Genomic DNA, 62863 nt, shown 5'->3' with positions numbered 1-62863 from the left:
AGTGACCTCTCTTCCAACTGCCCACTACCTCTCCCAGATTTCCAGATTGGGGGCTTCAAGCAAACTATGAAGCCTGCTCCTATCCCACAGAATTGGTGCTCGGGAAATTTATTGACTGATGGGCAAACTGAACTAGTGAATGATTATCATTTTAACCCAAAATAACAACAGATCACAGCCCCTAAACAGAAGCTTGTCCAAAGCCTTTGAAATGTTGGAGAAACCTGGGAGACTCAGATCCCCTCTAATGTTTTGGGGAGTATCTAGATTACAAGTGTGAAACTCTTGGTTTTAAGGTTGGAAGGGAGATTCTTTCACTTTGCCAGAGGAGTTAGGAAAAGCTACCTTCAAGCACTGGACATGTCCAGCTCTGTGAAAATAGAAAAAAATATTTATAACAGTTCTCCTGTACTTGTTCCTGGTGGCACAGAAAGGAGTGACGCTCTCTAGACTGTGAGAAAGGACCTCCTTGGAATTGGAGACAAATGTCTGCTCTTGATTTATTTCCCATTGTTTCCTCTTGCAGTGTTTCTAGCCCCTATTGTATTAATAAATAGGGAAGCGGGCAGCTTCTCTGGTGCCCTCAGAGCAATCCCCATCCATAACTAGCCTGCCTCTTGCTGATTCCGTTGGTTGCCCAGTTACAAGGGTCACTATTTCCATCAACCCAACCTCAGCTAGACATTTTGGGCAGAGGCTGGCTGGCCACAAATCAGAAAGGACTGTACTAAGTGTGTCTAAGTTGAATTCTGCTCAAATAGGCTCATTCATGATACTTAAAAAGATTGGGTTTCCTTGTCTATAACTGGGACAAGAAGGAGCTTTGAAAAAATTTAGTCATTATTCAACATATCAAACCTATGATTTCACAGAAATTGCTGTTATAATGATACCAAATTTTTTTTTCAAGTGAGTTGATTTAAAGATATATTAAGAAAATAGTAGAATAAGTACATAAACATGGCAACAGCCCTTAAGTTTGTATGTGCATACATGAGTTTAGCAAACAGTATACAGAATTATTTCATTTATTTAAATTTTGAACACAATTTTATAATATAGAATAATTATAGCCTAAAAAATTTCATTATTGTTGAACATTTATAGGACATTACATAATGTAAGAGAAAGTATTCTCCATATACCTCCACTAGTTCCAGAAATTATACATTTAAAAATTATTTTTGCTGCTTTTAGTTATTACTGTTGGTGGTGCTCATGATTTTATTAGTATCTTTTATTAATCATTGCTTCCATTCCTTTTACATTTATAATGTAGTTCTTTTTCTAACTTCTCAAGTTGATTGCTAGCGATTTTATTTTTATTTATTGTTGTTTATGAACAAATGCTAAAACAAGTACACTGAGTAGTGTACTTGCCATGTCTCACAAGTTTTAATAGATTGTGTTCTAGTCTAGACAGTCTTTGTTCCACTGATGTATTTGACATTTATTGCCACATAGTTTGTAATTTTAATTGTAGCTTTGATTTCCTCTTTAATTATACATCAGTTTGTAGAAATTTGGAACATTTAATACTAAGGCTCTTTAGTTAAAACTCATGTCCTTAAATATCCTACAGTAATTTCATATTTGGTTGTATTAATTTTTATTTCACTTTTTAATAAAATCTCTAGGTTGATATATGCAATACTAGCAAATTGATTAACGTGTTTTTTTGGAAATATAGTTACTATGCATTGTTTCTGTATAAAACCTTTATTATATATAAAAATCTTTATACAACCTTAAAATGCAGTTTTTGCCAAGTTTAGTTACCAGATCATAACCATAAAAGAAAAGTAGTTGATAACATTTGATTAATAATTGATTCTAGTGGGGAACAGCTTCTATTACATAATAGTTTGGATGAGCATTTAGGATCTTAGGAGAACTTACCTTCACCATGTTAGTAATTCCCTTATCCTACTCTCTTTCCGCTTCAAATAGACATTTTATTGCTGCGATAAGGAAGAGTAGATTCATTGAATGAGTAACACTGATTTCCAACAGCCATAAAAGAACTATATTTGTGCTTTCTCATGTTGAATTTATCAATCTGAGAAGTTCCTTGTGTCCCTCAGAGGGGAATGAATAGAAAAGTCAAGAAAATGAGATATTAAATTTTTTTTCTTTTTAACATCCCCTCTCAATTTTTCTCTTCTCTGGGAATTTGGCTAAACAACACTGAATTCTCCAGCGAGAATCAGACTTCTGATTACCATGGCAACACAGAAGTCTCCTGTCATGGGACTTTTAAATCATAGGACAGTAACATGCTAAGAGAGTAGTAACAGCCAGTTTCTTTCCTTATGAGTAGAGGATTTGGATTATTATTATTGAGGCAGGAATATGATCTATGATTTCATTTTTATTCCCTGGGAAGAATGATATCTGTAATATTTTCATTTTAAAAAACTGAAAAGAGCTTCTTTTTAAATTGCAAAGCTGAGTTACTCATCCTTATACAATTTTCTGAAGGCAGCACTGAATTTCTACTATTATGAGTTATTCACTATTAACACAGAACCTGGGGTATACATAGATTGAGATTTAATTTCTTCCTCCTCTTTTGGATCTCCCTGTCTTCTGTGTGTTTATTCTGTTCTAGATTCCTTGTGCCAAGCACACATGGGTAAGTGTCCTTCTGTCTTGCCTTCTAGAGGAAGATCTGGAAACAAGTTTCTCTTTCCCTGCTGCTAGTGTCCAAGTTATGTGAGGTTGCGGTTCCCTCTGTACCTACTCAGAATGTGTGTTGGGGAATGGTGGAAGGAATATCTTTCTGAGTTCTAGACATGGAAAGAAGCATTAGGAATCCCAGTTGTGCTTCAGGTCAAGTCATATTTGTTAATCCAAATTCATTATTGATAGAGACAATATTTTGATGATCTGTCTGACTCCTGTTTCCAAATCTGTTCCAAACTCTGAAAGGGAAATGGTTGTTTTGTTTTTGCTTATTGTCACTTTAAAAAACTCAATACATTAAATAGAGTACACTGTGAAATCCATATTTTTATATGTTCTTGGGACATCCCACCATTAAGGGGTTCTTATTGGCACTTCTTCCTACTTAGTGTCCATCCAGCTTTCCCCTTCCTTCCCTCAGTCTCTGCTTCTTACCTTTTCCTCCCAATTGTTAAATTCCTAGAACTCTAAACACTTTCTATTCTACAAAGTAGTACTTCAGCTCTCTCCTGCTCCTACCGTGTTTCCCCAAAAATAAGACATAACCAGAAAATAAACACTAGCATGATTTTTGAGGATGCTTATAACATAAAATAAGCCCTAATGCGTCTTTTGGAGCAAAAATTAATATAAGATCTGGTCTTATTTTCAGGGGAATACGGTAGGGCTTATTTTATATTACAAGCATCCTGAAAAATCATGCTAGGGCTTATTTTCCAGTTAGGTCTTATTTTCGGGGAAACACAATCCCAAACTTACACATTAAAACCCATTAAGGAGATAAATTTATGGTTTTGAAGAGCTGGATAGTCTTATATAAACAAAAGGAAGTCTACCTTTGTACCGATTCTCCACATGGGGATGGGCAATTTGAGATGATTCTATTTCCTTTCGCTGTTAGAGAAACTGCACTCTATTCAACTAATCTCTTTGCAGTATTTACCAATGGTATACAACCCTCAATTGTCAAGGATTTTTCATCCCATAACTAGAAAATTTGGCAGCCTTCTTACAGACTTCTTAGCCAATAGTGTCTTCTGGCTGTACATCACCTCATTATCTTATGTGCAATACTACCTTTTCCTTCTCTAATTCTTTAAGAGCTCATGGTTACCATTAGATTGGCACAATCCTTTGCTTGCTATTCAGAATACATCCCAATCTCATCAACTTTTGTTTCCGGTTTTATCTCCCAGTACTACCTATAATAAATCTTCCTTTCTTATCAACAAGGTCTACCCATATTTTGTGAAAAATTATTTTTTCCACTGTTATGCCCTTGACCATATTCATTTTTCAATTTCCTGCTTATTCTTTAATATCCAGCTTAATTTTTTCCTTTTGAAGTTTTCCCTGACCAATCCAGCCTGTCATTTCCCTTCTCTGAAATTTTGTGCTCTTTGTACCACAACAGGATTTTCTATACAGGAAATCTCCAGATTTCAGAATTTAGGAGTTGAGGTTTCAAGTATCCACATAATAGAATTTTAGTGCTGGCAGATACCCGAGAGACCATGTAGTTCAACCACTGATGTTTTAGATGAGAACACATGTCCTAGGAAGGTAAATGACTTAGTGGCAAAACTTGAACCAGAGACATCTGACTCTTAGTCCAGTTTGACCTCTTCTTGTGGCTTCCTGCTCATTGACACTGGGGCAGTCCCTCCTCACTCCCCTTGGCTGGTACTTCTGTTGCTATTTGTTACACTGGCTGTACTCTGAGCCCAAGGTACCCATATTTTTTAGAAGTTGTAAAGTTAGCAGATGCTACAGAAATACTGAACATATGACTCCTAAATTAAAGCATTTCTCTTCATGTAATGAGGTCTCAAAGAGTCATAAGGAGAAAAATCCTTTGAACAAAATTGCTTGAAACAGAAAGCTTGTCTAAAGAATTTTATGCCAGGAGCAAATACTTAGACTAATTTATTCACAGTGATCTCTATAATGTGTTCTTTGTATATATAGGAAATCCTATAATGATTAGGGAAAATATACATATATATGTCAGGTATATTACAATTCAACGTATGTGTACACTACAAATCGAGCACCTGCGAAAGTCTGGTTACTATCCATCACCATACAACTGACCATTCCTCGCTTTAGCCTCTCCCAACCCTTTTCCCTCTGGTAATCCCTGATCTAGTCTCTGTATCTATGAGTTTGTTTTTGTTTCTGTTTTGTTTTGTTTTGTTAGATTCCACATATGAGTGAAATCATATGGTATTTGTCTTTCTCTTTCTGACTTATTTCACTTAGCATTATTTTCTCAACATCCATCCATGTTTTCACTAGTAGCTTGCAAGACTTCATTCTGTTTTATGGCTGAGTAGTATTCCATTATATGCATTTATGTATGTATGTATGTGTGTATATATATATATATATATGTGTGTGTGTGTGTGTGTGTGTGTATTCTTTATCCATTCACCCATTGATGCACACTTAGGTTATTGTTTCCATATCTTGGCTAGTGTAAATAATGCTGCAGTAAACATAGGAGTGCCTATATCTTTTTAAATTAGTGGTTTTTTTCTTCAAATAAATACCCAGAAGTGGAATAGCTGATTCATGTGGTAGTTCTATTCTTAATTTTTTGAGGAATCTCCAGTGTTTTCCATAGTGGCTGAAGCAATTTATAGTCCCACCAGCAGGGTACGAGGGTTCCCTTTTCTCCACATCCTCTCCATTACTACTTTTTATTTCTTGTCTTTTTGATAATAGCCACTCTAACAGGTGTGGGGTGATATCCAATTGTGGTTTTGATTTGCATTTCCCTAATAACTTGTGATATTGAACATCTTTTCATGTGCCTGTTGACCATCTGTATGTCTTCTGTGGAAAAAAATGTCTATGCAGATCCTCTGCCCATTTTTTAACTGGATTATTTGTTTTGTTGTTGTGGAGTTTTATGAATTTTTAAATACAATTTGGATATTAACCCCCCATAGAATATATGATTTATGAATATCTCCTTCCATTCAGTAAGTTTTGATGATGGTTTTCTTCACTGTGCAGAAGCTTCTTAGTTTGATGTAGTCCCATTTGTTTTTTGCTTTTGTTTTCCTTGTGTTTGGAATCAGATCCACAAAAACTGTTAGACCAAAAAACTGTTAGAACTAATAAATATATTAGTAAAGTCGCAGGATATACAATCAATGAACAGAAACCTGTGGTGCTTCTATTCCCTAATAATAAACTATCAAAAAGAGAAATTAAGAAAACAATACCATTTACAATTGCATAGAAGAATAAAATATTCCAGAATAAATTTAACCAAGGAAGTGAAAAGACCTGTACACTGAAAACTATAGGACATCTATGAAAGAAATTGAAGAAGACAAAAAAAAAAAAAAAAAAAGGAAATATATACCATACTCATGGACTGGAAGAATTAATATTGTTAAAATGTCAGTACTACCCAAAACAGTCTACACATTCAGTACAATCCCTATCAAAATCAAAATTCCAATGGCATATTTCACAGAATTAGAACAAATGATTCTAAAATATGTGTGGGACTGCAAAAGATCTCAAATAGCCAAAGCAATCTTGAGGAAGAAGAACAAAGCTGGAGGTTTCACACTCCCTGATTGCAAGCTATACTAGAAAGCTATGGTAATCAAAATGGTACGGTATTGGCACAAAAACAGACATATAGACAAATGGAACAGAATTGAGAGCCCAGAAATAAACCCACACATATATGGGCAATTAATTTATGACAAAGGAGCCAAGAATATACAATGGGGAAAAGACAATCTCTTCAATTAATTGTGTTGGAAAAACTGGAGAGCCACAGGCAAAAGAATGAAACTGGACTGTATGTTCTTTATCCTTCGCATTCCTCCAGCACCTCAATGATGCATCATTTGCCCCCTGTTTTCTGTATCTCCCTCTCTGCTGTCTTCCTACTCCTCTCTACTCCTTCTCAACAGCATTTAAAAGTGATCCAAAACTTTTTCATCTTAAAAAAGAAAATACAGTAACTTGGATATAGTGTTTAATGCAGTAAATAACTTGGGAGTACTTAATCTTACTTGACCTCTCTGTAATGTTTGATGTTGTTGATCATTCATTCCCTCTTTTTTTGAAACCGACTCCTTTATTGTTTTAACTGACACACTCCTGTTTATCTTTGGAAATCTCTGGCTGTTCCTTCTCAATGTAGTTTACAAGGCCTCTTTCTTTATCCCCAACTTAAATGTTGACTTTTCTCAAGAGTTCATTTTTGGGGTCCTTCTCTTCTCCTTCCCTATGTTCCAGTTGGTGATCTCACTCCCATGCATGGCTTCAGTTCTCCTCTTTACACTGATGATGACCAACTACACATTCAGCCCAGACTTCTGAACAGAAACCCTAAGCCCAAGAATTAATGGAATATTATTTTCAAAGTGTTGAAAGAAAAAAAATTAAGCTTAATATTTCAAATTACAGTGGTACCTTGGTTTTCAAACATCTCCGTTGACGAACATTTTGGTTTATGAACGCAGTAAACCCAGAAGTAAATGCTTCAGTTTTTGAACACGACTCAGAAGTCAAACACGACTCACTTGGCTTCCACTGAGTGCAAGATCCTGAGGCCAACCTGTCGGCTGTTTTCGAACGTTTCAGAACTCGTGGATTACGTTCAAAAACCGAGGTACCACTGTATCACTTAAATGCTAGAGTGAATTAAAAATAATGTCGGAGATTCTAGGCCTCGGGCCACCAAATACACACTCTAACAACACTTTTAGAGGAGATTCTCCAGCAAGAAGCGAAATAAATAAAAAAAGAATCGATAAGATAGGCTAAATAAATGTTAATGAATAATTTAATATAATTTATTGCCTAAATAAGTAATAATAATAAAAATTTATCAATTCACAATTTAAACTCTAGAAAATACCAACATGAGAGACGATGGTGTTAGAGTCCAGAGAGAGACAAGAGCCTGCTAAGGCATTTCTGTTAGAAGTGAAGAGCATAAGGGGAATATAGGTATTGATGTGTTTGAATTCTATTACTATAGGAAATAAATAAATGAATAATAAATATAAGGATGGGTCTTAATGAGTTGAGATAACTACCAGAAGATGAAAATCATAAGGTGTGATTTTCAAATCAGCAGAGTGAAACTCAAGTCTATCCAATGGAAATTAGAAATGGAGAGAAATAGAAGAAACAAAAGGAAATATTTGAAATAGAAAGTATGGGAAAAGATGGCAGAAATAATTTCTAACAAATCACTAAACCTATGTGAATTATTTAAACTCACTTTTGGTGAGACAGACTCTCAACTTAGATTTTGAAAAGATACGATCATATGCTGTCAAAAAAGACGCATTTAAAATGATAATACTATAACACTTCCTAAATTATCTATATGTAAAAGAAAATATAAGAGAGGTGGGATACCTGTAACAGGTAATGAAAAAGAAAAAAAAATCAGTTGACCGTGAAAGACTTTATTTTACCTCATTATAACTTTCCACAATGGCTCACTAGCTCAAAGATTGTAATCCCGGTCCTTACAGAACTCATGGTCTTTATCCTGATTTCTTCCAATACATTTTGCAGCACAGTCTTTGTACATTTTAACAGGATCTTGTCTTGCTGCAGCTTTTTAACTATCGTTACTCCCTCGTCTACAGCATTAAGTCCAAAGTCTTTGGCATTTTATTCAAGGCCTTCCTCAATTTGTAGCTTAGCTATTTCCCCTTTGCCTCCTGCTCAGCTTCTTGTCCTCTCCACTTCCTGCTTTCGGCATACAGAAACATTCACACTTTTCCAAGTGGAACAGTTTATCTCTCATTTTTATGCCTTTGTATATTTGGTCTTTCTGACTGGAATTACCTTCTTCCTTTTCTATTTGTGATTCAAGACTTAGATGAGGTGTCACCTCTTCCATGATGCTTTCTTCCCGTTCTCCTGTAGTTATATGATATCATATCACATAACATTAAATAACTTTGTCTATCTCTCTGACTAAACTACAAGTCACTGGAAGACGGGGGACCATGTGGTCCCGGCCTCCAGCATGGTACCTGTCATACAGGACAAATTATGCTAAATGACGAAGTGAATCCAAGTCAACAAATATTATGTTCCAGGTACTAGATGATATTAGATGATACAGACCAATTGGTGAGAAACAAAAATTTAGAAAAACAGATTTTGTGTATAAAGTTTGCAGTGAATGGTTTTTCAGATCAAAAAAGAGAATTAAACAAGTTGTTTTCTGAAATATTAATTACATTGTATGAGTGTTTTAAGCAGCATTCTGGTTGCTTATGACAGAAAATCAACTCAAATAAGTTAAATATTTATTTGTTTGTTGGTTTGTTTATTTTTGGAAGTATATTGGGCATATATAGGCAAATATTGCCAAAGTGAGGTTGCCCCTAGAGCTCAGGTTCATTGGGAACTGAGAAAACTGGAGATATAAATATAGTCAGGTTTTTACCCATTTCTTGGCCTGTTGCCCTCCTCATTTCATACCAGCTTCCCCCTTTTCAGCAGAAAAAAATTGACAGAGATTAGTCCTGAACCTCACAACAACATAGATTTGTTGTCAGAGAGACATTAATCATCTTCCCCATTTCTGGTTCCAAAGTTTGGAGAAGAGTTCTGATAAGCTTGTTCTGAGCCAGGTGACCAACCTGAAGGAGTCATCTGTAGCCAGGAGAAAACTGATCACCTGAGTCAGGTACCTACCCTGAGTGAGTCAATGATAGCAAGGAGGGCAGGGTCAAAAAGCAAAGACACGAGAAGTTCTTGCCACTCTAAGTGAGGTCCTCCAGTATCATCTGGAGGGGTTGTTAGAAATTAAGAATCTTGGGCCCCTGAACCTACAGAAGCAGAATCTGTGTTTGAACTAGACCCACAAGTAATCTGTGCACACTCAAGTTTGAGAAGCGCATTAACCAACTGTTCTCTCCTTCTTCTGAGGGTGGGAACATTAGTACTGGTTTTAAGTTTAGCAGAAAGTATTTCAAGGAAATGTTTGCAAGATCATCGTAAGTGTTTAAAACATAAAATGAAATGATTTGAAAAGTTTTGAAATTTTGTTTTTGAGCAAATTTTACAGAGAAATGCCACTGACTATTTTCCTCTGGGATAGTTTCTCACATATACCAAGGGGGACAGAGCCCCAAAAAGCAGTTTCCAGGCTCTCGGCCTCACATAGAAAGGTGCTGGCTCAGGTCGTAAATGGCCATCGACTGGGATCAAATGGCCATCAGCTGTGGCTAGTTGGCCGTCAGCTGTAACCAGTGAGCCATTGGGCACTAATATAACTGCCGTGGCTAGGCTAATAGAAAACGGGAGCTAGCAAGAAGATGGTGGCTGAGCCTGCAAGCGGCACAGTGAGGGTTGAGAATTGTGTTGCTCCTGGTTCCTGTGTCTCCAACCCAGCTGCCAGTGAGAGTATAGTGGTATGACTCCCTGTCGTGCGGGAGACCCTGCTCGCTACGCCATGTGTCATGCAGGGCGGCCTGCGGGTGGCATGAGGGGTCTCTGGTCCCATTCCCCACACGAGAACGCAGGCCAAAAAGGAACACCCACGGAGCCATAGGTAGGGAAGTCATACCACTATGGTCTCATTGAAGGCTGGGTTTACACGACGTGCGACCTACTGTCCGCTTTGCTGCCAACCGACCGACTCTCCTCCACTCTCCTCTACTTCCCTCTGTAGCCGCGGCAGTTATATTAGTGGCCAATGGCTCACTGGTTACAGCTGACGGCCAACCAGCCACAGCTGACGGCCATCTACTACCCGAGCCAGCACCTTTCCACATGAGGCCGAGAGCCTGGAAACTGCTCTCTGGGACTCTGTCCCCACACTCCACCCCTACAGGTTCTCGTCTCATAATCTACGCGACAAGCGTCTTTCGCGAAGGTCCCTGTGCCATATTAGCCTATTGACACCTACGGACGAAAAGAAACGGTAGTCTTAGAACCAACAATGGCAAATCCCTTCCATCTGGGAGGATACACGCTAGTTTTTGTCCTGGGAAAGGAGGGTCGCTGCCACTGGCACCTTTCCCGGTTTGTGGTACCAGACCTTTATGGCAGTGCTTGGGGTCCCTTGCATAGTTTCAACATGTAATAGAACAGGGGACCCCATAATAGGCCATAGTGAGAGCACATAGTCTCCCCGCAAAATCATCCCGGTATCGGGACCTCTGTATACTACACTTGCGGTGGCCACTCAGCCACCACCCCTGGTGTCACTTGCAAATCATGAGTCAGACCGGCCCCCCCTGGGGCTATCAGGCCCAACCATTGACGGTGGGGGCTTTTGACGTGCCAGGGCCAAGTCCATTGCTGCCGTTCCCCTGCTTTCAAGCATGTGGGGGCTGGCAGCAAAATGTTTCCATTTCTGCCGTAGCCTGGCTTTAACAGAGTCTCACTTGTGGTAACTTGTAATTGAATGGGCGCGGCCGTCCGATGTAGCAGAGCTTCCACTGGTGCAGGCCCTCCCGTGGTCTCTCATTCAGGACTCTCAGGACGTCCCATAGACGCGAGGCCCAGTCACGCATCGTGGGAGGGTGTTTTGACACCCGGAGACCTTGCTTCAAAAGGCCATTATAGTGTTCAATCATGCTAGCTGCTTGTGGGTTATATGGAGCATGAAACAACCATTGCACATCCATCCTGGCAGCCCAGCGCTGCACTGTTTGACCCGTAAAATGGGTACCCCTGTCACTTTCAATGACTTGGGGGCACCCGTAGAGGGCACACAGCCGTGTAAGAGCGACCACTGTATGCCCCTGATCCGCAGCTGGACACGGCCAAGCAAACATCAATCCCGTAGCAGTGTCCACTGCTGTAAATGCGTATATCGCATTGCGGGCCTTAGGCAGGGGTCCAATGTAATCCACTTGCCAGCGAGTGAGGGGCACCCTCCCTTGCGTAATCTGCTGTGTCTCCCAGGGGAGCCTCCGCCTTTGGGGGCTGTCCTGGGCACAGACGGCCCAGTCATAACAGGCATCTGCTATCTCTTGCCATTTCAAAGGCAGACCCCAGCGTCTGCTCACCTGCCACATGGTTCGGCTTCCAGCATGCTGCAATTTCCTATGCAGCCAATGGGCCACATCAGTGGCAGGAGCCCGTTCTAACCATTGGATCCGTGCTAGGGCATCTGCTTCATCATTACCTGGGGACACTAAGGGGGAGTGACCTGTGACATGCATTAGGGTCACCTCCTTTCTCTGCCCTAGGTCCCAAAGGTCCTGCCACATGGCTTGACCCCACAGTGGACGGTGTCCTACCAACCAGATTTGGTGTTTCCATGTAGGGAGCCACAGCGTTAGGCCCTGGAACACCGCCCAGCTGTCAGTACAAATAAGTAGGGGCCCAGGCTCGTGGCTGATTACCATCCACACAGCCCGTAATTCAGCCCACTGGCTATTCTGGCCCGTCCCAGTATCAAATCAAATGGTGTCTGTTTTGGGCTGCACACCAATAGCCGTCCAAACAGCTGCAGCCCCTCGGCTAGAACCATCAGTAAACCAAGCATCCTCAGGTACTGGGGACTGTCCTTCTTTGTAGGGCGAGGGCTCCAAGTCCTCCCCTCTAGGCAGAGCGCTTGGCTCAGCCTGGGCTACAAGCTCCACAGGTCCCAGGACCTGTTGTAGCTCTGTGCTCAAAGGGCTTGAACTAAGGGTGCTACGTTGCTCCAAGTAGGCACCCCACTTGGCGAGGGTGGTGGTCAGTGCCACCCCTGTTTTGGGTCCCTAGGTCCACAAATGGACCCACCCCTGGAGAGGATATGTTGTTCAAACCAACACCCGTGCCGTTCCTGTGATGGCTTCTGTGGCCACTAGGGCTGCATACACAGCGGCCAGCTGTTTCTCTATTAGTGAGTAGCGGACATCTGCTCCTTTCCATAATTGGGACCAAAATCCCACTGGCAACCGGAGACGCTCCTGCTGTTGCCAGAGGCCCCATCCGTACCCCTCTTGGGTTACGTGAACATCAAGTTCAAATGGGCGGCTGGGGTCCACTACTTGCAGAGCCTGTGCCTGCTGCACTGCCCGTTTTGTGGCAACGAAGTCTTGCTCTATAGCCTCTGTCCAATCCCATGAGGCCCCCTTTTTTATCATATTGTACAAGGGCCTTGCCATTTGTGCTAAATGGGGTACAAACGCCCACCAATATCCTAGCAGACCCAAATATGTCTGCAGTTGGGAGACCTTGGTCGGCCGGGGAAAGGCTTGTATCTTATCAATAATTGCCTCAGGTATAACCTTTGTCTTACCCGACCACACAACACCCAAAAACCTGACGGATAAGCCAGGGCCTTAGACCTTTTCCTCATTTACTGCCCAGCCACGTGACTTCAGGTGGAGGAGAAGAGAGGGAGCTGCTTGCTCTAAATCAGAAAGAGAATCTGATGTTAACAGAATATCATCGACATAATGAAACAAGGCCACAGAGTATGGGCGATCCCACTGTGCCAAATCCTGGGCCACGAGCCCGTGGCAGATAGTGGGGCTGCGCAAGTATCCTTGCGGAAGGACTTGAAAAGTCCACTGCCGCCCATCCCAAGTAAAAGCAAACTGCTCTTGACACTCGGGTGCAATGTCAATGGAGAAAAAAGCATTGGCCAAGTCCACTACATAGTGATATGTCCCCAGGGGGACAGTCAGACGATCCATTAAATCATGTATTGAAGGCACTGCAGTGTGCAAGGGTGGTGTCACCTTATTTAACTCCCTATAGTCCACAGTCATTCGCCAGGTCCCATCTGGCTTCTTGACAGGCCATATTGGGGAGTTAAAGGGACTGTGCGTTGGCCTCACAATATGTGCCTTCTCCAATTCCAATATTGTACGACCAATCTCCTCCTGCCCTCCTGGCAGGCGGTACCGTCGCACTGCAACCACGCGCCGGGACTGTGGCAACACTTGAGGAGGGTGGTGAGCATGCCCGCGTGTCACCGCTTTCACCACCCGGATCCGGAGACGGAACTCTCCTACCGACGTCTGTAAGCTGAGGCCATGTAGCACGTCCACCCCTAGAATATACTCCGGAACGGGGGAGACATAAACCTTGTAGGTACAAGGGGGAAGCCTTCCTATACCCAGTGGTAAGGAAACAGGTTTCACAGTCACAGTCTTTCCCCCGTAGCCATCAATGCAGATTGCTGGTCCAGGGAACACTTCTGGGTTCCCATAAACAAGACTGCAGTCTGCGCCAGTGTCAACTAGGGCCAAAACCCTCTGCACATTAGAAGGGGACTAATGTATGGATAGTTCCACGTGGGGCCTCCGGTCCCGGCTCGTCCCCTCTGACCGGGTACCTTGGCCCCACCTCTAATCAAGCTGAAAGGAGTCGGCCTCAAGCGGCTGCATGAAGTCCTGGAGGGACACGGGTCGCGCTTGCCCAGACGTCTCCTTTATGCTTCTCCAGAATTGTTGTTCTGGACACAACTGTTTCCAAAGTTCCAGCATGAGTGCATTGGGTTTTCGGTCTATTTTCTCCCGATCGACCCCTGCTGCCACAAGATCACGCCACATCTGTGCGCGTGTTACTCTCTGAGGCCCATGACTTCGCCCCTTTAATTTTGGTTTTGGCTTCCAGGACTCAACTGTGCTGACCTCCTGTCTTAACTTCCTTCGCCTCCGGCTTTCAACATCCCCTAGGGTGGCCATGGCAGTTGTAACTTCATGGATCCATCGCGCTACATAAGGTGTAAGAATAGCAACCAAGGATCCAAAAGCACTTGCAGGTGCAGTATCCAAAACCAGATCTCTCAGGCTGGCTGTAAAAAGCTCGTCATCTGGCCCCTGCATGATAAGGTTAAAAATAGCATGTCTCATACCCATTTCACGGATGATTTGTGTAAGTTCCGTATATGACTGCCATTGACTCACAGTGTCTGGCAGCTCGCCAGCCTGTCCCCATACTGTGCATACCGCAGCAGTGAGCCACTCCATTAGAGAATGGTTGCCCTGGTCGTGGGCCAACCTATGGCAGTTCTGTAACCTTTGTCGCAGGGACGGATGCACTGTCAGGAAGGCTAGCTTTTCCATCTCGCATGGGGAGCAGAGAATGTTGTCTGCTCCCTCATCCCATAAATGTAATAGCCACGCCGAGACTGGCTCTCAAGGGCGCTGTCGGTACCGCCTCCCCAACTCCTGCAACTCAGTGGGAGTGTAAGGGGTGTAGGTTGTGAACTCAGTCACAGCTGGCTTGCCGGCAGCAATGCCCCCGGGGCCCAAAGGTTGCTCACGGTTTACTCTTTGCTTCAAGATTGGCCGGGCTTGGGGGTTGGGAGCTACATTGTCTCCACTGGCTTCCTCCACCTCTGCCTCAGAGTCTCCACTGTGGGGCCCCTCTTCTAACAGGCGGACCTGAGCTTCCAGTGCTTCCAACTGAAACACCTGGTCCGGCACCTGGGCCATTTCATTAAGCGCATTTTCCGTGTTGAGACTCAAGGCTGTGAGGAACATCCAGCCCACACGGCCGGCTGTGGCCTTCTCCTCCTCTGGCAACCGCTTAGCCAGAGCCTGCAGGGCCCTCTCCACGCTGGCTGGAGAGCCATCCATGTCCTCCCACTCCTCCTTGGGGGTCCAACTCCTGAGAACAGTGGCCACCGGACACCACAAACTGTGTGGGGGCCACACGTCCACCTGCCCAGAGTCAGACTCCATTCCTACCTGGCCAGAATCTTGCTCACCGTGACAGGTGTCTGAGTGTGTGGAGGCCTCCGTGTAAGATGTCCACAACCCTCGGAGCCTAAGGCCGCAGCAGATCACCAAAATGAAGGCAACGCCGTCCATGGCCAAGAAGGTGGTGTGCCAGCTGGAGGCTTGAGTCTCCCAGGCAGACAGCACCTCCCATTCCCGGTGTCGCTCCTCACGGGCCTGCCGAAGCTGGGCTCTCACACGCACAAACCACTCCACCATGCTTCGGTAGGTTTTGGCCGGCACCACACGCTGCTTACGAAACTGAGCTTTTATACATGTAAACTGCTCCAGTATATTCCGGAGAGTTTTGGCCGACACCATACCCTGCTCGCTGCGCCATTTGTCGTGCAGGGTGGCCTGCAGGGACTCTGGTCCCACTCCCCACACAAGAACGCAGGATATGGCGAGGCCAAAAAGGAACACCCATGGAGCCATAGGTAGGGGAGTCATACCACTATGGTCTCACTGGAGGCTGGAGTCACACGACGTGCGACCTGCTGTCCGCTTTGCTGCCAACCGACCGACTCTCCTCCACTCTCCACTCTCCTCGACTTCCCTCCGTAGCTGCGGCAGTTATATTAGTGGCCAATGGCTCAATGGTTACAGCTGATGGCCAACCAGTCACAGCTGATGGCCATCTACTACCTGAGCCAGCACCTTTCCACATGAGGCCGAGAGCCTGGAAACTGCTTTCTGGGGCTCTGTCCCCACACTCCCCTACCTATGGCTCCGTGGGTGTTTCTTTTTGGTCTCACCATATCCTGCGTTCTGATGTGGGGAGCGGGACCAGAGACCTCGCAGGCCGTCCCGCATGACACCAAGAAACAGACATTTCAACTTTCTTTACTGCCCCATCATTTTTATAACAAATTCATCTACTCTTATTTCACAACCTAAAGACTAATTACTGGCTCCTAGAAGTCCCCATTTCTGAATCACAGACCTGTTTCCTCCTTCGGCACCACTCTCATATGTGTTCCCCATATGGTCTCGATTAAACAATTAGACATTGACGCTGATAACTCCTAAGATATGTTCCTATGGTGCTATCAATACACTTTCTGGGATCGTTATTATATGACCTGCAATTTCATTGACCTGTATTATTCTGATGGTACAGTGATTGTAAGGAATATGGCTGTCATGACTATGTTGAAGCATTTCCTTTTCATTTTCAGAACACAAGGCTGTACTATTTCTAAAGCAGCAACTATTCATTTGAACTGTAGCCAAAGGTGCTTTCCATTTGGTCCACAGATTTACTGGAGGCAGCTGAATTGCTTCTCCTTCAGGAAGTAGGTCCCTGGGAAAACTAAGAAGCAATCTGTTCGGACTAAGTCCGAGTTGTTCCAAGATCTTACAAGCCCAAAGAACACAGCGGGTGGGGAGTGCGGGACATAGGTTCATTGAGACCTACTGACCCGGGAGAATCTCCCATGGCAGCTGGCGGGAGGGGTAGGGATCCGCACACAGGCAGACAAAAAACAAGGTTCTATTGGTACAGCAAACAAAGAGCATTTTGTGGGAGATATCATCTGGCAGGCCCTGCTCGTATGTGCACAGCGTCCCAAGAAGCAGGGAATTTGACTGCCAGCCAGCAAACTGATAATGCTGCTGTCTGATAAGCAACATTCCCAGGGAGTCAGGGGACCTTGACTGCCAGCCACATCATCTGACTGTGGGCCAGGTCCCTACCCAGTCCTACTACGGATTATGCAGGACCAATACAGAGCAATTTTGTTGGCAACTTTTTCCACCTAGATCAGATTCTGAAACTATGTGGAGGATGATTCCTGAAGACTGAGATGGTCCCAGGTGAAAACACCTTGGTTGGCAGATGCATCAGGCTGCTATTGCTCTGGGAGAACCAGTCTCAGCCAGTCTGGTCCTTGTTGTTATTTGTATTGGGTGTGTGGTAGCCTTGATGGTCCGGCATCAATCAGGAATAAATAATGTCATTAAACTTTCCAGATAACTTAAGCCCAACTCATTGAGTTTGAAAACTTAATTTTAACTATTTTCATGTCTGTCTTTCTGAAAGAGAATATTGAGTAGGACATATTGAAGATAACTTGGACATATTGAAGATAATGGAACCTGAGTGAGTGAAGGTGGCAAGAGTCTTCACGAGTAGCATCCAGGAGGCACTGGGGTCATATATTTCAAATCTTTATCCAAAGGGACGAATTTTTATTGATGCACACAAATATTTTCACAAAAGCGAAGTGCCATATTTAAAATTTTTTTAGTAATCAATTCCAACTAAATTCATATGTGATCAGTTATGGGGAGAGGGAGTGGAGAAAGCTCAGTTACTTTGCATCTTCTCTGAGTGTTTCTTAAGCTTGCCGCTCCAGGGCATCTTCTATTTAATGTTACAATTAGTTTAGCTGCAAACTCAGGATTATCGTTCTGTAAGTCAACTTGTGGGGTCTTTTCTGGCTCTGTAGAGGTGTGTGGCATCCCATGTGTCTTTAGTGTAGCACACTGGCCACTGAACGCACTGCTGAGATGTTGTCCTTATGCTGCAGAGGATATGTTCCCCATTTTCCTCATTTTTTGCTCTTTTCTGTCTCCCAGTGCTCATTTTTTTTTTGTTGCTATTTTGAATTTCTGGCAAAACGTTTCTGTTTTTGTTTCTCAACATGTTTTGACTTTTGTACTATGTAGATTGTTTCCTTCTTATATAATATGTAAAAAAAATTTTCTGATTATAAATAATACATGTTTACTATAAAAATGTTGGAAGACATTACAAGGCTTACAGAAAGAAATTTTAATTACGTGTTTTATATATATATATTTATATATATATATATTTATATTTATATACATATTCTTGAATCATTAGACCATACTGTGTATTTATTTTTGTAAACATTTAAAAACTGGATATATTATAAGCATTCTATCAAAAGGGACTGTAGAGGAACGAGGATAAAGATGACGAAGGTGGTCAGATGACTAATATTGACTTAGTGATTCCTCTGTTTCAAGTACTGAGCTAAACACCCTGCTTATACTTATTTAATTAAACTTCATTTCAATCCTATTATGCTTTTATCCTCTACTACAGATATGGAAGCTGTAGTACAGCAAGATAAGTAACTTGTCCAATGTTCCATAACTAGTGAGTAGATATATATTTTTAAAGCATTTCCTTATGAAATAAATATTTCATAAATCCCATTTTAAATGACTGCATAGAATTTTATCACATGAATACATTATTATTTGTTTTATTGTTGGGCATTGAGATTGTTTCCAATTTGGGTATCTTTCAGGTAATGCTGCTATGAACACCTTTGTTGGCAACTTTAGTTATTTCCTCATGATGGATATCTGGACACAAGCTGATATACCAAGGGGTGAAGATGGTTATGGCCCCTGACATTGCCAATTGCTTTCTAGAAAGACAGTGCCCATTTATAATCCATGGGATACTATATACTTTACAAATATTAACATTTAATCATATCTTTGTTAATTTGAAAAGTTAAAATACTGTTCTATATGTACATATTTTTTAATTTAGTAACAAGGATTTTATTGTTCTCATTGTTGTTACCAGTCAGTGGGATTGCTCACAGCACACAGAGAGTTAGGGGTGGAATATACCCCATTCTCAGATGTGGAAATTGAATGAGTCAGTCAATCCTAGTGCTTAGGATCTTCTGTTTGTATTCTTGGTACCCCCGTCACTGCTTAGTATTCAGGACCACTAATTCACTACCAGGCATGCATATTTGATCCATGCATTTCCACTAGACAACTAGGTTGTATTATATTAGCAAATTTGATTCACTCGTTGTCCAGCACAAAAACTAAAAAACAAAACAAGCAAGCTAGGTAATGAATGAACTCTGTCCATTGTTAGCAAATTTGATTGACATGCAATTCTAAAGTTAATAGCTTTGCTTAGAACCATTTCTTACTGTAACAGTTCGGTGGATTAGCTGGGTTTTCCCTTTATTTCCTGGTTCCTGGTGTACTGAAGGGCGGTACACAGGAAATTGAATTAAATATAAAATGTTTCCTGCATGTGGAACCTTGGCTGCATAATAAAAGAAAAAATTTGATCTCTGATGGGAGTATTTGAAAATTCTTTTCTGAAAAGTAAAATGCAAGAAAACTGGTTAATGTGAGATTTTAGTTAGTTATGTCAGATAAACTAAAATGCTATTGAAGTTCCCTGTACTATTATTTTAGAAATGTTTGCTGATCATCCTGTCTGGGTCAGTTGGTTTAGTTCCACCTGCCTTCAAGTGGGTGTCATTAATATAGAGAGGGATCTATGCTTAGAGAGAGATGGTTCAAAGTAGCCGAACTGCCTGGGTTAAAAATGCTGACTTTGTCACTAATTAGCTGTGTGACCTTACTCAATTTGCTGGACTGCTCTTTGCCTCAGTTTCCTCATTTGTGAAATGTGGATAATAATATTACCAAACTCATGAGTTTCTGTGAGGAAAAAATGAGATAATATAGCAGAAACCCAGAGCTGTACCTGGCACATAGTAAGTGCTAAGGAAAATTACCTATTCTTACTATTACTACTAAATAATAATAACTATTCTTGATATTATTATTCTATATATTCAAATTATCACTAGTAAGGAAAGCTGCTTGCCTCCTCTCTCTTTATCAAGCTAATGTTTTAAGAATAGTATTAGTGTACCTGCAACTATGTATCTGGAATCAGCCTGCCAACAAATCAGCCTGGAAGTGCTTCTTGGTTGTGGTAAAAAGAATATCTGGAAATCTGAGGCTTGTACAGTGTTGGTTGGCCCAGTCCACGCAACTGGGCTTTTGTTTCAAGAGGGAGTAAAGAAGTTGGTCTCCGGATCGCGAATATCTCTGGTTTAAATACTACTTAAATCACCTACCAGTTGAGATTGTAGGCACATTATTTCACTCTGAGCCTTAGTTGCCCATCTTTACAAACTTTTGACAGGGCAGCTCTTCCCTTTAGAAGGCTCTGATTTGGCCCCAGCTGGCTGTTCCTCTCCTGGACCTGGCTTCATGGGCGTGAGACACAAATGGCCCTTCACTCAGAAAGGTCCTGTACTTGATTTAATGCTCTGCTGTAGTTGTCTTGAAATTCTTCTTCTTCTTCTTTTTAAAGATTTTCATTTTGTTTATTTTGTTTGTAAGCTGTTATTAAAAGTAACATATACTGTTTGTGTAATTAAAATTGAGAAAAACGGAGATGAGCAAGAAAACAATGGAAATAAAGCTCCGTCTGAGGTTCATTCACTCAGCTGTGTGATCCCTACATGGGGACATCTGGCCTCTTAGCAGTTTAAATGAAGAATCCTTGAGGGCTCTAGATAGGACCACAAGTGCGCTGTACGTTGCCATCAAAAGGCTGCTGCCTTCCTAGGCTGTGTTCATGGGAATGTAGTATCTGCATCAAAGGAGATGGTTTGTGCTTCCCCCAGGCCCCATGTCCGACCAGATCAGGGCATTGGATGCTGGTGTCCACAAGCCGCTGAAGGGTCTGAAGTTGCCTCTTTCTTCTTTTTGGGCCCCTTGCCTCACTGCTCCTTCCTGAGGTGTGCACCGCAGCAAGACTGGGCCTCGTCAGCACCCCAGATACTCCACACACTCTGGCACTGTCTGGATACTCTTCCAGTTCCCAAAACACGCCATCCCACCATGCTGCATTTCCCAGTGAGCAAAATAAGCTCAGTGCACCAGCAAATCTCTCCCAGTTTTTCTTTCAAAACGTTGATATTTGAACATCATTGAAGTTTCTCACCCTTTGCCTGACCACAGGGAGATCTCCCCAGGAAGTCTTCCCAGACCTCACTCTGGGAGAGGGCCTTGCCGCCTGCTCTGTGTCAGCCTGAATCTCTCCTATCTGGCCTTGTGCATGATTTATTGTTACTGCTAGTTTGGTTATGTTTATTTTTTGTTTTTAATTTTTTAAATAATTTTTAATTAACATTTAGCTAACATACAATATTGTATTAGCTTCAGGTGTGTACCGTAGTTATTCAACACTGATATGCCTAAAGAAGTGATCACTGGAAGTCCAGCACCCATCTGACACCGCACCACACGATCACAATATTATTGACTATATTCCCTATGCTGTACATTGCATCCCCATGACTTATTTATTTGATGCCTAGATATTGGAACCTCTTACTCCCCTTCACCTTTTTCTCCCTTTAAAAAATTTTCAATTACAGTTGACAGTCAATATTATTTGATATTAATTTCAGGTGTACAGCATAGTGGTTAGACATTTATATGATTTAAGAAGTGATCCCCTTGACTAGTCTAGTACCCACCTGGCACTATACATGGTTATTACCATATTATTGACTATATTCCCTGTGCTTTATATTCTCTCGACTATCTCATAACTATGAATTTGTATTTCTTAATCCCTTCACTTTTTTCACCCTCTTCCCCAACCCCTCTTCCCATCTATCACCCTGATAAATCTAATACCCATCTGACACCACATGTAGTTATTACAATATTTTTGACTATAACCCTTATGCTGTACTCTGCATTCCCATAATTACTGTGTAACAACCAAATTGTACTTCTTAATCCCCTCCGCTTTTTCACTCACCCCCAAACCCCTCACATCTGGCAACCATCAATATGTTCTCTGTATCTATGAGTTTGTTTCTGTTTTATTTGTTTATTTTATTCTTTAGATTCCACTTACAAATGAAATCATGTGACATTTGTCTTTCTGTCTTACTACACTCATCAAAATTCACTCTAGGGTCCATCCATGTTGTTGCAGAGAGCAAGATTTCATTTTTTTTATGGCTGAGTAATATTGTATATATGTACCACCTCTTCTTTATCCATTCATCCACTCAGGGACACCCAAGTTACCTTCATATCTTGGCTACTGTAAATAATGCTGCAATGAACATGTGGATGCACATGTCCCCTCGAAGTACCGTTTTGGGTTTCTTTGGATAAATACCCAGAAGGGGGATTACTGGGTTCTTCTTTGTCTCTTTTTACAGCCTTTGTTTTAAAGTCTGTTTTGTCTGATATAAGTATTACTACCCCAGATTTTTGTTTTGTTTACATTTTCATGAAATATCTTTTTCCATCGCTTTACTTTTAGTCTCTGTGTGTCTTTCGATCTGAAGTGAGTCTCTTGTAGGCAGCATATGTAAGGGCTTTGTTTTCTTTTCATTCAACTACACTATGTCTTTTAATTGGAGCATTTAATCCATTTACATTAAAGTAGTTGTTGATAGATATGTAGTTGTTGCCATTTTATTATTCATATTTTTTTATCTTTTTTTCCATCTTTTAAAGAAGTCCCTCTAACATTCCTTGTAATACTGGTTTGGTGGTGTTGAACTCCTTTAGCTTTTTCTTGTCTTGGAAGCTCTTTATCTAGCCTTTGATTTTAAATGGTACATTTGCTGGGTGGAGTAATCTTGGTTGTAGGTTCTTGCTTTTCATGTCTTTCAATATTTTGTGCCAATCCCTTCTGGCCTGCAAAGTTTCTGTTAAGAAATCTGCTGACATACTTATGGGATCTCACTTCAGTGACATAAGTAACTAACTGCTTTTCTCTTGTTCCTTTAAAATTCTCTCTTTCTCTTTAATCTTTGACATTTTAATTATGATGTGTCTGGGTGGGGGCCTCTTTGGGTTCATCTTGTTTGGGACTCTCTGTGCCTGGGCTTGAACTTCCATTTCCTTCGCAAAGTTAGGGAAGTTTTATGTCATTATTTCTTCAAATAGGTTTTCAATTCCTTGCTCTCTTCTTTTGCTACACCTATGGTGCAAATGTTGGTACACTTGATGTTGTTCCAGAGGGCCCTTAAACTGTCCTTATTTTTTAAAAGTCTTTTTTCTGTTCTGATTGGGTGTTTTCTGGTACTTTATCTTCTAAATTGCTGACTTGATCCTCTGCTCCATCTAATCTGTTGATTCCCTCTAATGTATTATTCATTTCAATTATTGTATTCTTTATTTCTGAGTAGTTCTTTATGTTTTTTATCTCCATTTTTATTTTTTCTCTCTTTTTGAAGTTCTCCCTGAGATCATTCAACAACCTTGGAAACAGTGTTTTGAACTCTGCATCTGGTCCATTGCTTGTGTCCATTTTGCTTAGTTCTTTTTCTGGAGCTTTGTTCTGTTCTTTTTTGGGGGGACTTCTTTCTTTGTCTCTCCATTTGGCTGCCTCCCTGCATTTCTTTTTATGTATTATTTAGGGCTGCTATGCCTCCTGGTCTTAGTAGAGTGGCCTTATTTAGTAGGTGTCCTCTCGGGCCCAGTGGCGCAGTCTCCCAGGTCACCTGAGCTGAGTGCTCCAGGTGTGTCCCTTGTGTGGGTTGTGTGTGCCCCCCTGTTGTAGTTGAGCCTTAGTTTCCACATCAGTGGAAGGGATTGACCCTCAGGCTGACTGTTTGTGAGGATTGGCTGTGACTACAGTGGAGGAGCTGTTGTGCAGAGGCTGAGCCTACAAAGCAGGATTTGCATTAGAAGGATTCTGGTGCTTTGCCAGTCTTCCCTTTGTGTCATCTCGGAGGCTGGATGATGCTCTGGCTTGGTCCAAAGCTGGCCATCAGGCATGCCAGCCCTGGGGCTCTTGGGAGCCACAAAGCAATATGCAAATGGCCACCTTCCATGCTTGCCTGGGAGGTGCCTCCAGAGTCCAAGGACAGCTGTGACTAGTGCTGGGTTTAGGGCTGCTCAGCCAGTGGTACAGGACATGCTGAAGCCAGATGCTGCTTGTTTGGGTTTCATGTACCTTTGAGAGATTTTAGGAAAGTCTGCACAATAAGCCAAGACAGGCCATTTATACAGAAAAGCCACTGGAAGTGGCTTGGGTATGCCCAAAAGTTGGTTGGGGCAGGGTCTCAGAATCACTAGAGTGGGATGAACAAATGGTATTAGCCAAGTTGATGGAGACTCAGATTGGTGGCCACCTGTGTCAGCACGCTGGGAGCAGGGAGGTCTCAACAGAGAAACAATGGCTTCCACCAGCTCCTCTCTCTTGGAGAAAGCTGCCTTTCCAGCCCTCACTATGAAGCCAAACAACTCAGTTACTCCGTGTGCATCCCTGGCACCTTTCAAGCTGCTGCCCCAGTACTAGATCTCAGAGCAAGTGAGTCTGTGAGTGAGTAAGTCCCTGTTGGGGACCTTTAAGAGGAGCACGTGGAACTACAGCTGCCCTCCGTCTCACTCAGCCACAATCTCTGCTTATTTTCACAACGAGAAGTTATGGGGACTTCTCTCCCCAACACTGAAACCCTAGACTCGGGAGCCTGGTGTGGGGCTGGGACCCCTCGCTCCTCCTGCGAGGACCTGCAGCCAAGATACCCCTCCCGGTTTTTAATGATTACACGTGGGTGTGGGACCAGCCTGTTCCACACCTCTGCCACTTTTAACAGTCTCCAGGTGACTTCTTTTGTATGTCTAGTTATACAGCTTTGGTTCAGCTAGACTTTAGCTAGATGGTTGTTCTGTAGTTTAGTTGTAATTTTGACGTGATTGTGAGAGGATTTAAGCACAGCCTTTACCTACTCTGCCATCTTGACCAGTCTTCGTTGTCTTGAAATTCTTAACAATTTTGTCTTTGGACATATGGTTTGTAAGTGAAGTCTGATGGGATAATGCATCGTGCATTTAAGTAGAAGGATTACATGCAATATGTGTGTCTACCATTGTTTGGTACCCCATTTGCATATAATATTTACAATATCCCATCACTCCAGAATTCAGGTGGATTCACAATGTATTCGAGTTCAGCAAGACTCGAAGTGAGTACAAGGTAAACATGTTCTGTCTGTGACTGAATAGGTGGTGCCTTGGCAGCTGGAGAGGCTGTGATTTCAGTTTTATCCAGAACTGTGGATACAGAAAGAAAGCGATGACATTCTAAGAAACACAAATGACCTAGAAATTATTCATGTCATTTCCCTTTGTATCCAACTACTTGTGTTGAAAATGATAACCTAGAAGGAAAGAGAAAAGTAGGGCAACCCAGTTTCTTTTCCTTTCAGTCCATCCTTACCTATAGATGAGACTAAGGTAGATAGCATATAGCAAGATATGAAATAAAAAAAACACACGAGTCAGTTTTATGCAGTGTTTTCATTGTTTTGGCAAGAATGAAATACATATACATACACAAACTACAAAAATACAAATTGTGTTTTCCACATACAAATTCAACGCTCTTATATTGGCATTTATGTATAAAGATGAATGGTAAAAGTCATATGAATACTTTAAAATTGTAATTTTTCTTTATTTAGAACAACTTTAAATAACAAATAAAAAACATCATGACAAGCCAGGAAAGATGAAAGAAAGGAAAAAGCTTTATATTTTAATAGCTTCAGTAACATTATTTTTTACTGCTGCTTGAACAAGGGGTCCTGCATTTTTATTTTGTACTGGGTCCCCGAGTTAATGAGCTGGTCTTATCCTCTTTCTATGTGGTGAGGAATCCACAGTGCCAGGGGTTGTGCTCATCCAGTGAGTAACCTCTCACCTCTTCTAGAACACACTACACATGCCTGAAATCTGAAAAGCCCTGATAAGTAACTGCTCCTCCTTTTGTGGCCTGCATGGGCCAGAACTGACGTGGGTGCCAGGACGGTTCTGCCTAGGGCAGATTGCATCAATAGTGTATGAACTTTCAGGCTAGAGACATGGACAAAGGGCAACTGCTGATATGTTGCGTAGGCTGAACAGGCCACATCTGTATACATGCGTTTCCTGAGGGTGAGGACTGGAATTGGGGAGGATAGAAAGAAAAGAGGGTGTTCCATGGTCCATCTGTTTCTCAGCTGCCATGTTCCAGCATGTGAGGGGTTCAAGAATTTTAAGTTTGAACCTGGCCTTCTAAGTTATTATGCAGGTATATTGGTCAAGATAGGAAATAACACATTTTAACAGCTTATTAGTCTATTTTATAATATTTGCAAATTATATACATGGTGTGTGAATCTCCATTTGTACTTTTGCCTCAGGGCCTCTCAAATATTAGGGGAGGATATGAATGTGAGTATATAGAGCTCTTAGTGCCCAGCAGAACTTAGTAAAAACCCAGTAAATATTGACACTTATCAATATCAGATAATAGAACAAATAATGATGATAATAATGTAACACCATTCTCTTCCTGGCCAAAGCCCTGAAACCCTGCTCACCTCTCCTTCCCCGTTCACTTCTTCCTCACTCCCAGCTGGTGGGGTGATGGTGGTAGTGGTGGTATTCTGCTTTCCAACCCTCAGAAACCTGCTTTAGGCTGGTTGCCTGGATCCTTAAGGTGCTGCCCTGGGTCCTACAGCCACCCCCTATGAGTAGGATTAGCTGCTGTCTGTCCTGTGCCTGTCTGAATCACACATGAGCCTGGTATGCCCTCTGCTGTTTGAATCATGCCGGCTGTTCTGCAGCCCATCACATGCTTTCTGTTTTTTTTCCTAATGGATTTGGAATTACTTTTGAAATTTAGGAAAAGATTTCTCTCTATGACAGTTAAAATAGGCTCAGAAGAACAATTTATCATGTTTCACTTTCCACATTGGGTGCCAGATTTTTCTCAATTGCAATAACAATGCATTGCTTAGGCTTTCTAGTGAATTTCCTGTCCTCATTATGTAGTTCTTACCTCGATTGTCATATTTGACTCTTTCTGTGAAATTTTACTAGCAGCCTCCTTGAACACTTTTGTTGATTTAGCCTCTCTTTTTTTATTTTAATGAATCCCTCTAACAAACATGATTGAAAAGCATGCTCTTTGGAAACATTTCAGCATTTCTTCAAAAGTCTGAAACCAAGTAGAATTATTTGGGGGTAGGTAGAATCCATTGAGGCTATATGTCAGGTAGTTTTTTTAAAGTATAATTAAAAAAAAGAAAACATAGTGCTTAAACTCTCTCTCTCTCTCTCTCTCTCTCTCTCTCTCTCTCTCTCTCTCTCTCTCTCTCTCTTTCTCTGTCTCTCTCTCTCTCTCTCTGTCTCATTCTTTTGCTGGTGTTGACATCACCAGATTATTGTTGAGTGAATGAAATGAAATAATTAGATCCCTAGGATTACTCCATTATGAATCTGGCAGTAGATTTTGCCCAACATGTAAGATACAGTAATATTTGGAGAAGTGAAGTTTTGATTAGGGTCATTTTGTTTCTTTTCTTTCACTTGGTTTTTCCCTCCTTATTTTATACTTAGAGCCAGACATCATGAAAGTGGAAGTATCACTTCCTCTGGCAGACAGCAGGTGTGAATTAGCTACAAAACCATGGATTCTTAAAATAGATACTTCCCCTAAAATAGTGCCTACCTACTGTGTGTTAATTGCTGGCTTGCTTGTTTATCGGTGGACTGGTTATAAAGTTTTTGAGAGCAGAAACCATACCTGGCTTGTTTACCTATTGTATCCTTGCATCTAACACACTATTTGGGATACAATGTGTACTTAAAAATATTTGCTAAGTGGATAAATGAATGCCTCAAGTACACAGACGATATGCTTAATGCAAAGCTAGGGATTTTGGGGGCAGGTGTAATAAGAAGAAAAGTTAATGAGGGAGTTGAAGGAATTTGAAGGGACACACCAAGATGTGTAAGGGCTGTATAGGGAAGGAGATAATGGATAAGGTTACAAAGAGACAACCAAATGATAATAGGTCATTGTGACATAAGAAAGCCAGTTTAGTGGGGTAGTAACCGAACCACTCAGAGGAAGCTGTGGCCAGAGGAAGAGACTGTATTTTAAGATTTTATTGGTAGAACTGTTCTAGGTCATTACAATGTCTAGATCATGGCCTTGAAAGTATTAGGTCAAATCATGTGGAATTGCCAATATCATCCTATTTTTTACTTATAAAAAGGCACCTTTTCATGACCCAGTCCAGTAGTTTGCTAAAGCTGAGTGTAGATTGGTGAAGATCAGGAATTTTGAGGCTAAAATATTGATAGACTTTTTCATGTAGTTTCTGACACTAGGCAGAGTGACTTTAGAAGGTAAGTGGGGACAGTGTTGTGACTCAGGTGCCTGTCTTGGGTGAGATTATAGATGACAGTAAAGAGGGGATGAAGGACAGCATAACTCAAGGGCATAGGATGGAAGCTTAAAAAGAACGATAACAACAAAAAACGTGAGACCATAGGAGTAATGGCCTAATTTGGAAAGGGGAGCTTAGAAAATACTTCTCCCCATCCCCAGTGCTTGGGTATTGGGAGAAGGAGCAGACTCTTCTAGAAGAGGGCATTGTGGGGACAGAGCCCCAAAAAGCAGTTTCCAGGCTCTCGGCCTCACATAGAAAGGTGCTGGCTCAGGTAGTAAATGGCCATCAACTGTGATCAAATGGCCATCAGCTGTGGCTAGTTGGCCGTCAGCTGTAACCAGTGAGCCATTGGCCACTAATATAACTGCTGTGGCTGAGCTAGCAGAAAAAGGGGGAGCTAGCAAGAAGATGGTGGCTGAGTCTGCAAGCGGCACAGTGAGGGTTGAGAATTGTGTTGCTCCTGGTTCCTGTGTCTCCAACCCAGCCGCCAGTGAGAGTATAGTGGTGTGACTCCCCTACCTATGGCTCCGTGGGTGTTCCTTTTTGGCCTAGCCATATCCTGCGTTCTTATGTGGGGAGCGGGACCAGAGACCCCGCCTGACACCCCGCATGACACTTGGCGTAGTCGGCAGGATCCCCTGCACTACAGGCATTTTCCAATAAAATTTCAGACTCAGTTAAGTAAAGGAGGCAGAGAAGACATTTGCAGGAGTGGGATGAAGCTGTGGATTCAGAAGAGAAAGCTTAGGTAGGACAGAGGCTTTTACTTGAGAATCCTGTTACCAATGCCGAGGATATATTCACTAGATTTACAAACTTACTTAATCGACCTATCAGGAACTTAAAAAACTAAGGTCATTGGGGGTAATGATGGCAGAAAGCGAAATTTTGGTTTATCACATGCAACACTCAGGATCCATTTTGCAACAAACTGCCCTATAACCCAGAGTACATAAGACTGTTTCCTTTACTGTTCTCTTCTTTCTGTCTTATCTGTATGTTGACATTTACCTCATTTCTCTGAAGTAACATCATACATTCCTATGTAGTTCCTCACTGTATCCCAAGACACATTCCGTTGAGTTCACCCAAATAGGAAATTAAAAATCTCAATTAGTGACTTAGAAATTGTCCAGGCTAAACCCATGGCAGTCCTGTTCTATGGGACTAAGTTGGGGGCCTCACACTCCTTTGTACACCTGGGGCAGGTGAGCAGCCCTCTAGTTAGGTATGTGCTCTCGTTTGGTTTCATAACTTTCAGAAGAAGGCTTCAATCTCACTCTCTGTCCATTGGGTTGGCAAAGTACCTGATAAAAAAGTGCCCTCAATAAACAAGACTGGATTTTAGGATGTCAGTGTCTTCTTAGCCTCAGAACTCTCTGCTTCTCGGTTATTGTAACAAACCTGTGCATGAGAAAAAGCTAGTCATAAAAAATGGCCCAAAGGACATGCAGTCCATTCACACCAGATCTTGTTTTTGGTGCAAACTCAAGAGCTGCTTGCTAGACTTGCATTGTTTGGGCCCCTGTATAATTGCCTTTCCTGAACCACACTGGGGTGTCACTCCATTGTGACACCATAGTAAAGTGTGATTACAGTAAAGAATGTTGTGATCACCACTGCATTAAACTGTTGTGGTTATTATATGGATGTTGCTTAGGCTTAATATCCCAATACCCTCATGTATTGAAGATGTGCAGAGGAAACCTCACAGGGGTCTCAGGTAGGAAAAGCCATTCTCCTCCTGAACCTCTGGTTTGTTTTTCACGGTAGACTCTGCTAATCTTGTTACTCTTCTGTATCTCCTTTGTTCTGCTTGCTTGGAAGCTCAAAATAAAATGTGAGACCTGGCTGTTGCAGTTGTATATATAGAACATTATATGAGGCATTGGATATACCGAACCTTCCTCTAGTTTTTATTATCTATTTACTTCATTTCTTTATTTTCTTAATTTTTTATTATGTTTATTGCATGTAACTCTAAGGTGCCTCAAATCCTGTTTTGAAATAAGGAAGACCTATAAAGAAAGAAGTACATTTGGGGTCTATGTAGAAACAATCTCCCAGATATTTTGTTTTCAAGCACAGAGCCACCCCCATCTTGAAGTCATTATGCTAATAAAACTGAGAGGTTGAAACACCGTTCACAAGAATCCTTTCCCTTGGAGGCACTGGCATCTGTGACTAGTTCTTGATGGGGACTGTCAGATTGCTAAGTCTGTTCGGCTCCTTTTTTTCCTTCTTCCCCTTTCATCTGTCACGCCCTTAGCCTCCCCCACCTTTATCCATGTGGTCCTCAAAGTCCCCTTTCTCTCTCTAGCGTAGCTTTGATGATATCTGCTTCCTAATTAAAAAAAAAAACAATCCTTAAATGTTTTTTTATTGCCTACAGGAAAAAGGCCAAATTTCACTTATCTTTTTCTACTCAGGACTTGGCATAGGCTTGGAATATAGTAGGCGGCTCATACATGTTGTTGAATGAACTGAATTGCATTACATAACGTAATGAAAGGCATCTAAGGCACTGGTAGAGAACACTGGTACAAAAGTGTGTATTTCTCAATCACTTTCCCTTCACACTGGGCGCTAACCTACCTTTCCCACCTGATCTCCCACCATGGTGACTTTAATCATCACCAACGCATACTTTATGCACAGAACATACATTTCTATGCCTGTGGAGCCTTCATCATGCTCTTATTTCTACAATGCAATCCCTTCGTTGAATGCATCATCTTTGCCTAAATCTAGAGAAAATAATGTACGTCGCTGGTGATGTTGGTTCAAATCTTCTCTGTAACAAGCCATGCTTTTTATCTAAATAGTTTGACCTGGTTGGGCATTTCTGGCATCTTTCATTTGCAATTACATGTTCTTTTTAACCAGCAAAGCCCCTTAAATCGAATTAAAACATAACTTCCATTTACTGCTGCAAGCACCCCTTCTTTCTAGTATTCAAAATCGTAATAAATGCCTGAATGAGGATTAAACTTTTGGATTTGAATGGATAGTTTTTTATACATATGTATCCAGTTGTTTAGCATTTTATTTGATTAATTTGCCCCTTACAGGAAATCTAAAATACATTTTAGAAAGCTTTATATTCAAAAGAAGGATGGATGGTTTATTTATCTCATGAAAACTCAGCCCAAGGCTACGGACAGCTGCAATTCTCCGAGCCACTTCCACATAATTTTTAAAATGTGAATGCCAGGAATGGTGCTATTGACATTAATATCGGGGCAGGGAAGAGAAGGACTAGGCGTCTCTGGTGGAGTCTGTGCAGGAATAAACAAAGATACTCGTGCAATGTTGGAGATTTCTGACATGAGGTTGACCTTATCAACAGCCTGAACAGCAATGTAGAGGTCCGTGCCGTTTTCAAAAGCGATGCTTTCTGGTTTAAACACAAAGACTTCCTTAGCGCTGGCCTCCTGGGGAATGAGATCGGTAGTGTTCACTTGAACCGATTCATTGAACTTGTCTCTGAGATCAAGAATATTGGTGCTTATTCCAATGATGTACTTGTAGGCTGAAAAAAAAAAAAGGAAGTGACTTATAATTCTCAAGTCTTAGAGAAGTTTTAAAAGGCTGTTAGAAACACCCTCCCATAAAGGGCTAATGAATAAATAACTGACGGTCCATGTTTACCACCGTTAGTATCGTTTCACATTCTTGTTTGTGTATCTTGACAGAGTGATAAATGGAAAACGGTATCAGGCTCGGTCAGTATTTCTGGGCCTACCTAAGAGAGGAGGTGGTTTAATTACTGCTTATTATTCAATGATTTATAGAGGAGTTTTCAGATTCTGACACCAGGCAGAGTGATTTTAGGAAGTAAGAGGGGAGAGTGTTGTGACTCAGGTGCCTGTCTTGGGTGAGACTGTAGATGACAGTGAACAGAGGGGATGAAGGACAGCATAGCTCAAGGGCATAGGATGGAATCTTAAAAAGAACAATGACAACAAGAAAAACATGAGACCATAGGAGTAATGGCCTAGTTTGGAAAGGGGAGCTTAGATAATACTTCTCCTCATCTCTGGTACTTGGGTATTGGGAGAGGGAGCAGACTCTTCGAGAACAAAGGGCATTTTCCAATAAAAGTTCAGGCTCAGTTAAGTAAAGGAGGCAGAGAAGACATTCGCAGGAGCGGGATGAAGCTGTGGATTCAGAAGAGAAAGCCTAGGTAGGACAGAGGCTTTTACTTGAGAATCCCATTACCAATGCCGAGGATATATTCACTAGATTTACCTGCTTACTTAATCAACCTATCAGAAACTGTTAGTATGGGTGCTTCTCAAACTTTAATGTTCATATGAATCACCCAGAGATCTTAAAATGCCGATTCTGCCTCAGTAGGTCTGGGATGGGGCCTGAAGTTCCACGGTCGCTATGCAGCATTCCTGTGATGTCATTGCTGCAGTTCACAGACCATAGCTGGAGAGCTTTCTTCCAAAGGACAGCTCTTCTCCACAGATATCTATGCTCTATTTCCAATCCGCTCCAGGACTCATTACTAAAAATAAGCTTTGTTGAGGGACACGTTGGCAAGGGTAAAAAACTGAGGATTGCCTTTTCCTGGTTGGAACCTTATACCTAAAGTAGGCCAGTTTTGCAGATTCTATACTTCTCATTTTAAAATCTTTTTGTTTTTTTAACTAATTTTTTATTGAGGTAGCATTGGTTAATAACACTATGTAAGTTCCAGGTGTACAACATTACAATTCAATATTTGTATGCTCTACAGCGTACTTCCCACCAAAAGTCTAGTTTCCATCCATTACCATATATCCGACCCCTTTACCCATTTCACCCTCCTTCAACCCCTTTTATTTCAGGGGACATTCAAGGTCCCTCCTGCCTCTGGCCTCCGCATGCAGCACAAAATGCCTGCCTGCCTCACACCCTCCTGCATCTCGGCTTAGCGGTCCAACTCCTCTGTAGGTTCCACACCACACGGAACTTACCTCTCCCGTGGTCATAATCATCCCCAGGAGCCGTCCATGTCAGATTAATAAGACTTTCCCCTTGTATTTTTGCCTTCAGGTCGGTGATTTGACAAGGTGGGAAGCGATCAGGTATGGGAGCCTTAGGGACATTGGAGGCCACAAACGAACCTCCCGAGGCTGTTCTGCTGAAACACACTTTCTTGCCTTGAAGACCATCCTCATTAACTTCACGTCTTGCTGGGTTCCATTTTACTTCACCTACATGAAAACTTTCTTCAGTGCAGGGGAAGCAGCACCACAAAATGGGTACACTTCTCTCTGTTTTATTATTGGATTGCCATCTTCCTATTCCTCCCTTCTCCTTTTTCCCTCCCACTCCCAAAATTCATTTTACTGTTGGGTGTAAAGGTCTCATATCTGTTTGCACCAGAGGGAAAAAGGCAAAGAGAGAACCACAATTCTTTATTTCACAGACATTTCCTGGATATTTAGTGGAATAACTTTCATAATTTATTTTCATGACATTTGTCCTGGAATTGCTTCTTTCCCCATCTTTTAGTCTATCCTGATCTTACACGTCCACAAGGTCAGTTCAAATACTATCTCTGTTTTAAACGTCAGACTGCCTCAAGAAGTCTCTTACCCCTAAATAACATTGGGGATCTCATTATCTTTTCTATTTACTTGGTAATTAATCATCTGGACATTTAAGGATTGCCTTACTTATTTATCCTGTACATTTTTTCTCTTTCTCTATGTTTGCATTATATGTTTCTTATTAGATTATAGTTTCTTATAAAATGTTTTGTGTTAGGGATTCTCAGATTTTATGCTTTCCAAGAGTTCTGATTTTTCTCAGTGAATGCATGGAAACCTAGTTCTTGTAGCAAATTTATTTTCTCATAAACTCTACTTCTTTAGCCCTTAAAAGTTTTGCCTCTAGAGACAGATTGATCTTCATACCCATTAATCTGGTCTTGGGCAAAGATGAAGTGGGTATGTTAGCAGGTTCAGGAGGGGTAGTATTAGACCCACCAATAGAGACCGTCTCAGAGTGAAGGATCATCAAGGTATGGAGGGAAGAACATAGCTTCCCAATGCCAAGCCAGGGGCTACCACTATTAGTTATAGACCAATATCTTATCTAGCCTCTGTTTTCCCATCTTTAAAATGGGATAATTAGGAAAATGGCATGTACTAATGTAAGTAAAAGACTAGGCATAGGCTCGATAGAGCCATTAAACCAGACCCTTACTGCCTTCTTCCCCTAACTCAAAAAGAAGGACAAATGGGAATAAAATAAACTGAAGTATTTGAAAGAGCTTTGTAAGCAATGGTGTCTTTTAAAGCATTTTTTCCTATGATACTTTTACATGAAGAGATACCACATGTCTTAGAATCCTCACTTTATGGAGCATACACCCAAGTAAAGAGCTCAGTGGGAAGCTTATGGGAGGAACTGTTCTTACTATACAGCAGTGCTGGGAAAAAACCTTGCCCAGTACAGAGTGGAGATGGATGGGAAACAGGTCCCAGAATCCAACAGAACTCAGTTTTGATCCCAATTCCAGCTTTAGTCTGGAGAAAGTGTTTATAACTAAGAATCTGTTTCTTAGGACTGTTTCTTAGAGAGTAATTTTCCCACATGCTTGCATGTGCGCTCAATGTGCCAGCTGGTATTAGATTCATCTACTGTTGTCCCTGGTCTAAGCAAGAAGAGAAAGGAAGAAATGGAGACAGGAGCCTTATGGTTCTATTGATGTAGATAAGCCTTAAATTGTTATTTTTTTGATTCTATGGAAATGCCTATATCAGTGGAAAGAGTTTCATTAGAAAATATTCATTAAAGATAATAACAAACGTTTATTCAATGCTTGCTGTTTATCAGCAACAAGCTTACTACCGGAAGGTGTATTTCCTTGTTTATTCCTCATAACCATCCTACAAGGTAGTAGCCATTATTATCCCTATTTAACAACTGAGAAAGTGAAGCACAAAGAGATTACCTAAAATAATTTATTTGGCAAAGGACTAGAATTTGACCTGAGTTCAGTCAAAAGCTACGTTCAATCTAGTGGTCATCATCTGGGGGCTTTTTTGCCCCCTAGAGGACAGTGGATGATTTTAGAGGACAGTGGAGAGATTTGTGATTGTCATGACTACGAGGGCTGCTTTTGATATGTAGTGAGTAGGGCCAGGAATGCCGTGACACATCCTAAAGCACAGACAGCCCCCATAACAAATAATTATGTGGCCCAAAGCGTCAATAGTGCCACAGTTGAGAAACCCTGATTTAATGCTGCAGATTCTCTCCATAGGCTTAATGGTTTCCTCTCAATCACAAACCTTTTACTTAAGTCAGGTATGTCATTACAGATTACTTACCATTCTCAATCCAGCCAGGTATGTACCTGGCTCCGTTCTGCTGGGGCATTGGCCTCCGTCGGGCTGTCTGCACTCCTCCGAGAGCCCGCACTTTTACACTGTATCTTCCATTTGTATCATAAGCTGTAAAATACCTTGAATATATACCGTCATCCTTAGTAGCATCAGCACCTTGACAAGGAAATGAAGGCATTAATGAATATTCTAAAAGTAACTGGGCATTTGTATATTTCCAACTCATGTGTGGGTTAAAAATTTTCAAAGCAAAAAGAATCCAGCATTATTTGCAAAAGAGTTTAGGATTTGACTGTATTTGGATGAGGTCTGTTTCTTTTACGTGTGTGTGTGTGTGTGTGTGTGGTGTGTTTATAGTATTACATGTGTACATCCCATCTTCCTGAATTATTGTCTTTCTTTTTGAAATCAGAGATCTTGTCATGTGTCTCTGTTACATCCAACATAGCAGAAGGAAACGACTCAATATGTATCTGTTGAACTGAATAGAACTGCTGAATGTTACGGGAAAGAAAAAAAAATGTTGTGTGATTATTTTTCAAAAATTCATGACTTCTCCCCAGGGTAGATTTAGGTAGGAAATTCATTTACAGAATTTGTTCTAATATTATTTGCATTACCATAAGTAGTCAAATTCTTCCTAAAAAGCAATGTAGAATTATTTCTCTTTCTCCCTGTTAGATTTCTTAATTACAAAAATAATGGGCAGGATTTTCACTTTGGGGACAAGGTAATAGAGAATCTGCATATGTATGGGAGTTACATATAACTGTACTTGAATCCGTTTGCTGCTTTCTAAATGTGAAAGCCTCAGTTTCTTCATTTGTTGTGTAGGGATAATAATAATATCTCAAAAGTATGTGGTGAAGATAAAAATGAAGATACACACACACACACACACACTCTCACACACACACATATACACAGGGTGCCCAAAAATGTATATACCTTTTAAGAAAGGAAAAAACTGTATTAAAATTGTAATACTCAATATATACCAAAAACAAAAGATGAATACAAGTCATGTTTGACTTCTGCAATTACAAGAGATGCTCAAAGTGGTTACCACCAGCATCCAGATACTTCTGATTACAGTGAACTACTGCTTGAGCGACATTAGCCAAAGTGTCCACTTGTATAGTTGCGCATGCCATTTCAATTTCTTTACATAGTACCATGTGTGTCAAACTTATCACAAATGCGTGCAATTGTTAGGCATGTTGGAAGTTTTATTGCATACTCACGCCTCCATTGTCACTGTACCTCCAAAACGTTCTTGAATTTCAAATACCACTTCAAAATGGTCTTGTGGTCCTCGAATGACAATGGTGCTTCCGCCATTTTCTTTGACTGACCTGCCTATCACTTGGTGACACTAGCGTTCATTTGATTAATGCCATCTTTTGAGTGAACGTCATACTACACATTGCTACCGTAATTCAATTCAACTTCGAAAAGTAATATACATAAATAACATCTCTTAAAATGTGTATACATTTTTTTGGCACCCCGGCATATATATTATATGACTCTAATATTTTTTTAAGTTAAAGATACACTGTTTTTTTTATCACACCATATATATATACATATGTATATATATTCTTCATATAAAACACCTAACACAAGATAGTTATTAATTTTCCTCTTTCCCTTTTTGGGGAGTGTGGAATACCCTGTGACAGCTCCCTAGAGTCAATGAGCCTATTGAGCTTGAGCCCCTCATTTGTTTGGGCTTTGCAGAAACTAAATGTGAGCACCTATTCATGTTTTTCAACATTTTGAAATACAGGAATTATGGGGAAGCGGAGAACTGTCTCGACCAGACCCTAGTGCTGGACTTCCTGCTTCTAAGTGTCTTCACTAGACCATGTCCTCCTGTTGTTCCCTGGTTGCTTTTTGGAAAAGAAAGATGTCCAATTTCTTGGGTGGTTACCTGCTCCATTGTCCAATAATTCCAAGGTAACTGTATTTCCATTCTCTGATTCTATCAGGGCTGTGACACTGGCCCCAAGAATCGGCAAGGATCCTTGGTGAATCTTTGCATAAACGACCATAGGACTAGGGAATTTTCCTGTGTCTTTGTTCATTTTTGAGGTCACTGTAACTGGAGGCAAGGTAGCACTTGATGCGCGGGAGGTGACAGTCAAAGTCAGGGTTTGCGAGCTTGCTTGTAGGCTGTAATTCCAAACGCCAACCTGACCAAAACAAACAGAGACATGTCCAGTTAGTAACTAGACAGAGACCTGACTTCAGTGCCACCTATAGGAAGATCCTATATGACACAAGCATGTTATATGCGTATCTAAGATGATCTTTGACACTCTCAGCCAGCGGAAACTTTGATATGTTTGAACTAACTACACGGTTCCTATTGTCAAGAAAATCCTACTTGTGGAAAATGAAGTCTGAAAGCCATGTCTTTATCTTTGCCTTGGTTTATCAAGGGCAGGTTCAAACTGATGGTTTCCTGAGGTAGAGGACATAGTTTTCATCATCCTGAAGCTTCAAGGATCAGGTTGCAGCGTGACTGCTGTGTAATTTGAAAGTTCGCCTTTTAGTTAAACCCGGAGAAAATATCCCCAATTTCCTTTATCTTGATTTGTTGTCATCCTGAACGATTTCCACTGGATGGAGATTTTCCCCTTGTCTTCTCTCTTGTGCCATACTGACTGTCCTTTTAGCAATCAACCCACATTCTAAAAGCTATGGTTATTCTCTAAAAGCCTTGTTTCACCTTGTCAAATTGCGAGAAGGAAAATAGGTAACTTCATACCTTAGCAGTGCCTGGGATTTGGAGGTAGGCCATTCTGGAGTGTGTGTCCACTAAAAAGCCATTTTGTAGCTTCCCGCTGGGGTCCCAGAGACGGATTTGGGGAGGCTGTACTGTCCAGGTGATGAGGAACAGAGTGTCATTTCCCACAGTGCTATCCACTATCACTGTGCCATTTATCCATTGCGTGTTCTGGAGGGTCCAGCCCCGACTCTCAAGCTGTTAAGGAAAACAACACTTTACTTCCTGGAGGATACAGCACCTATCACGGTCTCTACTGTTATTCGCGCAACTCTCCGTCTCTTCATTAGAAACCCTCAAGTGATGCCTGAGTCCTTGGTTTGGTAGTTAGGACCTATTATGGTCTAATTCTAAATTACCTTTCGAACTTTAGTTCCCACAAAGTTGATTCCTAGGCTCAGACCACTTCCCCAAATGATCCTCATGCTTCCTTGACTCTGTGACTTTAGCTCACTCTCTGCTTTTCCTAGAAGTCTGTATGGCCATCTCCATCTGTCTAAGCCTCACCTATCCTATCCTTCAAACGTTAGTTCAAATGTCACTTTCTCCGTGAAGCTTTCTCTGTGATATCCATCTCACTTAACAGCTGAGAATACTCTTTCCCTCCTGTGAGCTCCGCTGGAATCTTGGTTCTCTCAGTCCTTGGACATTCTCACGTTGTACTTTGCTTAATACCTACTGGTATGCAGAGCTCAACTCATTTACTAGACCACAATCCTTTAAGGGGACTGACTGGGACTTATTTTCACCCACATATGGATTGTTTGAATTGCAAATACTAGTTGTTAGGTTGACTATTATTGTAGTTTCTGTGAAGAGAAATGAAATAAGTCAATAGCCAAGGCTGACTTGTTGTTTGGAGTAGAATGAAGGCATTGAGGAACAGAGCTGGAAGTGGGGAAGTGCTAATAAGACTTTTGTAGAAAGTGTGATTTTGAGAATTATTGCCTGGATAATTATTTACTGTCCTTAAGTTGATACCTATCAGAATATAGGTGGCCTGGTCATAGAGCCGGACTGTCTAGTTCCACAGATAGATTACGATCTTGGATATGGAGAAAGCAAAGGGCTCTTAGATCTGATTCTTCTGGCAGGTGAGTGTATGAGTCACACTCATTCTCTATCTCTCTCCCTGTTGGGTTTCTTAAATACAAAAATAATGGGCAGAAAGTGCCTGATTGAGCTTGTCCTTTCATAGTTTAATTACTTTTCTAAGATACATTCCTCCCATTTCCAAACTGGGCTCTTGAGTTTAGTTTTTTAAATCTGAACGAGGATAACCCAAGTAAGTATAATTGCTTTCTTCTTTGACTGAATAAATACTATTTCAGTAGACCAGAAAGCCTGTTGCTTTGAAATATATCATTATTTGGCTTTGACATCACATATTCCTTTAATTTTATCCAAACTCCCACAATAGAAATTATAATTCACACAGATATGAGTGCTGATTGTTTACTCTCTCTAGTTTAAAAATTCATGTGAGTAATTTTTGCAACTATTAGAAAAAGAGCATTTAAAAAAAAATACTACCAAAACTTTTGAAAGAAAATTTGGTTTTCTTGAAATTTTAGAACCAGAAGGGCCTGTGGAAGGTTTCTGGTTTGTATCTTACTCAGAAACTGAGGCCCCAAGGGATAAAGTTATTGTCCACAGTGACAGAGTGAGTGACAGACCCAGGCCCAGGATCCAGGACCGACACCATCGGCTTTTCACAGTACAAAGCACTTTCCATTCATTATATGAAAATCTTGGCCAATATCAGGAATTTGAGGTAATGGAAAAATAGAGCAAGTAATCCCTGAACACTTGTCCCAGAAAATTTGTGTTGAGATAATGTACTCTGAAGAAAATTCTGAGCCAATTATATTGCTATGGGTGTTTAACAGATGTTAAAAAAGAATTCTTGGACCTATTATATTTTATGTTGTTAGTTTTTATGAGGAAATCACTCAGTATTGTTTCCAAACAAGTAAAGACTAACTGCCTTGTTTAAAGGAGTAGTGTTGCATTTTAGGAATAATGTCTACTATCAGGCTGAAACTTCTATTTTAATTTTATTTCACTACTGGAAGAACTGAAAACTTTTAACCATTAAATTCTCTTTCTTGGCTACAATTATTTACAAACATGAAAAGCCAAAGAGGAAGAACTCTTACCTGGATGGAGCGCTGGGAGACAGCTCCATTTCCTGAGGAAAGGGCTCCAAAAGCATCAATAAGGCCGTTGTTCTGAGCCTGATCTGAAGCATATGTCTGTAAACCTCCTAAAATGCAATTATATCATCAGAAATTATTTTCCTAGAAAGCAAGTATTTGCAACATTTTAGCTATTGTTAAGTTAGCAGAATACAAACAAAAAATATTCTATTGTGTTATTATAGTATTAAAAGATCAACATCAAATAGGTGACCAGATTAACTCAGAAGTTCACACTAATTTTTTAATCCTACTAAATATTAGCTTCAGCAACATCTCGGTTGTATGACTACTTCAACCATCTGCAAAGCAGCCATGAATCTCTGACAGGCCAAAACTAATATCACAAAATTCATGTTTTAGAGGTCATGGACTTTTATATGAGAGAATCCATTAAGCCTCACTCTAAACCTATTGATTTATTCTTATTTTAGGCATAATCTTAATAAGCTTGACTTTTCTCCTAAATCAAAAAAGATGTGTATGTGCAAACATCAAGAAATAACAGCTGACAAGGGATAGTTATAGAAAAGTACAATATGTAGTAAAAATTAGATGATATACCAAGTCTAGCAGCCCTGGCCTATTTAGAACAGGTGTAACTAATGGTTGATGTGAAAGCACTTTAAACTACCGTGTTTTCCTGAAAATAAGACCTAACCGAAAAATAAGCCCTAACATGGTTTTTCAGGATGACAACCCCCGAACATAAGCCTTAATGCGTCTTTTGGAGCAAAACTTAATGTAAGACCTGGTCTTATTTTTGGGGAAACATGGTATTAACGCCATCCGGAGTCTAAGGAAAATATTTTATTAATACTGATGGTCCTCTACCTAGATCCCCTTCTCCAGGTGAGTGCATCTCTCCCCAGCTACTCTGTTAGCTGCTAATGGCATTTAGCTGGCTTCTTTTCCAAAAAACTTGCCTTACCAAAAGGGGTCACCCAAGCTAGAGAAATAGCATGCCCCCTCACTTCTGCTCTGTCCTGACAATCCACAGCCACTGACTAACGAACACAGGGATACAAAAGGCCAGCCCTCTTGCCTCAAGATTGGACCAAGTCTGTGATGCAGTTTTGGATCCAGAGACCCCCTGTGGGATCAGGCTTCAGCTAGACTCCAAGTCCAGTGGGCATCTGTGCCTAGCCTTCTTCCCCAGCCCTATCCTACTTCCCTCCCTCCCTTTCTCCTGAGAGCTCTCCCTCACTCACATGCACCCATATCCCTGTCTCAAGCTCTGCTTCTAGGAAATCCAGCCTAAGACAGCTAGTATTAGGAGTAAAGAGTCCTATCATGCTAGGCCCCAGAAGGCAAGTCAACATGATAATTGATATCCATAATGCTGACCCTAACTGAAAATTATACATAAAAATAAATTGTGTCCACCTGTCCTGCTAAAGAAGCCAGGGACATATGGGATCTGGTTTATCCGTATGTCCTATGATCTATTTTAACAACAGTATGGGAGTTAGAAGCAGAATATGTTCATGTTCTACAGAGAAAGAGCTTTGTATTCTACATTTTCAGTGACCTCACAAGCGCTTCAGCAGGCCCTTTGCCCTCTCAGTGCTTCTTTTGGTTGAAAGTCCCAACTCAGATGTCCTTTTTCTGGACCTTCTTCCCAGATAGAGTTAAAGGCTCCCTTCTTTGTGCCTCATTGTACTTTCTACTGCTACTACAGCACCAGTATCAAGGTATTATTATGTAGTTGGAGGGCTGTCATCTGTCTCTCTTGGGTCTCTTGACCAGCTGCCAACTGGAAGTGAGCGGATCCTTGCTAACCTGTTAGATTTCTTCTAGTCCTTAAAAAGTTCCTGGGAAGAGAGTCCCAAGTCCTCATTAGGGTGCCGTGCTAGTCCCATTTTCTCCAGCTGCTCTAATCCTAGAATCAAAACTTTAAAATAAAGTGGGGTGGGGGGAGTAGGTTATAATAGTTATTTGGGAGTAAGGGCAGCCAGGTGGCCAATCAGATTACCCCTGTCTCTCCCTAGCCTACCCTTCCCCTACTCCCTGGTTTATTGCAGCTCACAGTCCAGGGGAAGAGACAACACAGTGGGACTTAGCAGATTGGCCCTCACCTGTCATTTTAGACAGCTCCTCTAGTTCTTTCGCTGCAGAGGGCCCCAGGGCAACTGTGTGGATGATGGCTCCGCTCTGTTTCACTTCATTAAAGCACACACTTATAGTGTTGTCCTCCCCATCGGTCAGTAGCACGATTTCAGCTCCATCTGTTGGGTATTTCTTCCTAATCACCTAAGGACATAATTCCGAGTATGAGTTATCAGACTCAGGGTAGCCACGATATTTGTGAAAACTGCATTGATAGAGAACAAGAAGAGTAATTCCAGAGGGAATAAACAAAAGTGTCTGGGAACGGTCAAATAGCTCTGTGTTTTGAAAGGACAGAATTTGAATCCGGAATACTCACGGGACTTGACATGGTTTTTTTCTCTCAGCTAACCTGCTGCAGAGAAGGCTCTCTAGAGGGGGACGTAGGGCGGTTCCGGCAATGCGGAACACGGGGGAAGCAGCAAAGAATGTTTTTCGAGATTCCTTCACGTGATCTCTCCTTGACAGACTTTCAGAGGTTCCCAGAGGCCATTAGAATCCACACTCATTGAAGGGGATAATATTTGGGGAATATTAGACCCCAGGCAGATTTTTAGCTTATATGATATTGATTACTCTGACTATATCCACTGTTTATGGCTGGCATTGGTTCCGATTGGTCAGTACCCAGCTCACATAAGTTGTTAAAATTGTTAATATTCCCTCTGATTAAAGCAAAACATTTTGTTCCTATTAATCCCAGTTCCTAGTTGTCCTGTGAGACCTATGTCTCAACTATTCCTGCTAGACGCACTATAGTTTTTTATGTGATATATAGAGGACACTCCTGCTAGTGTTGGATAAGATTATGATTGAAGGAAAATTAGATAAAATAAAATCCACTTAAGAAGATGAAGGCAAGAATCTGCTCTTTTCCTAAAGAGGGCGGAAGACCCAGAAGTAGGAGACATGAGCAATCAAGCCCAAATAACCTCCCCTCTCTGGACCGGACTCTGAGAAAAGGAAGGTGTCTTAAGTAGGTGTAAAGGAAAGCTGAGAGCAGCAGAGACTTCCACCTGCTCTGTTTGAATTCTGAGAGGGGGCTGTGACACAAGGGAAGAGAGTGGAACTGTGGCTGCTGCTGTGGGAAGGAGCCCAGAGCCCAAGAGCCTGTCAGCTGTGGCCATGGCCTTGCTCTGACCTAGCTGTAGGGCCTTAAGAAGTTAGAGAAGAGGCTTAATTTGGATTTCTTTTTCCCACTCGCCATCACTGCTACACGTCATGGAAAACATGCAGACGTTCCCATACATCCCACTGGGGAGACAGAGGCAGCTGACCTGAGAGTCGGTAAGCAAGAGGACGGGTCATCTTGCCATAAAGACTGAGGGGTATAGAGCCTTCCTTGGGAGCTGGATGGAGGATGTAGGTGTACTCAGGGCTCTGCTCCAACAGTGAGAGCCGGGGTGAGGCTGGGAGGACAACCGGGCCGTGATCAAGCCAAGAGAGCAAGTGAAGTACGGTGGCCACACCTCAGCGGACGCCACTGCCAGGAGCCCAGACAGACCTGATGGGGGACCTATAGAAGGGACCAGTGGGCATCTCGAGGACAGTATAGGATCGAAGGCCCTTTACCTCATCACCACAAGCTCCTCCCACACCACACCCAACTCCACTGGGCAGGAGGAGCATCTAAATTTTATTTGTGTCCCTCACACTCTCTCACCCATCTGAGTAGAAAATGCAGAAGCAGAAGGTCTCTTCACCACCACATCATCTGGCATTAGTCATCTCCCCTAGGGTTTGGCATGGCAGGAATTCAGTTTACAAGTCAGTGATTTCACTGTCAGTTTCTTTACCTCATTTGCTTTCTTAATCAAAGCTTGCAGGAGTGGCAGAGGCAAGAGAACCCAGATGCACAGAAGCATCTGGCAAAGGGTTTTGCAGCTGACTGTGTGCGCGATAGAAGCCACATATGGGGAAATGGCCTTCAAGGTGGAATGAAAGGGTCAGAGGACAGACTGCATTTGAGGGAGTGGTTGAGTCTGTTGCCCACGTGCAACAGTGTGGGCTGGAAACTAAAGGTTCCTGCTGTTGCTTGGGGATATGGAACAGCCCCATGGATATGTTGTACCCATAGCAGGCAGAGGGCAGACCTGCCCAGACATTGCAGGGCAGACATTCTGAGACCTTAGGCCTGCCAGCCTCTTTCAGCCTCCTATTCTTTGTTTCATGGAGCTAAATAGCCTCTAAGTAAATATAGAATATTGTATTCTGTACCTAGAGCAATTCAGCATCAGGTGCATTCACATAACTCAATTCAGTTTTATTTGTTGAGAACCTCCTGTAAAAAAGATATTGAGCCAGCAGCCTGGGAGGCAAAAAGATAAGCCATATTCCTAGAGAAGTTTTGCTGGAGTGAAACGCATGATTAGAAAATACGAGAGAAGAGCCTAGAAGTCATAAGAGATAGTTCTTAAAAAAAAAAAAAAAAAAGTCCTGGATTCAGAAAGAGAGATTCTATGCAGTTGAAAGGATCAAGAAAAGCGTCAAGAAGTAGGTGGTGTCTGTGATGGATCTTTGAAGAATGAGTGTGATTTGAGGTACACGGGAGGAGAAAGTTCTCTAATTGGAGAGCTAGACTGGCGAAGGTGTGGAAGCTCTGCAGGACAGGTGATCTAGTTTGCTTAGACAGAGCATACCTGGACGAGAGTCCCAGGTACTTAAGCCTGGAAAGGTAGGTATGGGTTATGCAATAAAAGAATTAAATGTTAGAGAAATTTTTACTTAATCTTGTTGAAAATGGCAAGACAGTGATATCTACCATGTTTCCCCCAAAATAAGACCTACCCCGAAAATAAGCCCGTTAAGATTGTCAGCCAGACGGGTGCATTTAGTACATTATAACGATGTTCCAGAAGAAGATGACATGACTGTATTTGAATAAGTGTAGATTGTTGTACATGAAAAAATAAGACATCCCCTGAAAATACGCCCTAATGTGTCTTTTGGAGTAAAAATTAATATAAGACCTAGTCTTATTTTTTGGGGAAACACGATAAGTAGAGGGATGATGTGATTGGATGGTCAGAGGGGATCTTTGGATATACACCCAATACAATTATAGTTACAGTTGCTAAAGCCTCCTGCTTCAATAAACAAACCATTTGCTTGCCCAAAAGGGGACCCTCTATATCCAGATGTTTGGAGTGTTAAGCTACCTCAAAGTCTAACCATAATTCAGAGCTCATTTTTTTCTCTCATAGGAGATACACTCTTATATCCCTATGTACCGTCCTTCATTGCACTCATTACAGTTTATGAACAAAGTACACTTATTTCTATGACTATGTGGTTAATGTATCTCTCCAATAAAATTATAAGCTCTGTGGCAGACGGTGTGGTGTCTGTTTGGCCCTCATGGTTTTCTTAATGCTTAGCACACACAGTGCCTGGCATGTAGAAGGCACATGGGGAATATTTTGAATGCAGGCGTGCCTGCAGAAAAGCATGAATGCACAGATGCAGAAAAGCACAAAAGCATGAGTGAACTAGTCAACAATAGCTTTGGGGTCCTGTGTCTGTGTCCTTTGAACCATTGCTGTGCCCTTGGTAGCCTGATTCAACTAGACCCTGAGCATATATGGAAACACTGGAATGGTAGAATTTCTTAGGAAACATAAATTATAAGCATTGGCAAACTACAACAGGGGCACTTGTCTCACAGTAAATGCTGATCGAAGCCCAGTGCAGATGGACGTTCCTCCTGCAGCCGCCGTGGGTAACCTTTTGGTGAGCGCGTTCCTGTCAGTGCCACTGTTGATCTGTATGAGTGCACTTTGTACTTGGGCAGCATTGTCAAATGTCACCATCCCGACCCAGGACCCTTGCTCAACTGTTTGCAGCAGGAAAAGTTTGCCGGCTTGATTCAGTCGTTTAAGGCGGTCACCAAGCTGAGAAGAGGAAGAAAAACAGGAAGGTTCAGTTTAGATGTGCAGACTAATAATAGACCAGGCCTGAGGGAATTTGGAAGTGGCTGCCTCAATCTAGAGTCAATGGCAACACGCTTACTCATGGCACGTCCTTCTGTGGCGGAAATTTTCTCCTTTATATTTAGTAGCATTTTGGGTTAGAATTTTAGGGCCATTGTAAAAATAGCCCTAAAAGGTAAAGCCAGATTAGGCTTTAGTTCAATCATTAGTTCAATGCTTTAGTAATAATTTGATAGGCCTTTATATTGTCAGTGAAAACATAAATGTTAAGGCTAATGTAATTTATCAGATCTTTGCTCAGAAATTGAAAGCTAATTTAATTTGGCAAATGAGACTCAATGCTGAATATTTGTTGAATAAAGTGGCGGTGAATATTTCTGAAAGCCACGTTAGTATTGTAACATCTGTCTGGGTTGTGTTTAATCCCAGGAGTTCCAAATTGTGGTCCAGATCATATTGTACACAAACGTGAGACCAGCATTCAGAAAACTGTAAGACTCATTGCACATACCGTCATGCTTCCAGACTTATCAAGGACTAAACACACAATTCTTTGTGTGATCTGCAGCAATGAGAAGGTGGGTTTGGGTGGCTGTGTCGTCATAGGTGTGGTTGTCTTAAAGTCCTCAGAATCTCGAATCACTTCCCATATGCTTCGGAGATTGCATTTTTGGTTTTGCTGGTTTGGGGCCTCTTTGTTGTGGTTTTTTTCTGAACAGAATGCGACCACCTGAAATTGTCAATAAAATGACATAGATAATGGTAAACTACTTGTTAAAAATCTTTAATAATTTGATTAATTTAAAATATTTTAATCCCTTGCCCTCCTCCCCAGTCTGCTTTGCTAATCTATAATCTTGGCTCAATCCCATAATCACTGCAGAGCCCTGCTGGAGAAAATCACAGCCATGATTCAGAACTCCTATTTCAAACCAGGTTTTCAACTTTGTTGGACCCTCAGGGCTCCTCAGCAATCATTTACCTGCTTCTGGTTTCCTTCCTGCTTCTCAGATTTGCCCTTTTGAGCCATCACCACTGTCTATAAGACACCCACATCTAAACATCTATCTCCTGGTACCATCTTGTCTCTCTGTCCTTTCACTTCCCACTCACGTCTTTCCTTCCCACTCACTCACTAACACCTTGCATCCCAACTGTCAACACTCAATATCCCAGCTATATCCAAAATCCAGGGGGGTATTCCACAGGCTCCTCCAACTTCACATATTTATAACTGAACTTATCACCTTGCTCTAACTTTGCTCCTCCTCCTCATGTATTTCCTAAATGGATGTCAGCACCATGCACCCAGTCACTTAATTCAGGAAACAGAGTTTTCCTACCTTCTTCCCTTTACAAAATAACCAAGATCAATGCATTTCACTGTCTCTCCTTCTCCAATGGAATTTCCATCTTTCAAGCCCCACAATCCCTCCCTCTGACTATTGCAGTCTCCTATCTGATTTTGCCGTCTTGCTTCCCCTCCAGTTGGTCCATTCCACAGCTACCAGAGGCGTCTTGCTTCTTACACCTGTATTTAAGAACTTTTGGTGGCTCTTCATTGCTCATATGCTACAATCCATACTATTTCACGTAACAAACAACAATTGCCATGATTTGGATTTTTGCTTCACTCTCCATCGTCACTCTGACTGTGTAGTCCAAGTCTTTGATTTCCCCACTGTAGTCTTGCCAGCCTGTTTTATATCTCCATGACTTTGCTCATGAATCCCATTTTGTCAAGGAGTTCCTCTTCCTCTGTCTTCTGCATTGTGAAATTTACCTTCATGTTTCAGCCAAAAGGTCATTTCCAGAATATTTTCTCATTTCCTACCCTTCCCCCAAAGAGTTTCCATTCAACCCTGTGGCCTCATAGTACCCTATAGAAATTCAGGTCCCTTTAACATTGTAGTGCATTTATTGGGCTGTCAGTCCATCTGTGCCAGAAACCTGTCTCATTAAATTTTGCTTCCTTAAAACTTAGTTCACAGGTAATAAAAGCTCAATGTATATGTGGTGTTTTTTAAGTAACCCTAATCAATCTGCACATCATTTCTTTTTTTATTGACAAAATGGCAATAGTTACTCTATAAGAATTACATATGAACATACACAATATGGTCAATACTCACACAGCCAATAAATGACAGTTTTTTGCCCTTTCTTAAGATTTATATCTTTAGAATTTGGGGGATTCAAAAGGGAGGCACAGTATATAATGGAGGTATAACCTAGTTCCTTTTGTGACTTTACAGTATTATCATTCAATTAAAATCTTAAATATCTGAGATTCTAGTAGTTTAGAAAATAATTATTAGCTGTGAAAAATGTTTCTCTTTGAATTTTTCAGATTGGTTTGATAGTGTCTCCATATTATCATTATGGCTACTTTTCAGCAAGGGAATCTGAAAAACTTTTGTGTAAACCCCAGGCAGAGGTTCCCAGACTTTACTGTGCATCAAATTTAACTCTGCTACTAATTTAAAACATATAATCTGGGCACCCTCTTGGAAGTTTCTGAAAATGTTTGGAAATGGACTGCAAAGCCAGACTGAAGCATCACATTTTTAAAACTTACACCACACTGTCATTGACAGACTCTTGAAAGTTACTTCACCTCTACTCCAAAAGGAAAACACAGTTTTATGTAGAATGGAAGATAAGATGGACTCCCCACTAAAGTCAGCTGACTGATGCATTTACTCTTACTTTGTTCAAATTTGCTGATGTATCTATTTAGCATTAATAACGATAATTTGTTAAGTTTATCTTATGGACAGTTGGTCATTAAAATATTTTAAATATTTCAAAGCTATGTAAAGTTATTAAAACAACACACAAACTTCCTCAGGGAACCAACACTCTTAAAAAATTAGAAAATTTCACTTAACAACCAAAAACAAATATACAGGCTGAAAAGAGGTATCTAAAAGTGAAATTAAAGGCTACTGATCATGTCCTTATTAACTAATTAAAAGAATTGCCTGACCTCCCTGGGTATATTTCTTATTTAACTAAGAAATGTTGTGCTTCTCTGTCTTTAAGGATGTTTGAAGTAATTCTAAGCACTTAAACTAAAAGCTAGTAGTAGGGAGATGATGGAGAAGCAAGAATGAACCTAAGAATGGGGGAAGGGGAAGATAGGACTTTATCTCTGATTTGGAGTCCCAGCTTGTCTCACAGAGAATCAGCTGCTCACTGATGATTTCCTAAAATTTGATCCTCTCTTGCAGCATCTGGCGATAAAAAAACTCACTACATTCATTAGTGCCAAGAACAAACAAACAAACAAACAAACAAAGTACTTACAGAATCAACATTTTGTGCAAACATTATGGAAGCCTTTTCCTTTTGCTTGTCAGCAGGTATGAACTCACATCCTTTTTCGTACAGCCCTGTGACTTGGTCAATTTTGCATCGTCTGGTGATACAGCTGCCTCCCTGACACACCTGTACTACAGTTTTACCAGTAATAGTTGCCGAACATCTGAAAATATATTAAGGTTAGATGTTTGGGTGATGTGATCATTTCAAAGGGCTGGACTCTGTGGTCAGGTTCTACAGGTGGCCTTGTCTGATTTCCTCTCTTCCCCTTAAATAGCAAAATTATTAAATTCTCATCAGAATCATTTCTGTTTGCCAGAAAGTACCTGAGGGGTTCCCAAAACAGTATCAGAATTTGTTTCAATGCAGCAGAAAAGCTAAGTCTGGCTTCTGGCTGCTGTTAGAAGGAATAAGGAACAAAGTCTTGAAGCACCTCCTAAGCTAGTCCCCTCATTCCTGGGAAATCAGGAGCCTTTTCTTTTGTTTCTCTCAAAAGGATTGCTGACATTTCCTGTTTTGTTCTTTTTTTCTGATTAGTTTATGTCTTACAGTTTCTGCATGATTCTTGTATGTTCATAGGTATTTTAGAATTTTCTTTATATTTTATGCTTATGAGTTTTGTTGCTGTTATAAATGGAATGCTTTTTCCTCACATCTTATTTGTTGGTGTATAAACAATATATTAACACTACAGAAAATTTGAAAAATTGCAAAAAAGTATAAAGAAGAAAAGAAAAAATCACATCCCAACATTAGAAATAAGCTACTGTTAACATGTTCCTTCTCTATGTATCCGCATAACATGGCACATATATGTTTGCCTCATGCTTTTAAAAAACTTAGTGTGTTAGTATAGTTAAAAATTTTAATGTTAATATAATTCATAATATTCTTTCAAAATATGATGTTTAATAATTTCATGTTTTCAAACTATGATATAAATTTAGCCTAATTTATTTCATTTGATTTACCCTCAACTTGTCAGTATTAAAAATAAAACTTTAATGAAAAAATGAAATTTCACATAAAATTTTGACTCAATTTCAAGTTTGCCACATGATTGATTCCCAGACTAAATGATCAGATCCAAAAGTTTGAATATTTTAAAGACTGTTAATACTGCTGCTTATTCTATCATTTCCCTTAAAATGGATTTTTAAACATGAAATTACTGGATCAAGAAATAGGAAATATTTTAGAGATCTGATATGTGTTACCAAAATGCTTTCCAGAAATGTTGTGCCAATTTATGCTTCCAGCAACTATCTGTGGGAACTCTCATCTCACTGACAGTAGCTTACTAGGCGATAAATGATTTTCATCTGTCAAATTTGCACCTCTTTGACTACTAGTGTCTGAACACTTTTTAATATGTTTACTGGCCATTTTTATTTCTTCTTTTCTGAATTATTTATTCTTCTCCTGTGCCTATTCCTCTATTATGATTTTATTATTTTTCTACTGGTTTTCAAAAATTCTTCATGTGTTACAATACTAAGCTTTTAAAAACCCTATTTTTTAAATGTTTGTAAACATCTTTTTTTGTTTTTTACCTTTTTATTTAGTTTATGTTTGATATGTGTGCAGCAAAACTTTTAATTAATATGTAGCCAAATTTATTATTCTTTTAGTTGCATCTTTTTCCAGTTCTTGAATGCATAGGAGTGTAATACCTATTAATATTCTTCTGGTTGTTGTTATGGTTTTGATTTTTATATTTAATGACTATCCATTTGGAAGAGGATCTGTTAATATTTTCCCCCACACGACTAAAAATTATCCTGATATCTTAAGAAATCCTTCTTTCCCTCATAGATCTGTAATTCTAGCTATATTAAAGAGTAAATTATTATATATGTGTCTGTCAGTTCACATTGTTTTAATTAACATGGTTTTATTGTGTGCTTAAAATTCAATAAGTAAAAGTCTCCTTTATTTCTATTCTTTTTCAAAAATGTTCTTAGGTACTATCTACTGAATAAATTCTGGGATTTTAAAAATGAGGTAAAAATGAATGTACTTTTGACTAGAGTTTCATAAAATCTATATATTAATTTGGATTGAATTTACATCTTCCATGAATTGCAAATCTCTCAATTTATCTTGATTTTCTTTTAAATCCTTTGGAAGGATTTTATAGTTTTTTTCAAATATGACTTCCATATTTTTAGAGTTTTGTACTTCATTATATCTTTAATGGAGTATTCTTTCCATTATATTTTTGAACTGGTTATTTTTAATACATGGGAAGGCAATTTGAATATTCATTTTGTATCTGGTCACCTTATATTGGCTTCCTTTGTCAATTTTAATTTCTATTTATTTCCTCTGGTTTTTTAAGTGGACCACATAGCATCTGCATAAAAGCAATTTTCTCTCTTCCTTTCTAGTAGCCCTTTTTGTTTTGTTTGTTTTACCTCCCCAGTTTCATGTGTTACCACATTGGCTACAAATTTCTAGACATGGTTAGATGAGTGTTCTAAGAGTGGCCAACTTTATGTTATTCCTGATAATGTCTCTAGTATGTCCCTATTAAATACGATGTGGGCTGTTGGCTTTCAATTCATGTTCTGTATCATATTAAGGAAGTAACCTTCTATTGTGGGCAGCACTGTCATTTTTGTGATTGCTTCTAGGCCTTAAAAATAATTTAAAAAATTGGAAGATAAGCAAAAAATATTATTCATATGTTGTAATAAAATTGCCTTTTAAGAGGACCTGGTAGTTATGGCAGCTCTTTGCCAATGTTATCTGTGGAAGGAAGAACATGCTGTATACTTAGATATTTCTAGACTATCTCTAGAAAGGAATATTTGTTAACCAGCTTTTCTCTTGAAGGAAAATACAGTGTCTAACTGTATGGAAGCTTAGAAAAGAGATGTGGGAAAGGTAAATGTCAGGTTTGGAATGGCATCCACTGGCTGAGATTTGAGAGCTCAACCCAGCATAAGATCACATCAGGGAGGTGACTCCGGGGTGTGGTTTATGTAGCTCAGAGGGAACAAGCTAAAGAAACCTGGTTCTCTATGCATGGCTCTAGGAGGCACTTAGTGTCTATTTATTCCTGAAGTGATATAACAATGAAGGAAAATATAGTGGATGTATACCGAGTGGATAGAGTTTGAATGTAATGAGGAAAGGGAAGAGTGGAGGCGGTAATGTCCCTGTGGAAAATGGGAAGCTAAGGCTGAGCTCTGAGCCCAGTGCAGCTCCTTGTGGAAATAAGTACCAAATGAAGATGGTAATAGCCCTAAAGCTGAACCATCGGGCAAGCAGAACTGGAAGCAAAACTGGACAGGGGGTGTGGTACTAACTTCCAGTCTTTAAAAAGAGGTTATTGTTTTTTAACTCAGACGTGCATGTGCAAGGTTATCAATTTTCTTTTGAGAATCTATTAGAATAATCATTTATTTTTCCTTCTTTACTCAATATACTATATTAATTACAGTATATTAGAGCATTTTTGGATTTCTGGAAGAGATCCTACTTAGCTTAGTGTTTTTCATTCCCTTAATTCTGCCAGATGTAACTTACTGTTATTTTACTTAAAATCTTTTTAGAAAGCTGTATCTACAGAATTCTTTTTCATGCCATCTGTCAGGTTTTAGTATCTGAATAGTGGCAGCTCTTTCATATAAATTGGGAAGTTCCCTATATTTTATATTTGTACGAAAGCAGTTTATACTCACTGAAACTGTTGGTTGTAAGAACTCGCCCATAAAAATCATGGCAGCCAAGAGTACTTTCCAAGTGTTCAGTTTGCTTTCTACTGATACCACATAGGGTTTAATTCAAATTGGGAGAAGTTTTCTGTTTTGTTTTAGTATTTGGATTGTTATTCAGGTAAGTTCCACACTCCCTCCCAGGCACATGCATACTGACAAAGTCCACACAGGTATCATTCTGTCCTCAAGGCATTGAGGAGCCCTGTTAGCTTTTTTGTGTCACTGATTCTGATACAGGAAGATAGAGTCACTGAACATAGCACCTGTGGATTTCTTATAGTTGTGTACACACACACACACACACACACACACACACACACACACACAGGCAAAGCAAATGATTTGTAGTGGCAGAGTAGAGAATTCAACTAATTGCGGTACTTGTAAACTGAACAAAAGTAGTAGTTTTGTGGAAATTTGAAGCAAGAAGAACTAAGTAAGAATCAAAGATAGAAAGTAAGACAGAAGACTGACATTTGAAAATTAATCAAGAAAAAATGGGTTGTGATTTAAAATAGTTTGGGAAAAGTTAAGTCAAAATGTCCATACCTTACTGCTTCTCTTTTCCCTTTTGATAAGTAGAATTTCTGCTCATTATTGTATTCATTAAATACTCCCCATCGTAGATGAGCCCATTCGTGGACAAATACCCTTTCTGTAAGAAAATATTTTCAACACCTGATTACAGTAAGAATGGTAAAATTACCTTCTCACACTGGGAGAAAGCAATTCTTCTGAACTTTTATTATGCTTTGCTATGTTAATTTTTTAAATGAAAGTTTTGTTTTCCTTAGAAAGAAAAATCTAATATGACAACTGTACATTTCTGAAAAATGTAAGTACTTATTTTGGCTCACCAAATACTAATTAGGCACCTAGTGAGTGCCAGGAACTTATTCATACAAAGATGAAACAGCTGCCCTGTCTTCACCTAGCTCCCGGTCTAGTGGATGTCATGCACAATCAGATAACTAAAATCATTACTGGTGCAAGTGTAATTAATGATGGCGATCACTGCACGCTCATATGGGAGCCAGAGGCATTGATGGGGAGGCCAGGGCAGGTCCCCCAATAGGTCCTTCTCTCTCATGGCTCCTTTCTGAGCAAACCTCAAGGCCTGCGTACTCCACATCCGCTTTTTTGCCCCGATCTAGTCTCATATTTCCAGTCTCACTGCCACTTACTCCTGAATTACTGCAATAGCCAGCCAACTGCCCTCTATGTCTCCAGTTTTCAGTGGCTCCCCTGTGTTGTTCAGGGTTATCTAGCTCCTTAACTTGGCATACGAGATCACTGGTGAGCCACACCCTGCTCCTCTCTGCAGCCATATATCTTTGCTGTTCTCCACCTACTTCCAAAACGCTATCATCACAATGAATTCCCGAACTCCTTTTACTTTCAAGAACCACACCATGCTCTTTCTCATCCCTGGTCCTTTTCACATAGTGTTGCTCGGCTTGGAATACTCTCTCCCTGTCTCTACCTGGATAATTGCTACTCTTCTTTGAAAATCAAGTTCGAATCCACCTAGTAGCCTTCTCTGATATCCTTAGACCAGGCCAGGTACCCCTCATTTACAATGTCATTGTTTTCCATTATGGCATTTCTCATGTTATATTATCATTGCTGCTTACTTGCCAGTCTCCTGCGCTAAACACTTGTCTCCATGAGAACAGTCACTGTGACTTTTTTATTGTCATGCCTGGGTACATATTGTCTAGAACTTAGTAGACACTCAGTGAGTGTTTGTTAAATTTGGATGAATTAGTGACTAATGTACAACTTAGTTATTCTGGAATGTAAATTCTTAGGTAGGCTGAATTGAGAGGGTCAGGCCAGGGGTTGCATACTGAGGAAGCTCTGGTATCTCACGCTGAGGATTTAAGCTTTATTCAGTAGGTTCCGGGGAGCACCAGATGGCCTCTTAACGGCAGAGGAAGCCTGTGAGGGAGCAGGAGTGGAGTCCCGGCACAGAAAGGAGAGATTATAAAGGAATGACATTCTGTATGGTGCCTGTGATGGCTCGAGTGGGTCTGGAGTGAGGCCGGGCATTTAGGTAAATCAGTTCAACTCCATACTTTGGGAATTTTCTGTTCCTGTTTTGGAGGTGAAATGGAGTATTGTAGAACTAAGAGGTATGTTTGACACCTCTTTCTCATAAGGTCTGTAAGTGCTCTGGTGTATTTGGGGGTGGGGAATAGAGGCACCAGGGTTCTTTTGTTTGCTTGTTTGTTTCCTCTGCTTTGCCTATTTAAATTAAGAAAATCTGGCTGGTTCTAATCTTTTTGACTTAGTAAAGAAACCTAATACTCATTAGTTAACCTAACTCATTAGTTAATACTAATTACTTTTGATTATACTTGGAAAGTACATGTTACATATACTCCATTGCTTGTTTCTTTTAATATTTTCTACAAAGATTGTTCTATATAGCTCATATGGAAATGACAGAGTTTATTTTGTGGAGGAAAGTCAGGTTTTTGAGAGCTGAACAGCAAGGATATTCTGTCTGCTACTCAAAGTGTGGTTCACGGTGGAGCAGTATCAACATCGCCTGGGAGCTTGTTAAAAATGCAGATTCTTGAGTCCCATCCGCACCTACTGAATCATAATCTGCATTTTAACAGTCTCCTTCACTATTTGAATGGGCCTGAAAATCTGAGCACTGTGAGTCTCCGCCATCTGGTGGCTACTAGGTGCATTGCAGGCAGGAGGTTTAATTCGTTAGGGTTTCTCCCCACAGACCCATAGAAACCTAATAGTACTACAATAAATTATTTACAGTTATTTTATGATACTAATAATTTTTTAAATTAAAAATACTATATTTCCACATGTATGCAGAATCTAAAGAAATTAAGTTTCTAACTGAGAAATGCATTATTCTGAGTCTCTGTTTTAAGTGAAAACACATGCTATAATGGTTTATTTGGCTTATATGTGCTTACTCAGAAAGCTAATGCTATTTTGGACTACTTTTAATATAAACTTATTAAATTATGAGAAACACAGCAGAATTGTTCATCTCTACCCATACCTTTTCGTCCATATTGGTGCAATTTTTTTCCTGCTATGAATTCAGGAGTGAAATAAATCCTTTCGCCCTTTTCTCCACAAGTTCCCATCTGTTCTGTATAGGGATCGTCGTTACCTGGAGGATTAGGTTCAGCAACTAAAACATCAGCCTGAAATTTAGGAAAAAATCTTATCATTACAAAATTTCAGCAAATATATTGACCGTATTAACACTGAAGTAGTTTGAAACAATTTTATTTGGTTCTAGAATATTTTGATGTTTAAAAAATCTGAATCACAGAAGAAAATTAAACTTGAAAAAAGAACTTGATATTCTCACATTTTTGTAGGTCTCAAGTTTTGGTCTCACATACTCAGGCTTTTTCTTCCATTTTTCAGGAATCAAAATGGCAACATTTTTAAAATAGAATCTTTTTTCTGTAGCTTCAAACAGAAATGGGGATGCCTGAGTCACCATGTCCTGAGAAAAAAGAAAACATACATAGCACGCATAATAATGACTGAATCTGAACAAAATTAACAATCATTCAAATTTACATCTCCATGTAACGTTAGAAAAAAACTAATTATAAAAACTGGTTATTTCTCAAGATCAGAAGGGGAGATGTGGAAATAACTTACTGATAATAATAGCTAACCTCTCTTGAGGACGAACCACAAGCTGTGTGTCATAGTGTAATTGTTGACAATGCAGATTCCAGACGCTGACACTAATCCTGGTTCCATCACTTCCTGTGGGACATCAGGCAATTTCCTTGAGCCCTTTTGTGCCTCAATTACACCATTTATAAATGGAAAATATTACAGTGGCTAGCTCATAAGATTGTTATGAAAATCAAATGAACTCAAGAAAGCACTTGGAACCATGTTTATTTAGCACAAATATTTACGAAATGTTTGCTATTAGTTTCATCTCATTTGATCCTTTGAGGATCATAAACCTTTAAGAAAGAAACGATAATCAGAGAGTGTAAGCCTCAAGGTCTCACACCAAGTAGTACTGGGAGAGATACTCAAAATGAGTATGATTTCAACACCCACTGGCTTCGGTAATAATTTGGGGGCTAACTACATATTGTGATAGTATTTATTTTTAGTACGGTACTAAGTGTCAGATATAAGGAAGTCACATAATTATATACTTTCTTTTCAAGTTACACTTAACTTTATTTCTCTAAAATGAAAGAGCTGTAGTGTTAAATTATAAATGCCTCTGCAGATTCCCTGTACATTATGACAAGATAGTAGAGAGGATATACAAGAGATTTATTATTGAAAGGGCATCAGGTCTACTAGGACTGCAAACCACTGGCCTCTAAAGTGTAAACAGAGGAAAGAAGAGGGCTGAAGACTGAGCCCAGGGAGTCACCAGCATTTAGCGGTAGGAAGAGAAGGAGCCAGCAAAGGAGACACAGAAGGTGCAGCTGGTGCAGGGGAAGGAAATCAGAAGGCATGTGATGAGGGTGTTTCAGGAAGGAGAGAGTGATTACTGGTGTCAGATACTGCTGAGCAATCAAGTAAGGTGAGGACTAAGAACTGACCAAAGGATATGGCAACTTGGGTGAGCCATTTTAGCGGAATGGAGCTGACAACGCCATATGAGTGAATGCAAGAGAGTGGGAGGTGAGGAAGTGGACTCAGTGAATAAAGACAACACCAGCGCAAGTTTTCCTTTAAATTAAAGGGGGATGGAGCAACGAAGCTGTAGCTGAAGGTGGGCTTCAGAGCAAGGGACTTTGGTTCTGTGTGGTTTTTAAAAAAATGGGGACTATTGCAGCATATGTATATGCTAATGGGGGAAAAAAAACCCTGAAGGGCTTACTGTAGAAGGAAAGTCCTTCTGGGAGCAAACCAGTATGCCTAGACTCCAGTGCCTAGTGGGGTTGTCCTGAGCGGAGAACTAGTTCATCATCCAAAGGGGAAGCAGTACTTGGGTATTGATGCTGGGGTGAATCCCTCTTTGCCACTTCCTAATGGGATACACTTGGGGAATTTATTTCTCTGAGCCTCAGTTTCCCTCCTTTCAAATAGTAATAATAATGGTTGTCTTGCTAGTTTTTAAAAAGTTCTTGTAATGATTGCATTTCCTTTTCCCAAAAAAGTCAGGTTTTTATAAACCACTAGGAGATTTAACATTTTATCATTAAAAAAAATAAAAACACCAAGTCAAGATCACCAACAAGTTGAAAAGTAGGCATAAGACTTCTGATGTTAGAGTACTGTATTACAATTTGACTTGTGAAATGTCAAAGGAAGATTAAGAAGCATGAAATGCTCTTGTCTTCCATGATTTAATAGAAACATTGGTAGGGGATCTTTGCTTTGGCATCTCTTCCCAATTTTGAGAAGTTAACCTCATATGCAAATAGACATTAAAATTTTTGAGGCTTGGAGAGCTTGAGGATGGGTTTATAGGATTCGCTGGAAATTCCTTAACAACGGGGATGGTATATTGTTCACCATTGGATTCCTGACATAATGTAGATGCTATGTAAATATTTGTTGGACGAATGGACAAATAAATGAATGAAGAATGAATGAATGAATGAATGAATGAATGAAGTAGTTGTGATGAGTGGCAAGCTGGCCAGGAGTGCCAAGACAGGAAGTTCCCATGCACTGAGGAAACGCCCAAAATACAGTACTCCCATTTGGTATCTTTCGAGTGTGTGTGTGTGTGTGTGTGTGTGTGTGTGTGTGTGTGTGTGTGATCCCAACTCACTATTTCATTTCAGGAAGTGTGCTCTTATTGCTATTAATACAACTAATGCTGCTGCTGCAGCGCCATCTGCCGGTCGTGTAGATGGAGAAACATAGAGGACTGTCCTTCAGGAGCAAGAATTTAAGAGCTGATTTAGAGGCCTCTATTCCCCACAAAGGCACCAGAAGGAGATTCTCCCTTCAAAAAGTGCAGAGTGAGGGATGGCCAGGAAAGGCAAAAAAGCCCACAGTAAAATCCCTCAACTCTGCAGATCTGGAACATCAATAGAAAGGAGCTCATTTTTATCAACTACTCAATTAGGGGCTCTGAACACACTGTTTCCTTTAACTCTTAAACCAACTTATCTCACACCCAACTCATTTAGGACTCACACCAGAAAGCCAATTTAATAATTGTATTGAGAAGTACATTTCTCAGGAGGAAAACCCCACCAAGAGTGAGGTGAAAGCACTCTGAAAGTTCTAAAGGCACATACGTAAATATAAATTACCATTGCCATTAGAGATATGGACTGTATGTTCCTGAGCCCCACTGACTGTCTAGCCAGAGACAGAAATATGTGGCCATATTTTTCTCCTGCACTTTCCTTGTCTGTTGTTCCTCATTTTTGCTAATGTCACTTTTTTTTTTTTTTTTTAAGATTTTATTGGGGAAGGGGAACAGGACTTTTGTTATTGGGGAACAGTGTGTACTTCCAGGACTTTTTTCCAAGTCAAGTCATTGTCCTTTCAGTCTTAGTTGTGGAGGGCACAGCTCAGCTCCAGGTCCAGTTGCCGTTGCTAGTTGCAGGAGGCGCAGCCTGCCAACCCTTGCAGGAGTCGAACTGGCAACTTTGTGGTTGAGAGGACGCGCTCCAACCAACTGAGCCATCAGGGAGCTCAACGGCAGCTCAGCTCAAGGTGCCGTGTTCAATCTTAGTTGCAGGGGGCGGAGCCCACCATCCCTTGCGGGACTCGAGGAGTTGAACTGGCAACCTTGTGGTTGAGGGCCCACTGGCCCATGTGGGAATTGAACCGTCAGCCTTCGGAGTTAGGAGCATGGAGCTCTAACCGCCTGAGCCACCGGGCTGGCCCCGCTAATGTCATTTTTAAGATTAGAGAAAATCAAAAACTCACTCAAGGTTTCTGAGTGTTTAGAGATTTCAAAAGGTGTGAATTTCCCTTTAACCAATGACAGTAATATCTGGTAGTCTTCTGGAGTTAAATAGGTAAGTTTCTCCTCCCCCCTCAACTGAAATTCTCCAGCCTCAAATGCCTCTTGGGGGTACACATGGTTCTCTCTCCAGACTTCATCTTTCTGGCTTTGTTTCTGCTCAGAGGAAGGACCATTTGGTGGCAATCCTTGGGCCCTCGCACTGTTAGCTTTTGAGCTCACACTCAGGAACTTTGTCCAGAAACAAGCCTCAGTCCCTTTGGGTTGATTAAGAAGGATGAACAATTTCCATCTAGAAGGATTAAAAGGGTGACTGATGGCTATAGTTACCATTTATTGAGCTCTTACTATGTACCAGGCACATGCATGCATTTTTGAATGTAAAAAAAAAAAAATCAAGATATTTTAGACATATGAAAGACATGCAAAAATTGTACAGAGTCCCCATATATCTTTCACTGCTTCCCTTTTGTGCATGAATTGTTAAATTGAATCCTCACAAAAGTCTATGAGAAAAGTACTTATTATTACCTGCATTTTACAGAGGAGTACTTTTCCTCATTACACAATGCTGTCTTTAGAATACTGTGCTACTGTGAGATTCTACAGTGATAATTTTTTTTTTAACGGTGATAATTTTTAAAGCATTTGCCTCCTATCCTTAGTTGTTTGTTGTTGCACACGACCTCTCTAATCCCTCCACCTTACAACAGTTAGACACCTCTGCTCAGAACAGGGAATGTCTTCTTTCGTCATCTTTATTTCCCTCACAGAAGAAGTAAAAAGTGAGGTGAGGCCACTCAGCCACCTGAAAGGATCCCTTGCATTGGGGCTGGTAAAATGCAGGGATTCCTTCCATTTGAAGGGTGAGGGTTGTTCTTAAATCAGAGCTTTGCATCTTGGGCTCCTGTATTAGGATCACAGAGAAGGGGGTTACAATTAGAATAAAAGGAGAATCTGATATGAGCCAATGATAAAATCAGGCAAAGGAATTACCCTTTGTGCATTTCACAATATCTGCCAAATGCAGCTGGCTCGGCCTTAGTGCAGAACTGAATATTTTTTAATGAAATCATCCACGGTCAATAAATGTATGCAGCACCAACAATGTATGAAACTCTCAGTTATGTGCATTGCACTTATTGTCTCATCTCTCAGAAGAATCCTAATGGTTAACTGTTATTATTTCCATTTTATAGCTGAAGAAAGTGAGACTCAGACATAAAAATGAACTTGCCAGTATCACGCAGTTGGCGTTAGAGAACTCGTGTGCACTCTATCACATTAGCTTAATTTAGTTTAAGAAGCATGGATAATTGCCATTTCAAACTTACCTTTATTTGTTGGATGAGTGTTTCATCTTCTGGCACATTAGGGTCAATTGCAATGACAATGCCTTCATAGCCGTTATTATTCAGCCGAATGAGTGAATTGCTCAGGGCCCCTTCCAGAAGGGGAAGGACCAAGATGAAAACAGAAGTCTTAAATGACCCCATTGCTGCACATCTCCCTTTGAGTATTCTTTCTGAACAATGTTGGTTTTAGAGGCATCTTTCTTTACCCCTATTTATATGAATACATAGACACATGCTTTTCTAAGTTATCAGAGGTGGTTTATCACAGGACTTTAACCCCTGACCCCCAAATTGTTTCACTACTGCATTTGTCTCCAATATGAGGAATGATAACTGTACCTTAGTCTTGAATTCTGTGTACTCTTAAATATTTTATTTGAAAGGATCATTAGCCTTGCCTTCACCTGTGCCAGATGCTAGAAAAGAGGGTGGGGAGCCCACATCCGGTTCCCTGGAAGGACTCACAGGTGATAAGTAGCTTGGCCATGGAAAGAAGTTTACTTCTTAGGAATGTTTGCCCAGCCAGGCATACCAGCCCACCCAATGCCACCCTCCAACCCCTGCCTGCCCAGTGGAGGCGTGGCTGTTCTGTGTATTCAATAAGTATTCATTAAGTGCAAACCGTATATCCAGTTATCCCTCAGGGTGGTCGTTGTTTTTATTCTCATTGATCTTGACTTAGTCTTAGCACCTCAGCACAGTTCCCTTAGACAATCCACTCACACCAAAAGCATTAGCAAGCAACATAGATATTATTGAATATTTTAAACTGGAGAGAAAAGATAA

At 40.7% G+C, this 62863-nt stretch overlaps 1 protein-coding gene across 1 annotated transcript; it reads right to left on the bottom strand.

Moving 5' to 3' along the window:
* Window positions 1-31418: 31418 nt before the first annotated feature.
* CLCA1 (chloride channel accessory 1) lies at window positions 31419-62243 on the bottom strand. Its single transcript, XM_033114319.1, has 14 exons — window positions 62057-62243; window positions 57168-57308; window positions 56850-56997; window positions 54362-54467; window positions 50073-50250; window positions 47275-47493; window positions 46497-46724; window positions 42804-42978; window positions 40687-40793; window positions 38510-38725; window positions 37670-37931; window positions 35719-35889; window positions 33352-33591; window positions 31419-31916 (listed from the first exon to the last, which is right to left on the bottom strand). Exons 1-14 carry the CDS (start codon window positions 62216-62218, stop codon window positions 31528-31530), a joined length of 2742 nt encoding a protein of 913 aa, XP_032970210.1. The 5' UTR covers window positions 62219-62243; the 3' UTR covers window positions 31419-31527.
* Between the last annotated feature and the right edge of the window lie 620 nt (window positions 62244-62863).

This window comes from Rhinolophus ferrumequinum, chromosome 9 (assembly GCF_004115265.2).
Source record: "Rhinolophus ferrumequinum isolate MPI-CBG mRhiFer1 chromosome 9, mRhiFer1_v1.p, whole genome shotgun sequence".
NCBI lineage: Eukaryota > Metazoa > Chordata > Mammalia > Chiroptera > Rhinolophidae > Rhinolophus > Rhinolophus ferrumequinum.
This window is presented reverse-complemented; position numbering and strand designations above follow the sequence as displayed.

Bases quoted from the DNA above. Each gene is read 5' to 3' on its own strand.
- CLCA1 (XM_033114319.1), bottom strand. From the start codon at position 62,218: ATGGGGTCATTTAAGACTTCTGTTTTCATCTTGGTCCTTCCCCTTCTG. The intron at 46,725-47,274 runs GTATGTGCAATG...TCCTCTTCTCAG, and splicing joins ATAAGTCTGGAAGCATGACG to CTTGGTGACCGCCTTAAACG. The intron at 35,890-37,669 runs GTAACCACCCAA...TTCCTTGTCAAG, and splicing joins ATTATTGGACAATGGAGCAG to GTGCTGATGCTACTAAGGAT.